Here is a 72,089-nt window from a genome sequence, read left to right as displayed (position 1 = left end):
TGCTTAAGACATGATGAGTGCCCTTTGAATGTTCCTCATTTTATGTATCACATTTTGTTAAAAAGAGCTGTTATAGTGCAAAAAGTAACCCCAAAAGATGTTTCACACCACTACTTTATTAAGATCATCATAGGGAAAGCCCTCAAAAAACAACTTGGGATATCTTGGGATGATTTATTTCAAATAATGTGCAAAACCTTGTTAGTCAGCCTACAGAGAAAATTGAGGAGGAAAAAGAACCTTAGGAAAATCTTGTAAACTCAGCACTAGGTTCTTCCTCATTTAGACCCAGAAGGTCACAAAGAACCCCAATTTCACTCTTGTAGCTTCTACCTCCGGGTCGAGTCCAATATTTGATAAGGGTAAAAGGAAAATTAAAATTTCCCCAAATACTGGCTCTTGTGCAGTTCCTAGGGTTTATAAGAAGAAGAAAGGGAATGTACAAGAAACATCTTTAGAACTTCCTACAACTTTAAATGCAACAAAAGTAACCCTTAGGCATAGAACTCGAAGGAGCCAATCGTCTGTAAAACTGGATGAGGGTGTGTGTTTTCAATCCCATATGTCTAAAAATGTAACTATAGAAAAAGACCAATCCTCTTCTGATGAGGATAAGATCATCATTGAAGATGGTTCAAATGAAGAAAGTGTAGAACATATGCCTGTAGTAGTAGGAACATCCTCTATCTAGCTGCCCATAATTTCCATAGATTCAGACAATGATGACAGTGTATATGTCAAAGTTACAGACTCTCCTCCTATTCTTCAGATGGGAGAATTTCATAAAAATGATATTGGAATAAATTTGGAAGCAATTAATACTGTTTCTAAATAGATTCTTTTGCAAGGACATGATGATTTAGCCTTTGCAGCCCAACAAGCTGTTCCTCTTGGTCCTTCACCTATGTCACATGTTACTTACCATCCTAGTTCCACTATTTCATTGTTAAGCATTATTTCACAGTTATCTAATTAGTTAATTCAGGAGAGGGAAGAATGGAAAATAGAGAGAGAGAGCCTCGATAAGACCATCTTCAATAAAACTCAAGATTTCATTGAAAAGGATGCAGAGATTGAACAATTAAGTGGTAAACTTACAAAAGTCACTACCATGATTCCTGACTTGATGTCTTGTCACTCTCCTTCTCCTGTTTATGCTCTCTTTTGAAAGAACAAAATTTCAATTATCAGATGACCTGCGTAATGCAAGGTAAAAGTTTAACATTAAATACTCCTTAGGAATTCCTCTAAGCTTTTCATACCGCCCTTGTAGCCATCAAAAATTTACTCTGTGAACTCTTTTACATAATTTAGTAGTGCCTAAAAATAGAGATTGGAACCCTCTACTTTATGTGGGTGATATTCAACTCAAGGCATTGATATCTTGGATCCAAAATGAAGTTAACAGAGAAAACCAGGCCCACCCATATAGGGAATTAGAGTATGAGATTCCACTTTTTCTTAGGCCTAAAGCCAAGGATTCCAAAAAAATGTACTATGATTGGTTGAAAGTTGCTCAATCAAAATTTGGAAACCAGATTATTTCTCCTTTAAGGGAGGCAACCTATTAAGAATATACAACTATGGCAGAAATAGGTCTTCCTGCAACAAAGCAGGGAAATCGATGGCACTAGATAGGATTGAGTGAAGACCTGTAGAAGAAGGAACATCATTCTTCGTTGAATCTTATCATGGCTACTCGATGAACACCTTGGTACATTAAGTTAGGGGAAGAAAGAAAATCGATTGGATCCCTTTAACTTTCAGCTTCCACTACTATTATCCCAATTGCTTGCTAATAAACAAGATTTAGAGAAATTTGATATGACAAAAGAGCTTTGTAGATGGGAAGGGTATAGGAAGAGTAAAGGTTTTTATTGGAACTATGCTATAGGAGGTAAAGGATAGACTGTTCCCTCAGATTTTAGGAAGGCTGTGAGGGTGAAGGTGTCACCTTGTCGCTATGTTGCCAAGAGTAAATACCTTGCAACTCTTGTTGGTGATAAAGTGACAACCCTTGATCTTAAACAAGATCAAGGGTGATTTTGGTTTAACTAATTTTTCAAACATAATACACAAACCCACATAATATTAAAATGAAATCTTGGGTTAAAAACCTTTTATGAAAACTTAAGGCAATGTTGGGTAATCCAAATAAATTTTTAAAAGTACCCAGGAAAAAGAGAAAGATGTCCAAATCAATTTTCCCACACACCCATTTTTTAAACAAAGCACACCATGCAAACCTAGCTCAAAGGTCTTTTGGGGCAAGACTTAACACTAGAAAAACAACATAACAAAAAAAAGGATTTTTCTAGGGCCAAAAAACAATTTAAAAACACAAAACCCCAATCTTTTGAAAGAGAACTGGAAAGTTCACTAAGGATGTATTGGGACAATTTTTATGTGAAAAACCAAGCCAACATGGAAGATTTCCCTTTCCCTTCTATGAAGGCACCTCCATGAAGAAACCCAAAAGGTGATTGTTCACCTTCACAAGCTGACAAAAAGTTGCATTTTGCAACATTTTATGCATTTTCCAACATGAGGAAATGGAGAACCAAATAACTATGACCAAGGGGATGAAATGGAATACGAATACAAAATTTCATCTCATCTAGATTTGTAAAAAAATTAACCCATGACTACTTTTGACCTAGTTTGACCAAATTGCCAACATAGCCTTATTGTGACAAAAACATACACAAATGACTTCAAACCAAAAATGAACCATCTCAAGTACATTTACAACATGAAATGACATCCTAATATTGACTATCACAATAATATCAAAGGAAAATGTGAGGAACATCAATGCTGCTCCTATACACTTGCACATTCCTTTCTTAAGATTTTGTCCATTAGCAGTTCAAATAATGATAAGTTACACTCTCATTTACTTATCTTTCAAGCCATGCATATTTGGCTAGGAATAATTTCAACAAATTTAGTATTGTTTATGTTTTTGCCTTTGCAATTGCATCTATAGAATAGAGAAGATAGAAAAATCCTAATGAGACACAAGATTGTATGCTAAACAAAATATTTTTATTTAAGGATATAATCAATAGGGAAATAAGTGGAGATCAAGGTCCATGCCATTATCTACATTGATTTATTCAAAGTTTTTTATTAAGGAAAAAAAGATTTAACAAGGCCCTGAAACCCATACAATAAACAATTCAGACAAAAAAATAATGCTTAAAGTAGCAACATATACTAAAAGAAAACAAAAGAGAACACTCTCCCACAAACAAGATGGGAACTAGTAAAAAGCCATGCAGAGAAGACAAAAAGCTAGGCCAAATAAAAAAAGCTAGGGCACTTAGGAGATCTCTCTTAGCATTTTTGCTACATTGATTTCTAGCTCCAACAGTTTTCCTATCGCCTCCTTCATTCATTTCTAAGATCTCCTAGTCAAGATCTTGGGTATCCTTCTTCCTCATGTTGGATCTTGTGCACTTCCTTGAGCTATCTTTGGGGGTCTTTTTCTTGGTGTTGTGGGGGGTCGGGTCATCTTCCTTGTTGGTTCTAATGAGAATCTTGACATTCTCATTGGCCTCTTTTAGAATATTGTAGCATTGTTCTACAATGATCTGCATAGAGCTCTCCATAATTTGAACCCTGTTTTTGACCTCCTTCGCTCTTTCATCCTTGCTCTTTTCCTCCTCTGAAATCTTGTTCTTCAGGCTATAGTTTTCTCTTTCAAAGTTGCACACTCTGTACTTGAGATCCTGGATTTCATAAAAAATCCATTTGGTTGTGCGAAAACTGTCTACAACACTATTCTTAGCATTGTTGATGACATCCATATCTGGGTGCTCCTTGGCTATGTCACTAAAAATAACTAGGGCTGGGTCAATTAATTCCTCTATTTTAATTTTTCCTTCATCATCCTCTTTGACCTGTGTTACTAGATTATGTACCATTAGTGAACATGTTACTAGATTATAAAGAAGAGAGTCCATGTATGAATTCAATGATGTTCATGCCTTAATTCAAAAAATTTCAAGATTGAAACAAATATAAAATAAACACTTTGGATTGATGTCAATTATTAATTTTTTCAAGAGGATCCTCCATCAAGCTCCTTGGGTAGGAAATATTTTGTGATGGGACTCACAAATTGCAATTAGGCACTAGAACTACCCCTTTAGGTTGTAAATCTTTTTTAGTAAGCTATAATGACAAAGATAATTATATAACTGAGAGAGGGGTAAATCATTTATCCTTAGGTCCTTATTACCAATTCTCATCAACTTTACAACTAAAACTTCCAATTGAAAAGATCAGTAACTAGATCCAAACCTCACAATAATATCCAATTCAATCTTTACCTTTAAACTATTAGCTATTGAGTATCATAGTAACTAATTTTTAAATTTAGTCTTCATGTACAAAGTTACAATAATAAGTAGTAAATAAAAAAGAAATAACATGACATAATGATTTTTAATGTGGAAACCCTCTTAATGGAAAAATCAGCAGGGACTAGTAACCAAGACTTTTCACTCTTCTGAAGTGAGATTGTTTAGGATCTAACCCTATTAAAGGTTACATGCACATTTTTAAATGTGAATCTATTAGGGGATTTACACCAAAGATCATCTAGACCTTAGCAATCCTTAGATTTGTGGGTTGCTTGAAAGGACTTACAAACATTCAATGGAATGTCACCTTAAAAATGATTTACAAACAAGATTGTTAAGTCCACATGCTTAATAGATGTTTTTATATAATTGTGTTGTGATGTAGAGCCTAATTAGACTTGGAGGTTAATTTTTCCCCACTTTATTTGGCATGGTTTCCACCCATATCTCACTACAGGGGCTTGGGGAAGTGCCCCCATTCTCTAGGGGTCAAGTGAAATGCCCTTTATGGATTCCTAGGGTAGTGCCCTAGGTGGGATCAAGGGGCAATACCCCTTGCAAGATCCTGGGGTTAGCAAAAAAAAAAGAGACAAAAAGGTATCAGAAGTTATAATTTTTCTATTGGCTAGCTTATTCTAGCTCTAATTTGTAAGTGGAAAAAAGCTTGTATAAAGGGGCTTAAGTTAGAGATTTCATAATGTATGATGATATTGTACCTTCTTGTGATGATATTAGGTTGTAAGGGATTAAAAATTGTAACCAGGTTGCAATAATTAGATAATAAGAATATTGGACTCATTGTTGATGGGCGTATCCTAGGGATTGGGTAAACCACATTAAACCTTTGTGTATTGTGTTCTCTTCTGTGTGATTTATTATTTTATGATATTGGTTATATTTTCATGTAATTTTTATTTCTATCTCTTTAATCCTAATAAATTGTTAGAGAGTAGTAGTGAAATGGATGGTAAATAATATAAATACCTTTTCTATTTTATATCTCTATTTTGCTCATCCTTTGTCCTAGTTTATTCCTCCTTGGTTGATCATCTCCCGTACATCAAATTCACACTTTAATTGCTTGATCTTACAAAATAATTTTTCTCCATATCCTATTCTACTTTTTTTAGATAAATGGGGGGGGGGGGGGGGGGAGTGAATTAGCTATAACCAGTTATCCTACAGGCCTATTTTTTTCCAACTTTAACTTCATAAACTTTTAGATCAATAACTCGATAACCAAATCAAACATCATAACTCAAACTTATAACAACTCCACATCAAACTATTATTTCATTATTTCTTAATATACTAAGCATTAGAGTAATCATCTAGCTTATACCAAGTTGCACCACTAAACAACTAACATGAAATAAACTTTGCAAGACAATAAGCAATCACACATTTAACACAAGTATTTAACATAGAAACCTGTAAAGGGAAAAACATTATGGGAACCAATAACACAAATATCTTCACTCTTATGAAATGAGTTGTGTTGGGAGCCAACCCTGTTAAAGCTTACATGCACATTTTTAGTGTGACCTTGTAAGAGGGTTTTCACAAGAGATCATCTAGATCTTATCACTCCTTAACATTTCTAACAAGTGGCTTGCTCTAAAGGACTTACAAACATTACTATTGAATATTCCCATGTACTATTTAAAAGACTTGTTATGTCCACTTGGTTAAGATATTTTTCTGCTACAATGATAAGAAAGTAACAATGAAATTATCTGTTAGATTTTAGCACTACCTTGCTTGTTCATATCTCTTCTTCGCTCTATCTCTTCCTTCTGATCTCTTTCTAGCTGATTTAGACACTCACACTTTCACTTAGCACTTCCTCTGCTTGATCTTCTCAATTTTGTTTTTCTCAGCTTACCTTCTATCTTCTTCCACTTCAATTCAAATCAGCAATAATAAATTAAAAAAGCCATCTTGTTCATCCATTTAAATAGATAGCTTTTTTGTTCTAGAATATTCCATATTTTTTTGCTTAATTACAACCGTAGATCTTCATCTAATTCAGATTCATGAATCTAGACACTTGGAAATTAGACTTCCTTCTTGAACTTTGTGCTCTATTTCAAATTGTTAGATCTTCTCCATTAGAAATTCTTTGCATTACTCAAAACTTTGATCTCATAACTAACTTTATCCTTATCTTTTACACTTCTCAAATATTCTTAACACTAAAATTACTTGGTTAACACTAAACTTGAACACTTCTCTGTTAGGTGCTAGGTGATATTTGTAGTAGCTTGGTTAATATTGTATTCCTTCATTCATCGATCAAACTGTCTTGCATATACATATTTCTTAAGACTATTTAAAGAAATCAAACCAACTAATATTGTTAGAGTCTAACTCATTCAAGTGGCCATTGAATACCATACACTTACCAAAACTTACATCATCATCCTTTCTTCAAATTCTCTTCATCAGTCAAATCCTCTTTATCAATCAAATGATATGGCACTCTAGTGAATCAACATAATGTCTAACCAACTAAGGCTTGGCATCAATGATAACATACAAACTGATACAAATCTACCTCATACATTAATCAACATTATCTTTTGGGTCTAACAATATCCCTCTGTGGCATTGATGGTAACACATAAACATAAGATTTTACATTAAAAACATTACATCATTAGATAACCAAAATGTATGTATTGACAAAAATAAAACTATTTAGCTCTCTGAATTTATTTAGGTTCTTTGCAATAGGCTCATCATCTTTAACTTGATGTTCACTTTGATAAATTCTCCCCCTTTGGGTGTACTTCACTTTCTATTCAGTAACATCACTTCATATAAGCTTCTCCCCATTTGATTCTCATATGTTAGCATACTTCTCTTTGATAACAATATTCATACTTATATATTCTCTCCCTTCACTCAAATTCTCTCTTCCTAATTAGTTCATCTCCCCCTTTGACAATAATGCCAAAAATAGCTATAAGTTGTAATGTGAAACTTATAAAACCTTGTAGTTATACTTGTTGGCATTTAGACTAGGTAAACAGTTTGGAGTTATCATTTATTGCGACATATATTTAGTATTAAGTGAGCATAGTATGAAGGGACAATTTTGGGTTGAAGAATTAGAAAATTGTCCAGGTGTTATGAATTTTGTCTATTAGTACAAGCACAATTTTGGTTGGTGTAGTTCATATACATAATTTTGGCATGTGTACATTTATGTAGTGATAGTATAGAGTGTGAGGATACTATACCTAAGTGTGCAAGTCATTATGATCAGTACTGAAAAAGTTATTAGTGATTTAGTGATCACATTTATGCACACGAAGAGAAAGACAGAGATAAGAATTGGATAGTTTAAATTAAGGAATTTTTTTATTTACCAAAATATCTAATTAGCCAATTAGGGTGCCATTCTAGATATTAAACCTAAGTGAGAAAAAGATAAATTTGTATTTTGGGACACATGTGAAGATATTAAGGCTGCCAAGACAAAATAATATGGTATAAAGGATAAAAATTTTGATGTGAAGTTGTGTGATATCTATGAAACTGAAATGCTATTGTTATGTGATGAAAATTTGATGTTAAGATTAGTAAGGGGTAGTATGTGCGAAGATTGTATAGTGAGCTGCAAAAGTTAAATAAGATATTGAAGATATTAGCATTGGTAAGAGCTTTTTGTATCTATATCTTTTGTGTACTAAATTTTATTGTATATTGAATGTTTGAGAAATGATCTCATCTTGCATACATTTTATAAATTGTAATAACAAATCCGAATAGGGTTGAGGCTTCTAAAAAGGCGTAGTCCTCTAACAAGGTCCGAGACACTATATGGATGTAATAGACTCCTAACAAGGTCAATATCTTTCACAAGATACTTTTGATTAGTGGATTATTTTGTGGGCACCATCCACATCAGGGTTTTCCCTTGGCTAGGGTTTCCCTTGTTTACAAATAATGGAGTTATGAGTTGCATTGTGTTACTATTATGTTTACTTTTTAGTTTAATCACATGTGCATGTTTTGAGGTTATAAAAGATATCCATACTTGGAAATTTTTTTGTGAAATATTGATTCAACCCCCCTCTCAATATTTTCCTATTTCTAATAATTGGTATTAGAGTGAAGTTACTTAGAAGAGGCCGAACAACTTGATTAAGATCTCTATGGATATGGATCAGTTGCAAAAGAACCTGGATGGAGCTCTTGAGAAACTTGATGTAACCACAGAGGAAAGAGATATTCTAAAGGAAAAATATGAAAGTGCAAAAGAATACATTAAGAAGCTAAAATACAAGATATAATCTATTAAATCTAAGAAAGATTCTAAAGGTCAGATCAAGGATAATAATGAAGTTTCAAGGCTTAAGAAAGAAAATGAGATCCTAAAGCATGAGCTAGAGATTAAAAATATACAATAGAGTATGAAGGATGGTGACAAAGATATTGAATCAAATTTGAGATGTGAGAATGCACATCTAAAATCCAAACTTACCAAGGTGACATTTGAACTTGAATATTCAAAGTTATAATATGTAGAACTTGAGAAGTACAATGATTTTGTGAAAGGATAACTTATACAGACAAATAAACATATTGAGAAGTTTAATTCAAGTAGTTAGAATCTTGATGAGAAGATCATGGCACAAAGAACTCGTTATGATAAGATTGTTATTGGTTATTATGAAAGAGAATCATCAAAGAGACTTGAAGATATAGAGAAACTAGATCTTGTGATCCAACTATTGACATTATAGTCATGTTTGTTATTAGTGACATACACTTATTCAAATTGTAAGTATCTACCAAGCATATTGTATAGTTAACAATGTTAACCAAGCATTTTAGTTGCTATTGAGTTTTATAGTTGCTACCGAGTCCCTTGGACAGATTTCAGTTTGCACCAAGTAGTTACTACAAAGTTGTTGATTAGTAGTATAAACCAAGCATCTCAAATCGAGTTGCACAGTGCTTACCAAGTTTACTAGTGCAAACTGAGTTGCGCAGTGCTTACTGAGTTCATAGTTGATATGATGCAAGTCTAGTGTTAATTAAGATACTTAGCATTAATCAAATGACTCATTTTATACCGAGCTCATAGTGATAGCATTGACCGAGCTATGTAGTGTGAATTGAGTGATTTAGTTTATATGTCGAGTTTCATAGTACTTACCGAGTCACTAGTGCAGACCAAGTTCAAGACTACTTGGAAGTGATCGATATGGACCGAGCTTCTACATCTACTGAGTGCATGACAATGCTGAGCATTGATAGTGGATGATGAGTACCAGAACCTCACTGAGTTAGTCTTTAGAACCCAAGTTTCTACACTTTGGTCAACTTTGTGATTTTTGTGTAAACTTGTATTATGGATGACTTTGTAATTTGTAATTGGATTGGTATATATGTAATATATTATATCACATCCAATATATGATATGGAAGTAATGTAATAATTAGAGAAGAGTAGAAGAGAGAATTACAAAGGCTACAACAATATAAGGAGCAACAAAGATTTATCTATCATAGCAAGGTGATTTGTATACTCAAAGGAATCTCATTCAAAAAACCAAGTTGTAGATCAAAGATTAGCTACTATTTCATCCTATCAGGTGGATCAATCAAATCCTTTAATAAGGTAGACCTAACAGTCTTCTGTAAATCTCTTTACCAAGTGCACACTTCATTGTATGTTTGTAAATCCTTTTGCAAGGTGGACCTATCAGTCCTTATTGCTCCTAACACGAAAGATCATCAGAAGTGATCATTGTAAACCTTAACATGCCAACTTTATACTAAAATACTAAAGCTTATGGGTATAATCCCCACTCCAGTTTTACTTTCTATTTGGAAGGTTTCTGGGTCACCAAATTGTGTGTCAAAAGTGTTAAGTATGCTTTAATGTTTTTAGTTTCTCATTTATGCAATTAGATCAAAATATACATGAAGGATTAATTACAAATTAAGGATTAAGTTTTATTGGTTACTGATTCACCCCTCCACTCTTAGTAACTTAGCCTATCATAATATTTCCAAAAATTGGTATTAGAGCTTTGTGGTTCTCAGAGAAAAGTTTAATAGCTTGAGAAAAGATCAAAAGCAATGGAGGTATTCAGACTTGACAAGGCTATTGACAATGATAAGCTAGATTTGGAATTGGCTATTGGACAACTTAAGAAAGCAAAAGAGAAACTCTATCAACCCCTAAAAAGAAGAAAAGTTCTTGCAATCTAGATGAATGATCAACTCTACATTGAAGAAATAATTGAAGACATCCATTTGAGAAATTCAGATGAAGCTAATGAAGCAATCAAAGAACTATTTGAAAAGAATAGTACTCTTCAAGAAGAAGTAAGAAAACTAAGAAGAGAGCAAGAAATTTAGTCAGTTAGATTGTGTGAAGTCATGGAAGAGAAAAACAAGACAAAAGAAGAGATATAAGGAAAGGATAATGAAATTCAACACCTATCCATTTAGCAAGCTAACTTCATTGATCATCTCACTAATGCAAATGAAAAAATCATGAATCTAAGATTAGAGAATTGAAAAGTTGTAGAATGATCTAAACACTAAAAGAAAAATCAATGAAAGGATGATGAAATCTCAAGAAGACATGAATCAATTGAATGAGTAAAGTCATTACAGATAAAAGGGAAAAGCAGGAATTGGATATATAGAAGAAGATGAATCATCCAAGCAAGGAGCTCAAAAGAATCAAACACCTACTTGCAGTCACTATGGTAAGATAGGTCATACATCAAACAAATGTTGGAGCAATAGAAAAGATAAATTCAATGGAAAATTCTATAATTGTAATCAACATGTACATAGGGCAAATGAATGCAAAGAGAAACCAAAATTTGAAGGAAAATGTCACAAATGTAAAAAGCATGGGCACAAGTGATCAGAATGCAAAACTAAAATATTGAATCCAACAGAATAGATTGTAAAAGCTATATTTGGTTGGGACTATAACACTTGGTGTAGATGCCATTACTGTGGAGAATTTGGACACATTGGAATGAATTGTGAGAAACATCGCATGAGGAAAAGAGATACTACCAGAAGATGTTTCATTTGTACAAAATTTGGTCATCTTGCCAAGAACTGTATGAATACTAGAAGAATTGAAGATGAAAATAAGGAAAAAGCTGATAACATCATAAAGAAAATGAGACAACAATGGGTTCCAAAATCTTCTAAAAATTTAAGACAGAGCAATGATGATCAAGTCACTCAAGAATTGGGTGACTCCAACATTTCCACTTGATTTCTTAAAGGAGAATTGGAACTAGGATACTAAAGAAGAAATCTAATATCAGTTGATAGGATGAAAGATCCATATCAACATTCAAGATGTAAAGGGATTTCCAACTAAGAGATGGTAGTCACTACTAAGTTACTATCCTTACCGAATGAGGTCGGGTTACAGACCCTATCGAGCGAGGTCGAGAGTAACTAAATTTTGTGTGGTTACCGAGTCATGAAAGACTATCGAGTATTCAATACAAGTGAAATGGATGACAGTTTGCCACTTGAGCAAACAGTCATACCAGACATTTATGTCAAAATTTGATGAAAAAGGGTGAAATTGAAGTCATTTCTCATCGCAAAGTTTTGAGAGCTATCTGTGTAGAGCGATCTTCAGAGCATTCAAGTGATTTGAGTGAATTATTACTAAATTTTTTTTATATTCTCTCAAACCCTACCGAGCAAAGATGACATCCACTAGCAGCAAAACAAAGAGAGGTTTAGACATGTTCATTTGAGGTGTGGAATGGAAGGCATTGGATTTCAAGTTGACTCCTATCATTGCAGAAAGCTAGATCCAAGTGGAGCTTAGTCACAAATTCTTCCAAAGGTACTATTAATCAATGATATTTGTTCACATTTCAAATGTACTATCCAAGATATTAGAACATTAGAGATGGATGAATTATTGAAGGAGTTATGTGTTAATGGTGTGTTGAAACTTGAGCATCAACATCTTCAAACAAAAGGTTTAACTCACATTCTGCATATGCCACAAGACTTCCAAGTAAAATGGATAAAATTTATCCTTAGTCATGTGCACAATGGTCAGCTGTAGTTGGATCAACTAGTTTTGATAGTTAAGAAGATGATCCATAGGATCACTAGTCTTCCCATGTTGACAAAGGTGAAAATGACTAAAACCTAGGTTGGGTTGAACTAGAGAAGAAAACCCTTGCCAAGTGGGATGGAAGGGGAATGAAGATAAGTTGTGTCACTAACATGGAATTGAAGTTTGGCATACATATCATTGCTTGAAAAATCTACAACTCGAGTAGGTTGAACACTATATCTTGTGAAGTGGTGGATTTAGCATATAAGGTGGTCAAGAATAACCTGTCACTTGACCTTGCTGAGTTACTGCTGAACTAGTTCAACAAGAACATGGAAAACATCAAAACCTCCAAGAACAATCCATGTAAGTTTGGTTCACTCTTGACTTTTTAATTTTTCTATGTTCAAAAATTCTTCCCATCAAAAGGTACAATGGTTTGTAGAAAAGATGTACTCGTTCTTTATCAAATTAATGAGATTGTTGAAATGGGAGAAAACTATGCAAGTATTATGGATAACAACTTTGATGCATTCAAAGAAAGGATGAATAACATATTTAGGATTCCAAGGAAGTTAGTTGATGATTATAAAGATGATGTTTGTTTTATGGGTGTAGGACATAATAAATCGGCCAAAATAATCCGGGACACAATAACCTTGCCATTATAACCCAAGGACACAATAACCCAGGGTCACAATAACCCATGGTCAAAATAACCCATGGACAAAATAACCCATGGAAAAAATAGCCCATAGTCATTCTAGATCAAGTTATTATGCTTAAAAAGGGATTGTGAGGCACCATAGAGGATATTTAGGTCATTTTTAGACCATATATCCATTATATACCCCTAAAATAGCCTTAAAACATCTTTAATATGCTTAGATAACTTAAAAAATGGTAAATAATTATAAAAATAAAGAAAAATTCGTGGGAATAAGCTAAATAAGAGTTATTATGAAAAGATGTAAGTCAAAAGACATTATGAAGAGGCATTAAGAGGATATATAAAGTGGTAAAATTAAGAGCTTAGAGAAGTAAAGGAAGGAAGAAGGGGAGAAGAATGAAGAGTGTGTAGAGTAATAAGAAAAAGAGAAATCAAAATTCATAAAAAAAAAATCTCCTTATTATATACATGAGGAGACTTTGCAATCCATAATTGATTATTTTGAAGACACATGGATTGGAAGACTAACTAGAAGAGGCAATAGATGGTCACCCAAGTTTCCAATCACAATGTCACTAATACATTTGGCATCGATTTGCGACAGCCAAGTGTCAGAATTGAGATGCAAATGTGTCGCCACTGTGACGACAGCAGACGTCATTGTTTTTTAGTCACAAATTACGACGTCTATTCTTGGACGTTGCAATTTTGACACCTATCTGTCACAAGCTCAACATTCTATCCCATCATTGCTCCCGTCACAATGGATGTGGTTCCCGTCGCAATTTTGACGTCTTCACCATGCATTGCGACAGGGTGGCATCGACATCTGCCCACGGCTTCGCTGAGGCGGGAGCCTTTACAGTTCTTCCATGGGCATCGCACTTGCGACGTCCATGGAAACTTGCGACGGTGCTAGCGACGCGGTAGCGTTGCTGTCGATGCCGCTGGCCGTTGCAATGTTTGCGAATGTGTCGCAATTGCAATGCGAAATCATCAATTGTGACAGTGTCGCTATGCACGCGATGCTTATTTTGTTGCAATGCGCATGCAGATGTCATAATTGCGATGTTGATGGTTAGCAATATGGCGGGGCCACTGTGGCGACGATGCCAACTGCCGTTTCTGCCACAAGCATCATCTTTAGTTGCTAGCTTTAGCAATGTGTTCGCAGTCATGATGTCGAGCAGTTGTATTGCTCCTTCATCAAATGCGATTGCCCATAGCTCCCCAGTGTGGTCTTGCAATTATAGGCAGACCATGTAGCTATAATTGCATTCCGTAAATTGCTTGTCGCATTTTTTATTGTACCATTCTTCATTTGCATTTTCAAAAAACTTTTTCTTTTTTTATTTCCTGCCACTTGGTTGGGGCAAGCCGGGTAGGATAGCTTGTCTGTGTTGACCTCTATAATGGTTGCTTTCATGATGCACTTTATAGCACAAGTAGAACGCACAGTTTGATCATGTATGTCATGAATTGTCATTCTCAATATTGCAGGAGCTTGTGGGGCATAGCTAATCGATGGCTCACCGTTGTCCTTAACATTGTCATCAAACCATGACTTTAACTCCACTGTCTCTGGAATTTGGAGATTGATCATCAGTTGTGTATTACCCGTGGTGTTGAGTACTCTTCCATTGAACTTAGTAACACGGCCTCCCTTAACCACTAGAACTGTAGTGTCTTGCAAGTAGAAGCTTTGTTGCAATTCACTGCCCACTTGCTCGGCTGCTGAGCCCCAAAGCGTCAGATCAATGGGCCTACAAGTCATATCAAGCAATTGGATGGCCCACCGAGAAACTTCCATTCCATTTGCTCTTCTTATCGTGGAGGTTGGTTGTACACATATTGTTTGCCGGTGCCCTGTTGTTGCTCCCTCGACTGGTGTTGGAGATGGTAATGACATCCTCTCGATCTTCTGACTCCATTACGCAGCTAAATGAAATATATATTCTCGCCTTTTTTCTACCCATGCTTCTAGAATTTATACTTTTTACTATAACATTGTAATTCTCATAAGGTGTAGCTTGCTAAAGAATCACTGGTATGAGGATGAAGCTCCATGGGTTGTGCCAATAGAGATATATACAAGCTTGCTTTAATTTATATCAATAACCAAGTGTCAAATTAAATCATAGTAATAGGAATCAGACATTGAAGTTAGTGAATTACAGGACCATACTATCTTAAACAGAAGAACAAAACACACACATCATTATATGTAAAATCGAGCTTGTTACAATTAAAGAATAAAAATGGAATTTGAATAAGATGATGAGATGCTAATTAATTACAAAACACCTAAAGAAAATTTTGCAATGCAAAATATGAAGTTCAATGAAGTGGCTCATACACCCGCCTATGTAGATGTAATTTATCCGAACTTTAATGGATCCCATCAGAAAGACCCCAGTGTGAAACAATAGCTCGCTTGGAGGTCACACAATCTGACACAGCCACCAGTAAAGACATGCAAACTAAATTTCTCGGCCATCACAAGCAGTAGCGTGAGGATTTCAGGGTAGAATGGTTTTGGTATAAGTTTTCAGAGGTTGACAACCTCAAGGATCCTGCAGAATAATGATGTAGAAGGGTGGATTGGTAGAACTAAACAATCCAAGAGACCAATACCTACAACAACTAAATTTAGGCCAATGAAGGCATGGAACAATATTACACAGCCCTAACTAGATATTGTCAATGTTTTCATCATTTGACTGCTCAAGGTTAAAGAGCACAGAAGAGATAAGGAACACAAACTCAATAGTAAAATCGAGACTCCAAATCTATAACAAATTTGTACACTAGTATTAAACAGGGACGAAGGCTAAAAATCCAAATTTCACAACAGAAGAAGCTATCAAACCAAATTAGAAGACCATAGAGCATGGAATCGCATAATGGCATTTTACCTAAATCACCAAAGAGAACTCCAAACACTATTGTCCACCTCTCCTACCGTCGTCCCCATTCCTGTAAGAGGTAACAAAGAACGATGTAAGAAAAGTTATTGAGAAGCAAAAAACATGCATTCTTTCTAAATGACAACAATCACACTTATCTATTCTAAATTTTATTAGTTCTTTAAATCCACTTGTTGCACAATCTTCACAGAAGCAATTCCATTTAGTAGTATGGATTGCAAGAACTTGCAATCTCTAAGAGAACTCTTTGGACAGGTCCATAAAAATATTTAATATGAGTATGTTTGTGTAGGTTCTGAAGCTGAGTATCCCACAAATTTGATAATTTTTTGAAATGAGCCACTATTACTTTCCAAACAATACACTGTAGAAACCTGCAATGAAATGCAAGTTATCTAAAGAAGAAAAAAATTCTTGTGGAAGAGCTACCTTAACAATTCAGACAAAATGGGTATTAGCAAAATTCTGATCCAACCGGAATCCAATGCATTAATTACATAGTTACAAGAAAACCATCCAAACAGCTAGATATGTGGTTTTTAAAATCCAATCTCAATTGACAAATTGTTTTTTGAGGCAGGTTATTAAGAGATTTAGTTTTCATCAAATCAGAACCAAGCACATGGATGAACTACTCGTTAACCCCAACCATGCACATTGTTATTTATAAATTAAATGTATTTTGTAGTATTTGGGGTTGATAGGCATGTAGCATCTTACATCCTCCCAAAATCAATAGCGTATTGGTTGCCCACATTTATGCTGACATGTCACAGAAACCAACCAATATCAATGTAGAAACAACCAAAGAAAACTAGGCCCTTATTGGCACAATTTGTGTGGCAAGTGAAGGAATCAGGGATTAAGCTGCACAAAATATGGTAGAATAAAAATACAATGTCCATGTAAGATTTGGGGTTTTGATGAAATAGTTCTTATTGCCCGGATATGGGACCAAACTGACGTGGAAGTAGCCATTGATGATGTTGAAAACAATTGTTGTTTAATTTGAGCAGCTGCCAAAGAATGTGGGCATACCAGCCATACAGGGCATTGTGTTGCAAATTCATGTTCTTTATAATATATAATATGATCATTGGGACAAGCATGTATTGCTTCATACTCTATTCCAATATCTTTCATAACAACAGTTAATTCTCGATATGAGCGAGGTAGAATATTTGATGATGGTAACAGAAACTCGCCTATCAATCTACAACAAAAAATATAAGTTGTTAATATAAAAAATATTAGTGGTACATTATTCACCCTTTGTTAACTATAAAGACATATATGACATACCTTAACATACATGACATTGTTATGTTGGATAAACCATTCATAACCTTCAAGTTCAACAACAACAATACAACAGAGAGAAGAGTTGTTTGGGAGTCTTTGTATAGGGACTCGTATGCCTTCTGAAGTAGAGGTACATCGAGGCTATCATCATCATCATGATCAGATACGCTTGGACTAGATGTGTCATGGATCAATGTATTTATACCATCCTCTTCAATTGTGTTTTCTGGCGCATGATCGTCATCTTCCATGGGATCATTATCTTCACCTTGGATATTTGCACCTCCATGTTCCTCCACTTCGAAAACCATATTCTTTAGATTGTTGTGGTTCATATCATGTACTTCCCTAGGAAGATCAACCTATATAAAATTGATTAACATAAATAAACCATGATCATCAACTCATCATCAAGTGATTTCATATGTATATAAATTGTTAAAATGATATAATGAACGACTTACCAGTGGATGATAGTCATGCCCCCCTTCAATGTGACCATTCTCCCTACAATGTCTCTTAACTATTTTGATTAGCAGTCTTCTACAGTTTAAGCCCTTACAAATATTGCAAGGACAATAACATTTTCCATCACCTTTTCTTTTCAAGTTAGACCACAATCTAGCGATTGTCTCCCTGTTTTGTTCTTCACTTATATTATTTGACATGATCGTTCTTTGCAGAAAGCAAAAATTGGGCTATGAAAACTTCGGTCTACAACTTTCACAAACTAAGAAAAACTGTTGAAAGTACACAAATCTTCTTAGACCTAGCTAAATACTTTAATATTTTAAAAATACTTTTTTTGACTTTATTCCTAAGATTATTTGTAAAACTTTGACCAACCACCTGAAGGTCTTATTTCAAGAGACCTTACAACATTAAGCCATTAAAACCAATTTCAAAACATATAAGCTAAAAGTCAACTTAAAATATACATTAGAATTTAAAAAAAAACAATTTTCATACTCAAGCGCGCAGCTATAACTTGTGCAACGGCCTTCTTGCTTAGCTGTAGAAGCTCTCCAGCAATCAAATTATACAAACTACAAGGCCTAACAAAAATTTGAAAACATATAAGCTACAAGTCTAGTTAAAATATATATTAGATTAGATTCAACAATAGCAAGTAATGTTATTCAGAATTAGATTCAACAAACCTTAGCAGTGTAAATAGCCATCTCCTCTAAACTGGACTCCAGACACGAGCTGGAATTCACATACTCTTCCCCTAAAGGTATCCTGAAGAGAAAAAGCCACTATTCTTGAGTTTGTGAATTGCACCTCGAGATGAATGAAGCTTAAAGGGAATGAAAATTGTTTTCATACATTTAAATCAGGATGTAATATTTATTCATAAGTATATACCTTGCAAGCACTTAAAATTGTTGTTATATGTGTTGCGGGAAAAGAAGAAGTTTATACTTATGTGTATAGACACACTTCCTGTATGCGATCCAAAGCTCGAATGTTATCAAGTGTGTCCAATGATGGGGAGAGACCTCTATGCAAGACGAAGATCTGCAATGAAACAAAAGAAAAGAAAAATTTCTTATAGTAAGAACAAGTTTGTTGTGCTGCACTGGGTACCAACAAAATAGTGTATAATATCTTTTTCTTTACCTAGCTTTCAATTCAGCATGAGAGCCTTTAATAGAAAAGTCAAGTTGATAACATATTTAACAAGAGCTGCAGGGCAACATAGTTCCTACGTAAGTCCAAGAAAATGTGTGAGGATTGACATAGATTTGCGTAAGTCCAAGAAGATGTGTGAGCATTGACATAGATTTTGTGAACATTTTCTATGTAATGAAGATTTTACTGCAAATGGAATGAACCTAGGGATCGATTGGTAAACTAATTATTTGTATCAAATGGTGTAAAATTGAAACTAAAACCATTTCAACTGGCCACGCCACTCATGGACTGTTCCTCCATATGTTATAACACTTTCATCATATATCACAAATATGAAATAGAATATGTAGCACATTGAAATAAAGCATTAAAAGATAGCGTCTAAATGTAATTAAATATATGGAACTGGTTATAAGAATTTGTACAAATCAATCAGGATGGGTTGAAATCAGTGCATCTTACTTCAACATTTCATGTAACACAGCCAAATCCAAAAGAAATCTCACAGACAAACTACCTGAGATTTATAACCTTTATCTTCCAATATCCAATGGCTCCTTATAGGCATTAATACAAAGAAGCCAACTATCAAAAACTGTGGCAGTGATAAACAGTTTGAAAAATAAAATTGTATTAGGTATAAATAAAAAACAGTGAAAATGGTGTAGACTTGTAGCCAAAAGATAACACAGTGAAAATTGATGAGCTCTTTGTTATCACCCACCTCAAAGAAACGTGCATATCAACTCCAAGTGTCAAATCTCAGCTGTAAGTGCAACAATGCAAGTTTTCATCTGTGTAACTTGTCTTTCTGCTACAGTCAATGCTGATACATCCTGCTTTAACATAAATAGATTAGTCACCAAACAAATTATCAAGAGACCCTATGGTCATCGTCATGATTATTTGCTAAGACAATTTCAACATCAAAGCCTCTAATATGAATATAGAGGATCATAACTAGATCCCATATGATTGTCATAGAGTGAGATCTGAAACATTGTGATTCAAAAAACATATACAATCTCTTCTAGAAACAACATCAAGTAAAATCTTGGATAGCAAAAAAATTGTTATGTATAACAGAAAGTTGTTTTAAAATAAACTTAAGCAATTTTTAATTCACCAAAGTTTTTGCTAAGCCCACATTTGTCAACTGTGTAAGGAACCTCATATGATGCTGCGAGGAATGTGTTGATGAAGCCAAAAAATGTGATTTTTTGATGAATCACTAATTGCCAATGTTCATGATTATGTAATTGTGAAGGACATGTCTGAATTGTATCTACTCTGATTTACAATCAATTTTCATCCTATCACTATGAAAAATGGTAGTGTGACGTTGCTTGTATTAAAAAAGGGATGTTGCTTGTCAATCTTACTGAGGGTACTAACCCCAAATCCCTATAAGGGACATTGCCTCTTGACCCTTTTAGGTTGCCCCCAAATTTTCTCAACAATTGGGTTGCTGCCATCAAGAAAACCCATAGTTAAAGAAAGTGGTTAGACCAACCATCGACCAAAAAGCATACAACAACACCATCAATGACTACCCAAAAATCAGATCCTATATGGACAAACAGACATCATCCATCTATTTGCAAAAAGCTGCTATAAATGAGACAGTGTAAGTCGGATATAAAGAGGAAATGTTCCACTTGGAGCCAAATTGAGGGCCAAGTAATATTTACACATCAGAAAACTAGATACAAAACATATATAAACAAGTGCCATGTTGAAATATCTATATTTCTCAACCCATGTAGTGAACATCACTCATTGCTCCTTTCAGGCTTTTTGTCAACCAAATGGCTGTTTCTCTTGGGGAGACTTTACCACGTCCAAAAGGCCTCAAAACTATGCCAAGTTCTTCTAGTCTCTGCTGTTGGAGTAATTGTGCACTAAGCTCTAGCAAGCCTTCAAGAGATTTTTCTCTTTGTTGATATGATTTAAGATCTATTCCTCCTTTTACTCGTTTTTGAGAATAATCAGAATCTCTGCTGGAGGTTGAGGTTGTCTTAAGGTGTTGATCTGCAATATGATGGCCAGTAACAGTTGTCCCCATGGGAATTGATAGGACATCTAGATCATTATTGTCTGCATCTAAAAATGAATCCACATCTATTCTTCCTTGCAGCAAGCTGCTCACAGTTCCTCTCTCTGACTCAGCTTGATCTGTACCAACTCGAAAAGAACTATGTCTAATTACATGAATAACATCATTGAAGGCTGGTTTCACGTGAACAGAAGCAGGAGCTTTTGCATTGATCTGGATTGTGCACTTCTCCTATGTTCTATCATAGTTTGCATCATCCTTATCTGAACCTGAGCTTGATGAGGTGGACCTTTCTAAACATAATCCATATGGGCTACTCTCTACTCTCAAATGACAACTTTCTTCTCCAGGAATGTCTAAGCGAGTACCCTTAACACGTTGTTTTGCAGTGGGCAGAAAAATTTCAGAAGGGGCTATGGAGAACTTCGCAATTCGATCAAGTTTGGGTGCATTAACTGATACATCAGGAGACTGCATAGCTTGAAGACCTGAATATTTTTTTCTGTTAGAATACCACAAAGTGGCAGCTTTAGAAACATAAGGTGACTCAGTAGTTGCATCTTCTGGAGTAAGTTTTGATCTCTCAGTGAGTGCTTCAATTCTTCCAAATGAAGATGTTGATGAGCGTGAAGTTAAATAAGATTTTCGTGGCCTAGGTGTTACACATTCATTGTTAATAGCTTTTACTTTAGGTGTTCCATTCTAAGGACTGTTAGTAATGAATGTAGGTCATGAAACTGATGGCTTTGTTGGTAGGGGCAGGGAGGCCCTACGACTAGAAATATCTGGAGTTGAACCTGGTACACAAGATGGACGTTGAGATTGTTTTGTGTGTGAATATTTACCATCCAATTTTGGTGTCAAGACAACTCATGGTGAAGGTTCTTCGTAGGGTAGCTATCAAATTTATGACTCAAGTTAACATTACATTTAAGATAACAAAAGAGAATTGTAGAAATAATAAGAATTTGGAACTTATAGATTGCCTGCCTTGAGTAAGATGTGCCTTCTTTACAGAATTTGTTTTTACTCTAGGAGTGGGAAAAACTCAATCAGGGGTCTGAGGGCTTCCCACTCCAATAATCTCTTTTGCAAGTCACTTTTTTGCATTTGCAGGAGAGCTTTTCTTATGAACCATGGGGTGCTTTACTTCTTTATTTCTATCTACAAGACTTTCCGGATTTTCTGCAAGAAGGCTATGGCCACAATGCCTATCCAATGGAACATCCTCTGAACACAAATTTGATTCCTCTGGTTCTTGCACAGCTAAATATTTATTTTAAAAAACCTGCTTGGAAGATTTTGGTAATTCCTTTCCTGTGTATGACCATGTACCTTCACTTCCAATGTTATGTGAAAGGCTATCTTGCAATGCGCCTTTCCTTTCAGAAGAACCCTGTGTCGCGCGATTTCATTCAAATGAGGATTTTTGGCTTTTTTTTTTCTCTTATATCTCGCTGGCGTCACAATTGCAACGCTTGCCATCGCAATTGCGACGACATGGGGCTAAAATTGAAAAAAAAAAGCCAAAACCACATTACCTTTTCTTGCCGTCGCAAATTGACCCCTAATGTATTAGTGTGTGGAAATGCTATTCAGCTATTCAAGATGATCTTCTCAAAACTAATAATTCTATTGAGGGATGGCATAGAGGATTTAGTGAATTGCTTCAATCATCGCATAGCTCAATCTAGAGATTCATCAAAGCAGTGAAAAAAGAATAGGGTCACCAAGAGAATAAAATAGAGAAATATATGGCTAGACACACTACACAACCAAGCAAGAAAAAATATTGTGAACTCAAAGAAATACTAAAAAAGACTAGTTGATGGTTATGACAATAATAATATTTTAGATTATATAAGAGGCATTGCTCATAATTTGACACTTTAATTGAAAATTCAAATAAATTTTTTTCTTAGAAATATACCTATAATTTATAAATTTTGTTTTCCTTTCTCTATAGTCTTATGGGATTATTTTTTCCATGGGTTATTTTGACTCTGGGTTATTTTGGATTGGGTTATTATGACCCTGGGTTATTTTGTCCTTGGGTTAATATGGTTGGGTTATTTTGTCCAGGGTTATTTTGGTCGAGTTATTATGTCCTGTAATCCCCTCCAATGGATCAAAAGGCCTACTCCCCAATTCAATGCATTCATATAATGTGCATCTCTATCTCTTGCATTTGGCCTAAACTTATTTGGAATGACATTCAAATTAATCACAAGTCTAGCAAGAAAAGTGAAAATACATTCACCTTCATGCTTCTTAATGTTATTTAACCTTTGTATTGCTACCATTGGATAATTTTTCCTACCATATTGCTTGAAGAAGACATCACACAATTAACCCACAAAAGAGACAATACATGAAGGAAAAATTAGAAAAAAATCCCTTATATCAAGAATGCACAAAGCACTTCATCGTAACATCCTCATTATAAACTTCAAATTCTTCCAACTAATCTAAAAATTGTTGAATATGTTGATTAGCTAAAACTAATTCATCTCCACTATAATGTGGAAAATATTCAATAACATCATGTGGTATTTCACTTTAGGGCTTATCAACATTGCAAAATATCAATGGTCCATAAAAACCCATAGAGAAAAAATGTAGAGGACTCCCTACACGATACAACTTAGGTGAACCCATACTTAATTCTTACATAAAATTTTCAACCAAAAGATTTTCCCACATCTAAAAAAATCTGAAAAGAAATTACAGCAGCATGTTCTTCTCTATCAACACATTTCTCATGCTTCACTCATGAACTTTAACAAGTTGAAAATATGAGGTATGGTAAAATTACTTTGATGTATTGCATACACCAATGACTCTAAAGATGGAAAATATTGCTGATCCTTGAAACTTGTAGCCCCTTCTTACTTCAAGATGATTGTAGCTCACACACAAATCTAAACTAGGATGTAGCTCCAACATATGCTATGTGTCAATTTCTTCAAATCTTTACAACATGGAATGTTGTGGTAACTTTCAGCATTGGTTAGAGACAAGAGTTGCCACCCAATATGAAATTGGGGCCAAATTTTTAATAGATCTTGCACAAGTCTACAAGAATCACTTGTATATGTGGCACAAGAAAAAAATGCATAAAATGTTCCCAATAACTCACAAACTTTCTCACCTAACAAGGAAGATTTAATTCAATTTTATGTAGTTTAATGGATAACTCACCGTGCTACAATATGACAGATCTAGTGTATAAAATTTGTATTATCAATTCTAGCATATCTAAACATCAATTTCTTCACTTATCTCGAGTAGAGTTTCCATTTTTTGGTTCCTCATTTAATGGTTTTTAAATAATTAGGAAAGATTAAAAAACACACATCTAAGGGTAGTTCATTCCTATGATGGATGCATTCAAATATAACCTGAGCCAAATAAAAAGGCAACAATCTTTCTACACTTCAGGCTCTGTAGAACGTAGGCAAGCATACCTTAGATTTATTAATGTCACCAGTGGTAAAACATAAATCTAAATCTATACAAAATAGATAATATCTTAATCTTCTACACTTATGCAATACAATAGGTATCAAATATCTAGTCATGCAACATCTGAGTTCACAAGCTAAGTGAGGGTCTTCTTTTCAACTCTACAAACATAAAAGGGAAAGTGTTTTTTTTAAAAGATTGCATCAAGAACTATAGAAAGAAAATATCAAAATATATCCAACATCTACAATTAATATTGGTATCTTATCTCCATTGGGAACCTAAGATATAAGACACAATACTACTTTCATAAAAAGGTTTCTATCATAGAATTAGATCTAAGATATGTTGCCTTACAACATTCTTTATCAACACTTAATTGTTCACGATTCTTATCACAATCCATGTAAATACTTCATCAATTTGTATTCATCACCAAGTTATTGATTCCTTGAAACAAAGAAAAGAAAAGAAACATATACCTCACAACAAGAAACAAAATGAGCCAAATTCTTTATTCATTCATTTGGAGAGATCTAAACAATATCATTTTATTTATTGAAAATCCTTGTTATCTTTATTATACAATGAACTATGAGTCAAAAAATATAAGAAACCCTACAAAGACTCAACTAAATCCATTAATGCACTCAAGAAACTATACAATATGTTCTTCTAGACATGAAAACTTGTTGGAAAAGGTGGAAACACAACAACATAAAATTTTCCCAAGCAGGAACCAACCCTGTACAATGAGAAATGAAGAGAAGATATAGAAGAATGAAGATGGAAAAATCTGATCTCTGGATTCCAAATTTAACCTTCATTTTGCATTTGATGTTATAACAAAGTCTCTCTCATCTCTCCCTAACTAAAAACCAAACCAAATCTCATCATTGTTTGCAACAAACTCAGAAAATTGATGCAGGAGCATCTTGCATGGGAAAATTATTTAAAGAAAAAAAAAAAATTGGAGGAGAGAGAAAGTGATGAAAATTAGAGGAAAAAAATAAATAAATAAAAAGGGAAAAAGGAGAAAAATAAAAAAAGGAGACATTTCTATTTTCGAGGTGCATAGGTGGCACAAATAGAAAAAAATAAAATAAAATTGATTGTCATTCCATTTATCGAGGTGTGTTGGTGGAATTCTAGAAAGTTATGGATATTGTAGAAGGTTATGGGAGTTGTAGAAGGTTGTGGATATTGTGTAGGTGGAATTATAGAAGGTTGTGGATAAGTCATGCATTAGATGGTAAGTGCCTATTTAAGCAAGGCATATGAGCATTTCTGATCAAGCTGGAAGTAGAAGCTTTGGAAGGTGAAAGCTTCAAGGTGTGAAAGTTGTGGAAGGTGTGAAAGCTTGGGAAGGTGAAATATTTGGAAGGAAAAGGCTTCAAGGTGTGAAGACTTCAAGGTGTGAAAGAGAAGGAGGAAGTGAAGAGTGAGTTTTTTTGAGTTTGTGGACAGAGCGCCGAATGTGAGGCAGTTTACAGCAGGATTGTGGTGGACTTGTGAGTGTGTAGATAGAGCGCCAAATGTGAGGCAGTTTACGCTTGAATCTTGGATAAAGTTGGAGAAGAGCTAGTGACTACGGTTTAGAAACAAGGAGGTTGCTTGGTGGCTTGCGAGCACAAGTTGAGATTTAAGAGGTTTCTACTAGAGTGTGGGTCTGGGCTAGCTTGGGTTTGGATTGGATCTTGAGAGATCTTGCAGAAATGTTATTGTAATTGCTATTGGATTTTCAAGTATAATAAAATTGTTTGAAATATTTTGTCATCTCGTTGTCTCCATATTGTTGCATTCTTGGTTGTGAGTTGGTAAGGGTGGTGCGTACCTTCATCGAGTGGTATCAGAGCGTACCTTCGTCAATGGTATCAAAGCATACCTTCATCAAGTGGTATCAGAGCAGGAGTTCCTAAGTGTACAAATAGATCGTTGAAGTGTGAGGTAGTTTGTACCAGGACCTTGGATGGGTGAAGTTTATTAGAGTGAGAGTTCCTGAGTGTGTAGACAGATCGCTGAAGCTGAGGCAGTTTGCACCAGGTCCTTGGGAGGACATGCAGATTGATCGATGGATCTGGAGTTGGAAGACTTGACTTGTTGAGGCATGATAGCAGAGAGCTTGTGGATTGCAGATCCGTTGTCCTAGACTTGTGATGTGGTTCCTGATTACTCATGCGAGGTGGTAGGTTGCGATTTGACTTGCAAACAATTCAAGGTTATCACAAGGAGTGTGGGAAGGATTTGTTGCAGAGGGTTTATGAAGATCTTGGGAGATGGCTTGAAGAGGATTGGACCCTAAGATGATTACAAAAATTCATGATATAGTGGAGAGGAATTTTTCTAAGATGTTTTATCGGTTGGATGCTAGATTGGTTGATCAAGCTAAGAAGGTCAAGGTGGAAGAGGTTGGTTTTCCTAATCAATTTGTGGAGCTTGATGTAGAACCTGTAGAGAAAATAGAGGTTGTTGCTGAGGATATTCCTAACCTTGTTGATGTTGGGATGGAGATTGGTTTTCATGATCAATTGGTTAAGTCTGACATGGATATTGTGGAGCACTTGGTCATGGATGATCTAGTTGTTGTTGGTGGTGACTTGTGTGTTGCAGAGCATCTTGTTGTAAGCAAAGAGATTGCTGGTGTTGTGAGTTTGGAATGTGTTGATGGAGATATACATGTGGCTACTGATGTGGAGTTTGTTATTGCTGGTGTGGATTCACTAGTTGCTGATGTGAATGAGGTTTTTTTGATGATGCATTTTGTGCAATTTATCCCTAGGGGTGAGCATGCTAATTGGATGGTTGAGATTCTAGCATTTGACAGAGTGATGCATATGTGGAAGATTTGCATGGTGGTTTCTTGTCCCTGTTGAGGTGGAAACCTTTGGTGAAGATGAAGATGGTTGCAGATCTTTCTTTTTGGCGTCAAAGTGTGAGACACACTTTTCTATCTACTGGGGGAGTCTGATGCAGGAGCATCTTGCATGGGAAAATTATTTAAAGAAAAAAAAAAATTGGAGGAGAGAGAAAGTGACGAAAATTAGAGGAAAAAAATAAATAAATAAAAAGGGAAAAAGGAGAAAAAGAAAAAAAGGAAGAATTTCTATTTTCGAGGTGCATAGGTGGCACAAATAGAAAAAAATAAAATAAAATTGGTTGTCATTCCATTTATCGAGGTGTGTTGGTGAAATTCTAGAAAGTTATGGATATTGTAGAAGGTTATGGAAGTTGTAGAAGGTTGTGGATATTGTGTAGGTGGAATTCTAGAAGGTTGTGGATAAGTCATGCATTGGGTGATAAGTGCCTATTTAAGCAAAGCATATGAGCATTTCTAATCAAGCTAGAAGTAGAAGCTTTGGAAGGTGAAAGCTTCAAGGTGTGAAAGTTGTGGAAGGTGTGAAAGCTTGGGAAGGTGAAAGCTTTGGAAGGAAAAGGCTTCAAGGTGTGAAAGAGAAGGAGGAAGTGAAAAGTGAGTTTTCCTGAGTCTGTGGACAGAGCACCGAATGTGAGGCAGTTCACAGTAGGATTGTGGTGGACTTGTGAGTGTGTAGACAGAGCGCCGAATGTGAGGCAGTTTACACTTGGATCTTGGATAAAGTTGGAGAAGAGCTAGTGACTGTGGTTTAGAAACACAGAGGTTGCTTGGTGGCTTGCAAGAACAAGTTGAGATCTCAGAGGTTTCTACCAGAGTGTGGGTCTGGGCTAGCTTGGGTTTGGATTGGATCTTGAGAGATCTTGTAGAAATGTTATTGTAATCGCTATTGGATTTTCAAGTATAATAAAGTTTTTTGCAATATTTTGCCATTTCGTTGTCTCCATATTGTTGCATTCTTGGTTGTGAGTTGGTAAGGGTGGTGCGTACCTTCATCAAGTGGTATCAGAGTGTACCTTTTTCAGTGGTATCAAAGCGTACCTTCATAAAAAATCTTCAAATGATGAGAAGATACCATTGCTGGAAAGAATATTAAAACTTATGCTAAAACCTTTGCTAGAAAACTCACTAAATGGATGGAAAAGCAAAATAGCACTATGAGGAGCATCTCTACCAAGTTTGGAGTAAACTTGCATCATGATTGTCTAAGAAATTGATTTTGAATTGCCATAGGATAGACAAATTAAAATAATTACAGAAATCCCTTAGTTTACAAATCTAAGAATATTTTTCATCTGGTAAGGCCTACACATATTTGGCCTCCAAAAATGGAATCTACGCTCTGAGACCTTTCCAACAGTAAATAATAGTCCTATGTTTGGACTCCACTCATTCCTCGGCATCCATTTGAAGTTGCAGACAAGAAAAAATAAATAGACCCCTTGAAATATTTAAAATATTTCATTATATTACTTAGTGAAAACTTAACTAAATAATTTTTTTAAAGAAAATGAGCACACATTCCCCAAATACGAGCCCAACCTAACATTCAAGTCTTTATTCATTTAATAGTTTGCATCTTGCCTTTACCATTACTTTACTAACTTGAGTGCTCATTTTGGGAATTAGAATATATTTAAAGCAATACCCTTTTCCCTCTACATTTCATGCTTGGTCAAATCTAGTTGTCCTAGAGTGCCACATGTCATCTCATGAATCACTTTCCTATTCTGAATCAACTGCCACATCAATTCTCCACCATCCTCCTCCTCGGTGGCTTGCCATATCAGTGTTACATGGCACATCCTGATTTTCTCACAGATCGAGCACCTCACCACTCTACACCGAGGTCTTTGAACATGTGTGGGCATGTTGCAATATCACTCGTGATGTCACGATGGTTATTTCTCGAGCATCTTCCCATTGTGACATTTTTCCAATAGTCAATTCTTGGCCACGTTTCATAATCTGGTTGCTTCAACTCCTGACCTACTCCACCATGTAGTGGCAAGTTGTGATCTTACAATGAAATTTTTGGATCCACCATCCTCTTTGTGACATTGCAACCACTCTACACCTGGGTATTCGAACATGTGTGGGCACACGATGGTTTTGTCAAGTGCCTTCCCATTGTGACATTGCACCAGTTGTCAATTCTTGGTAATGTTTCGTAATCTGATCGCTTCAACTCCTATTTTGCTCCACCACATAGCAACAAGTTGCAATCTTGCAATGAAATCTTTAGACGCACCATCCTCTTTGCAACATCACTACACTTCATGACCATGTGTCACCTTGTCTAGTCATCTCCCTCAATCTATGTGTCAAGTGTTAGTTTCCTATTCATACATTGATCACTACATCATGATCTATTCTTAAGCTCATGTGTTCAAAATTTATTTACTACACACCTAGTTGGCAAGGACCCACACACGTGAGAATCTACTTGTCCAAGACTATAATTCTTAGACATATAATGGTTTGACGTATCAATATAAAAAATGCATAAACCTTTGTTCATTAACAAATGTGGGATCTTGCGAATTGCTTGCTTATTCTGAATCATCTGACACATGAATTCTCTGTCATCCTCCTCTGCTTTGGCCCACCATATTAGTATTACATAGAACTTCCTAATTTGCTCACATATCGACCACCTCACCACTTTGAACTTGGGCCATCAGACATGTGTGGGCATGTTGTGATGTCCCTCACAATGTCACAATGGTTATTTCTCAAGCATTTCCCATTGTGACATTGCACTAGCTGTCGATTCTTGGCTAGGTTTCATAATGTGATCACTTAAACTCTTGACCTACTCCACTACATAGTGGAAAGTTGTGATCTTGCAATGAAATCTTTGGACTTGCCATCCTCTTTCTGATATTGCGACCCTCTATACTTGGGTCTTCAAACACATGTAGGCACACAATGGTTATTTCTCAAGCATCTTCACATTGTGACATTGTGCCAGCTATCAATTCTTGGCCACGTTTCATTATCTGATCACTTCAACTCCTAATGTTGTCCACCACATTGCAGTAATTTGTGATCTTATAATGAAATATCTAGACCCACCATCCTCTTTGCAACTTCGTGACACTTCACCATGTGTTACCTTGTCTAGTCATATCTCTCGATCTATGTGCATAAAATATCTGGACCCACCATCCTCTTTGTGACATCACAACACTTCACCATGTGTCACCTTGTCTAGTCATCTCCCCCGATCTATGTGCCAAGTGTCAGTTTCATATTCATACATTGATCACCATGTCTCCATCTACTCTTTGCGACATTATGACACTTCACCATGTGTCACCTTGTCTAGTCATCTCCCTCTATCTATGTACTAGGCATCAGTTTCTTATTCATACATTGATCACCATGTCACCATCTATTCTTATACTCGAGTGTTCAACATTTCTTTAGTCATCTCCCTTGATATACATGCCAAGTGTCAATTTCCTATGCATACATCGATCACCATGTCACTATCAAATTCTGATGCCATCACGTCACCATCTATTCTTATGGTGGAGTGTTTAAAATTTCATTACTGCACGCCTAGCTGGCAAGGACCCACGCACGTGAGCATCTACTTGTCAAGGACTATAAGTCTTAGATATATAATGGTCTGAATAAAAAATGCATAAACCTCTATTCGTTAAAAAATGTGGGACTAAATTCCCAAATTACAATATACATTTTACTTCCTCCGAGGCTACCACAGACATTTTTCTCACTCCAACTCACATTTTTCTCACTCCAACTCAACACTTCCCCATAGCTAGACTGCATGTGTGCACTAGGATAATGAAATGAACTCCATATTGGGCATAGAATTCATTATCTTCATCCCTTCTTTGTGCTTTAAACATGCTCTAGCATTCCTCCTACTTCAAATTGATACTCCTTGAGGCTTTGATTATGCAATCTTTACATGGAAAATGCCCCAAATTGTGCAACAAACTAAAAAAAGTCTCTTCTAAATTGCATAGCGAGGCCTCTTACCATACACTCTATTTTGAAATAATTTTTGCGTGGAGAGGGAAAAGTATATTCATTTGGAAAAAAAAATCCCCCAATGCATGCACCTTTTACATGCGTACACATACAGCCTAGGGGATTCATTGCAAACAAGCAAGGAGATTTGCGCATATTTATATATGATCCATGTGTTTCCACAACTTCAACGCACCCTCAAAATTTTTGGCATGATACCAGATTGATATCCTCTCTGCTATCGCTGCCAAGTGAGTCTGAAATGTACGTCAAGGCAGAAAATATAATTTATCATGCTGCTAATTTTGAGTTTGCACAGGCTGATTAGGGAGGAATTTGATTGAAGGCTCCTTCATTTGGTATGTGCTTCTACACACACATGTTGACTCCTATAAATTGGTGACGTGGTTTTTTCACATGTATGCACTAGTTGGAGGGGATCCTTTTCATACTGGCAACATGCTTCATCGACAATTATCTTTGATCTTTGTCACTCTTTACTCCCATAGACCAAACTTTGCAAATCATCTGAATGCGCATTGTTCAACAAATTGCAACTTCCTACATACTGGATACAACCCATGTATTTGTGAGCAACTTGGAAGAGAAATCATTGATCAAAGACTACAAAATCACTAAACACAACCGCCTCTTTAATGCAGCCTCCACCCTATTCTTGAAGAATTTGTGACATATAATCTTGTGGGAAAGGCTTTAGAAAGAGACCTCACATGGAGAATCATTATTGAGGAGAACATCGACATTTCATTATCCTTTCAAACTCTCATTCATATTCAAATCCTTCCTATACTATTCCACATGTGTATAATTTGACACTCCCATTTGATCTTGAATGATGATATGCCACTCATGCCTTTGGATCTTGCTTCTGTATGTAGATTTTTTGAAATGGAAAAAGTATTACAGGTACTACACTACTACAACGATAGATAGAAAACCCTTGGTTGATTTGATAAACTATGTTTGCTATGGGAGAAAATATTTGTTCCTTTTATCAGTGTCATCCATTTGCAATTCCTCATTGTTAACAAGACTATCTTCAAAATGGCATTTGGATAGAGAATCCCTCTTACTTGGTAGTCGACCATGATGCCATTAAGAATTAAAATACATTCTCTTACACACATTGATATTAAGCTAAGAGGAATGGATTCTCTTAGTCTATGGTTAATAGTCAAAATATAGGTGGCAAATAATCTCCGTTTGGATTTAGTTTACATCTCATTGATGAAGGGTTTATTCTTCATTATCTTATGAGGGAGATCTTGGGCATTAGTTCCATATTATCTTGAATGATGATATGTGCATCCTTACACTATTTTAATGATAACATACCATATGTGCATCTCTAATCTCCATAATATCATGACAATCTAATAAGACTAGCTAGGCCCCACAATGGGTCGAGCTAAAAACAATTTCAAACTCAAACACTTGAACTATCAAACAAATCCACTGAGCTCTTTGCATTGATTTAACTCAAAATTGATCATTGATCCACTATTTAAAACTCGTTTTCACCTTCTTTGAAAAGTGTCCACTTTGTGTTGATATGTCCTAAAACCAACCCTAAAAACTGATGAAAACACTTGATCCTACACTTCCATTCGACATACCCACTCTCTGGTATATAATCTTTCATTATGTGAATTTTTTACTTCATGAAAATTTATGATTCAAAATATTTTAATCATCAAATTTGTATACTTCAAACTATCATGTATCAAAACATGATAGAAACAGAAAAGTGCATATGGATTTGACTTTTAAAACCAATCAAATGACCACTTATGGACTTAAAATCTAGACCACTTGTTCTTCACTATATGGAGAGTATGTATTCGCAATTTGGGTGCATGATAACTCAGGACACATTGAGAAAGTGCGCAAAGTTGACTTTTAGGAATTGCAGAACTACATATATTGATAAAACAAAGATTGTTGCAAATGAAATGCACCTAGATAAGTGTATAGATGGATTCATGTAAACTTGAAAACTAGCATGCTTGGAGTAGCTTAAGTATAGAATACAATGGTATGATTCGTTTAGGCATATCTATTATAGTTGCAAAGTTATAACATCTCAAACAGTGCTACTAATCATTCTGCACCTATGATCAACAATTGAACTTTAAAGATTGCAAATGGAATCACATTTGAAAAGTGATCAAACAAATTCTTCAAGAGCTCAAGTTCAGAACATAAAATATCTTTGACCCCTTGAAAGTAGTAGTGAAGGAAATTTCACATTTGGGTAACTGGGTCAAAGTTATTCAATGTCAAATAGGGCTTCCCAAATTTCTGGGCAAGATGCAACAATAGGACAATAATGAACAACCAATTTTGGAGAACCTAAAACCTTATAAAAACATGTCGTAATGACCTTAAAATTGAAAAATAGGCTCTCTGATATTAAAACTAAATATTTCCAAAGTGGCAAATCATGAAACTCTATCAGGTGTATTGGGACTTAAAATTGCAAGCACATTTTGAGTACCTATTCAAAAAGTTTTGCTAATCAAGCCCCTATAAGCATTTTTCATTCATATGTACCCGACTATCATTTTCAAGCCTATGATGTGTTTGAAGTGCTCATTACCTTTCATTTCGTATATTTATGCACCTTGGGGCATTGGTTTGAAGTTTTGAATCATTCGGTGAGGTGTAGTTTTGAGCATTAGTCAAATTTGCATTTTCCTTCTAAGTGTCAAATGGAGGTTAGAGGGCCAGTTTGCATTTGAATATATTGCACCCAGTTAAATGTCATAACTCACCACTTTGAGAGTTCTTAGTATGCATATCAGATAACCCATGTTCTAGATTTCAAGTCATTTTGATATGTTCAGATAAGGTTTTGAGTTCTCCAATATTGGTTATTTATTGTTGTCATGTTTAAGAATGAATATTTTATGACTTGTTGAGTATTTTGGAGAAATGGTTATACCAATATCTTGTAGTCATAAATGAAATTGTACGTTTGCAATTTCAAGGTTTGATGAATCCGTTTGGTAAGTTTGCCAAGCTGATTCCATTTGGAAAAACTCAAAATTGCCCAATTGTCTCTTATGACACTTTACTAATAGCCCACTTTGACTTAGTGTAATTTTGACCCAATTGACCCTATTGAGAAAATTATTTTTGCATTGGATTAGAGACATGTTATGTTACAGATTTGAACCTATGACGAATCTATTTGACTAGTTTTCAAACATGATTCTAAATATAATTTCTAAGGTTTTAACGGTAACCATAATGTGTAGAATGATCAGGAGGCATGTTCGTGATGCTATAACTTTAAATCCATGATAGATAATGCCAAATGGATTTCACCACTGTATTCTACATTGAAAATACTCTAAGTAAGCCAGTTTGTAAATCTTGACCAATCCATTTACACACTTTCTTAGGTCCATTTTGTTTTCAAAAATCACTTTTTTTACTAGTGTACCCAGTTCTGTAAATCTAAGGGGGCAACTTTGCAAGTGTTCCAAATGCGCTCAATTACTCGTCATGAGCCCAAATCACAGAATTATACTTTCTATATAAGAGATCACTTATATCCTAAGTTTCAATTTCTCAAGTGGTCATTTGACCTATTTTCAAAGTTGAAACCAAATGCAATTATCTATTTGTAACATGTTTGCAGGATTAGAATGAAGTGAGCGAATTTGATGGTTAATACATTTTGATTGAATAATCATCATTAGGCAAGATTTTGCACAACAAAAGAGTGTGCATCAGAGAACATGAATACAAGGTTTTAGGGCTTGGTCAAGTGTTTTAGTCAGTTTTTAAAGCCATCTTTAAAGGTTCCTGACATGTGATTGACAATTTGTAAAAATGGTGAAAAATGAGTTTAATTGATTAGCCTAGTGATCAATTGTTAATTCAATTAATGTAATGGTCTTAATAAATTAGAATCACAGTTCAAATGTTTAAATTTGATTTTTTTTAGCCGGACCCACTTTGGGGCCCAACTAATATCATAAGATTTGTGATAATTTGTGGTGATGAAGGAATTGTTTGAAAGGAAGTTATGACTGGTTCTAATCATTATAAATTTTCAATGTGAGCATAACATTATTAAAAACTCAAAATGATGTACGAGCTTATATATACAGTGAATAATAAAGGAAGGAGCTTGACATACTGATGAGTTCTCAAGACTCACAAATGTTTTTACAATGGTATCCAAATTAAGCAATTATCCAGAAACCTTTCATGAATGTTGTTCTCCATGAAGTCTTATTGTTTGAAATCTCAAACTGGACTTTGCAAAATGAAATCCCTTATTAGAGATTTTCCCGACATAAGAGATGTTTAAATCCATTGCCATCTGCTCACGTAGCACAATAGAAGGAAACATTTGCGGGCTGTAAGAAGAAACGGGTGGCACCATTTATGAACCACGATGAAAGGAGGCGTATAGTTTGAAGATATCCTCCCTCAGTCTTGTGTGAAGGGCATTGGTGCTCTAAGGAACGAGAATGACTGTTGTACTATGCCCGAGACCAAGGCACGATGCCAAATTTTGTCTTCTCTTCCGAATCTGCTCACTGTGCAATTAAAAAACAAATGGGTTGTTTCATCCTCAAAATCTTCTCTCCAAGAGAAGGCGTGTTCAAAGTAATGTTAAAGACAAAAATATACAAGCAGAACAAAATGAGGAGGGTTATTTCTCTTCTGGATCCTATTCTTCTTTTCTCTAGATATCAGGCACAAGGGCGTTGACTTGTTAGTAGAACACCACGTTTTGAAGGGACATCCCATTTTGAATAAAGGAATCTAAGTGAATTTTATAGTGGAGTTTACCAAAATCTAGAATGTTGTTTGAGAATCAAACAATATAGATGGCATTTACTTGTTCAAGAAAATCCCTTTGTGACTGGTGGCAGTAATACAGAGGCTCGATTGGGCAAACAATTGTTTGCATTTGAATCAAACATTGATGGGCCTTTTCAATTTTTCCGAGCCAATCATGGGGCTTGCAGCCCGTTGTCTGCAAATTAATCAAATGTGAAAATTGGTGAGTGTTATGTCCGGTCTTAGATGATTTCCTTCGACAAAGTATATGTAAAAAGTTGCCATTAGCGATGAGAAGGGACCTTGTGGGCAGATCAAATTAAAATGCTTCAATGAAGAGAGCCATTGATGTGTGCAAAGTGAAATTGGAAGACGACACAAGCGAGAAGTAAATGCGATTGGATTGATTGCCACGTTTGAATGAGAAGATATGTTATACTGTACTTTTACATGGCGTCTGGAGTGGAAGGAGTACACATATTTGATTCCACTCATACGTAGTAGCAGAGGTCCGGAAAAAGTTAGTTTCTATTTGGAAGCCTGATTTCTAGTCAACACAAGCGAAAACGTAGAATCCTTGTTCGTAATCCAACCAATGATCAACTTTTTATCACAGAAAAAACCAACAATGTTAATTCCTTCTGCGACAGTGAAAATAGGTTCATCAATGAGGTCAAAAGAAGGCAACAAGACAACACCAGCATCGAGCAGAAGGAATGTCACTCCTAGTCAGAGTCAATCCCAGTCTGAATACCCAAAGTCAAAGAGGAGAAGCGGGGGATTAATCCCAGATTGTTAGTAAGGGCGAACATTTTGTGGCAGCCAGAGATCAAATCCAACCAAGCTGCATTCTTCTATTTTTTCCTTTCTCATTTCTCGAGGGTTAGTTACAATCTTTGGGACAAGTTTCCATAGTTGTAATTTCTTCAGTATTTTCTCTGAACAACAATAATGGAGTTATAAATGATAGTTCTGGGTTTTTTTTGTGTCTTTTATGAGTTATTTTCATGCATCTTGAATGTATTTGTCTCAAAGAAATGAATATCAAACAACAAATAGAGTTGGTTTGTGGAATAAGAACATATATCCCAATTGCAGCTTGTTTATGGTTGTATGTCTTAATGTGTTTCGCTATTGATTCAAGGAATCAAGTAAATGCTCAATAATTGTAGATTTCATGAAAGTATTTTGATAAGCATGAGATTCATTTTGAAAATTGATGCCTCACTCACAAAGTGAGTGGATAGATCAAAATATCTTGATGTGTGATATCCAATGGATTAGGTTTTGATCTCAGTTGGAGATTGTGTAATTTTGTTGTTCCATATCTAGGTAATGCTGAAATCAATCAATATCAAAATAATTTTCCCTTTCATGTAGTAGAGCTAAAAAGGATATCCACACTTAGCTTGTGAATCTCATAGGTCATGATATTAGCTATTTTACGCCTTTGTCATTGCACAAAGTATAGAAGAAAATGGGTTTTATCTTCTTTGTAAAGATTCATATTTGTATTTTCCATTGGTCATATAAACAAATGTAAGGTCTACCCGCTTAGGTTTTTCAGAGCCTGAAGTGAAGAAGGAGTTTAACCTTATAGTCGGCCCAGGTTCTAATAAGAGTGTATCCATTGTAGGAGTTAGCTACCCTTAGATGCAATTTTTAAGCTACTTGGTAGTTAAAATCATTTTTAAATTAGGAGCCAACATGGTATTAGATATTCAATAGTGAAATAGGGTTCTAAACACAGTTTAGCACTTGGACAAAAATGCAGATTTCTCAAATGCTTCAAATAACATCTCACAAAATGATTTAGAATTACAACCTAACAAGCTAAGATGCATGTATATACTGAATGCAATGCATGGAACACCTAAAACACATCATAGGCCTCAAAATAATAATCTGGTACTAGGGGGCTAATTTGCAAAAGCTTTCAAATATGGCACTCAAAATCCTTCTGCATTTTTGAGTCCTAACAAGTTCCAAGTCAGATCAATGAAATTTTTAGAATTAGATGAGAAAGGGACAGTTTCATTACAACACATTTCAAAGCACCAGGCGATTTTCAAGCGCTGGTTTGACAAGAGAGCCACAATAAAATATTAATGGATCTTCGACCTTGTTCTCAAAAGAGAAACTAGGAAGTCACACCAAGTTCAAGCACCTATGGATCGACCCCTACTAGATTACTGAAATTCTAGGGGATAATACTTTCAAGATGCACACACTTGAATAGGAATGGATTTTGTTGTCAGTCAATGACCAATTCCTTAAGCATTATTTCAAATCCTGTATTATTAAAAAAAAAAGTGTTGTTTGAGTCTTAGTTAGATTGTTTGTTGTGTTTTTCTTGTTTTAGTTTTAGTTGAGATTTAGTGTGTATTTGGGTATTTCTCGGGTAAGTGAGACACTCCAATTGACCTCAAACCTTGGAAGAGGTATTTATTCATCAAAGAAATTGGATAACCTTGTTTTTTGTAAGGACTAAATATTGGTGTCATCTATAGGAAATATGCGACTTTCAGCTCCTAACTTAGATTCTAGGCCAATCATTCTCAACACTATAACTCATATAAAGAGATGACTAACCTAGTTGCTTTCAACCCAAGTAGGAAGAAACCAAGGGCATTTCGAGATTCCTTAGTTTGAGAAAAAGAGTTTCCTCAGGATCATATCAAGATCACTTGTTGGCATGTGAGTTTTCCAAAAGGTCACTAAAAGAGAAATGTAAAAGACATCAAAATGATAAGAGTCCAAGAAATATAGAACAATACACCTTGACTGCATGGTTTACACATGCTCAAGCATAAAAAGAAAAAAAGAAAAATGGAAAATAAGAAATGGTATCACAAAAGGAATCTCATCAATAAACAAAAATTATTCAAGCAAGGTTGGCACAACCTAATTGCTTCCTTACTAAACAAAGAAAGTTTCAAAGAAGAACAAGTGGAAACATGCGAGCTTTACGAAGTTAACAAAAGATTGATAAAATCTAAAATGGAAAATCATGTCTCATTAAGAAACCTTTGAATGGATTCTTGCATCTGGTCATATAGCAATCAAAAGTTTTCTCATGGGGAGATTCTGAAACTTTTACTAGTTAGTGATGAATTGTTTTGAAATTGCTAAATACCCATGGTGGCAAGTGCTCAAGGAAGTCACAAAATTAAGACACTAAGAAAACACTAAGCATGAAGGTCAAAGATATGAGTTTTGAGTTGAAGTCTTTGTATAACCTTCTATGACTTCAAGAACCAAGTCTGAGTTTGATACATGTCTAAGGACTACTTGCTGATAAAGAAATGCCTTTGTTATTTATTCCTTTCGTCAAGGCTCTATGTTGTAGCTTCAAAATAAATATCCCTTTTTTGACTTAAAATGGGAACCTCATCTTTTCTTTAGGTCGGATGGACCTTCTCTCTAAGACAAGGAATCCCCTAAGATGCCTTGGGGAGAAGGGTTATTCTAGGTTAGGTTTAGGGTCCTGATTGATTAAAGTTGTTTGGAAACTGGTAACTAGAAAGTTATTTTTTTCAGTAAGGCAGAATGATGCACACTTGAGCACCTCACACAATTGTACACCTCGACAAGGTCCACAAGGTGCACTGACATGGAGTCTAACCCTATAAATAGGTGGGGATGTCTGATAGCACTCATTATACCTTATGAGCATCCATTTAGCACACCTTTGCACCCTTTTAGCTGCACAAAACATCCTCAACTTTGCACCTCCATAGAAAGAATGGCAAGGTAGTCTCAGATGCATGTGCACCACATGTTCCTTTCACATAGAAAGCCTGACTTAGCTTCTTACACACAAGCATATGATGCATAGTTGCACACCTAGTGCATCAACATTGGTGCAGAACTGTGAAACATTTGAAGACCTAGTGAACTAAGTCATGCACTATCCTTCCCATGCACTAAGCGCAACTTGCACAGGTGTACATGAGTTATTGGTCCTCTTAAAAAACCACATGAGAGATCATCAATGATCTCATCACTCATAGAGAGTGGTTTGGTGAATGCAGCATTACACCTAGTGTCGATGTGATGCAGGAACATCCTAGGTTGCCTTGCTATCCTACTAATATTTTTTCATTCTTTCTTTTAATGTTGAGTTCCAATGGTTGTTGAGTTGCAGTAAGTCTCAATTTGTAGTCATTTCCAAATTCATATCACAAGAAAATTACTTCAAAAACTTATGGAAAAGGTTTATCTTAGAAAATTGTAAGCTTATTGGTACACCTATGATAACTAGTCACAAGTTATCTAGTGAAGATGAGACACCTACATTTGAGAAGAAGTATAGATATATGATTGGAGTTTTGCAATATCTGACTCACACCAGACTAGATTTAGAAAATGTTGTTGGGATAGTAGCAAGATTTCAAGTTTATCCTAGGAATCACATTATGTAGCAGTAAAGAGGATATTCATATATCTAACGGGTAAACTTGATTTTGGACTACGGTATGATAGATCAAGTGATTTAACTTTGTGTGCTTATAATGACATGGATTGGGAAGGTAGTATGGATGACATGAAGAGAACTAGTGGTGGAACATTTTTTTTTAGAGGAATATTGGTTTCTTGGATAAGCAAGAAACATGATTGTATTTCATAGAGTACAACATAAGTAGAGTATGTAGCAATAATAAACAATTGTAATTAGATCATATGGATGAAGGATATTGTGATAGAGTTTTTAGAACTTGTTATCATACATCGTGATAACACAAGTACTGTGAGTATTTCTAAGAATCCTATGTTACATTTTAAGAATAAGCATATATTTATTAAGTATGACATTTTGAGAGAGAAAGTTGCAGAGAAAAAGACCAGACAAGAGCATGTAAGTACAAAAGAGTAGATTGCAAATATCTTTACGAAGCCATTGGCTAAAGATACATTTGATTATTTGTGAGGTATGCTTGGGGTGTTAGAAATGTAATGACAAACATGTGACTTAGAGAAGGGGGGGGGGGTGTGAATAAAGAACCACTTAAAATTTTCACACTAAGAAAACTTTTTCTTTTACTTCATTAGATTATCTAATCTACTGCTATGCATGAACATAAAGAAACAAAAAAATCAATGCCATAACACTATGACACAATATTTGATAACCCAAAAACCCTCCAAGGAGAAGGTAAAATTGAGGTGGGGATGACACCCACAATGATTCACTATTGCAACAATAAAGTTGGCCTATTAGGGCTTACAATTGATCACTTTTGGTGATTTTCTCTATTAGGAGAATGAAGGACTTGTTGGTGCCCAAATTAGCAGATTAGGTTTCCTATAGAATGATGATCCAATTATGGGAAATCCTAATAGAAAAATTTCAACTGATAGGTTCCACTCTAACCGCATGTGGACCTCTGCTATTCTAGCTTTGTAGAATCAAGGCTGGTGGGCCTATACCTCACACCCTAGAGGCTTTTTAGAGAAAATAACTTGGGGGACTTAGGTGTTTAGAAAATTGATTACAAAGTTGATAAATGTTTGTGGGTGTAGTATATAAATGTATAATGATTTTTTTGACCTTTGTCACTTGGATGTATGTCCTTTCTATAATCATTGTAAAAAATCAAACAATAATAATTAGACTAGTGCCTTAATCGATGGATTCTTTATCATTCTTCTGTCAATCATTCATAATGTTTAAAGTAACCCTCAGAGACAAACAATAAACCCATTTGAGATAAATTGTTATCACTTTAATGATGTATGAACTATTGAATACTTAAATAAATTCCAATACTTAGTCTTATTGAATTTAACTCCCCTAAAGACCCCAATAAGACATCAATACAGATTGCTTTATCAATACAATATTACTATTTTCCAAACACTGGGATCACTTATTGCATTCAATCAATTGGACAATCAATTAAAGAAAATATAAAATTTGATCTAAGGAAACAAAATGAATGAGACATAAATGATATCACCAAAAGATCAATCGAGCACATGAAATCCTTGTATTGAATATGAAATACTTTTACCACAATACATGTGTTACTGGAGCATACAAATAACACAATCCAAAGTGAACAACAGGATCAACTTTCTATATATAGTGTATGAAAAAATATTTAGTAATGAATATGATGATCTTGGTATCCTCTATAGAAATTCAAAGGATGCATACAAGCTTCAGATCATTATGATGCTTCCTAACAAAAACCTAAATGCAACAAAACACTCAATAATTACAATGCAAAGACTTTAATCATCTTTTGATAAACGATCATGTTTCTTGGATTTGATAAAATAATCAAATCTTCAGTGCCTCTTTGATCTCCTTAATACTTCTTGCTCCATAATGATTATCTTTTGATTAATAAATCCTACACAAAAAATAATCTAGTAAGGTATTTTTAACACCTTTCAATATTAGCTTTCTTCCTATACATAAATATTAGGTCAAAGTATTAATATCCAAAAGAATACTAGAAAAGGCACATAAAATGGTTTTCATAAACTATATTAGTTGACAAAATAAATAACCATTTTAGTAAAAACCCTAATATATTCACATGAGGAAAAAAATAATATTTCTATGCCAAGAAGATATTTCTATAAAAAATTCATTTCAAGAAATACATAATTTTTCTTTAAAAACCCCTTTCCTTAACACGAAACATGAAATTGAAGTATTTTTTTAATTTTTAAAAAGGGATATATAAATGAATTAAAATATTATTTATAATGATACTCATCAATATATCTACCCTAGAAATAATATACATGGATAAAAAGTAAGTGAAATATCATGGAAAATGTTCACATTAAACTATAATTTATTTTTCCCTCAAAAATAAGTATTAATGTAAATATTTTCACTTGTCTTAAATAACCCATATGAAAGATTAATTGTCCCTTTTATTTACTTGTAAAACAAAAACATTGTAGTTATATCTTTTCTTTCTAGCAACTATTCGCAAGGAATATAATAGAACAATTGATTAGGGTAGAATGGGTAGTTAGGATAGGAAAGAGGATAGGGTCAAGAGGTTGAGTGTTCAACTCCATCTCTCCATCCTTTTTATAAAAATATTTTTTATTTAAAACTATTTATTTTTAAAAAGGGAATAATTAATTAATGATATATGCATTTGTAAATCATAATATTTGACATTTAATCATCTCTTACCTTTATCCCTTACCTGTTTGTATCTTGGCGAAGAATCAAATGTTTACCTTACAATATCATTCTTGCATTTTAGTGAGGTTTTTTGTACATATCTTCCCATTTGGTGATGCTTGCTAGATTTGGAGCTAGTTATAAAAGTTAGATTAAATATGAGAAAAAATTAATTACAAAGCTCTATATTATTATTCATTAAATATGATCATTAATTCAAATTTATCAAGCGATAATAATAAAAAATATTAATGCTAGGGCAGGTGAATAAAATATTATTATGTTCATAATATTTAATCACTTTAAAAGAGCATTAATATTTTAATATAATAAAAGTAAAAAATACTTCCTTGTCAAATTTGAGCCTACAAATTTAGGTGTTAACAGGGCTGTTAGGCCCACCTTGTGAAAGGTATTTACAATACAATGAAGTATGTACTCTACTAAGAGATTCAACAAAGGGCTATTAGATTCACCTGGTTAGAGGATTTAACTGAACTACCTATTCGGATGAATCAACAAGTTGATCTTTTCTTTGCAATTTTGTTTGCTAAAATAGATCCTTTGAATAATATAATCACCTAACTATGATGGATGAGTCTCTTCTTTTCCCTTTATACTTCTAGGTAGCCTACTAATCAAACTGATCTTTCATATTCCCTATTCACTTGTAACTTGCTTATCCACGTCTCTCATCTATGCACTTTGGAGTCATACCTTAAATTCAGCCAAATGTTGATGCTCAGGCCACTCTATGCACTTTGGAGTCATGTTGATGCTCAAGCAATACAGTGAGCTCAAATGATACTCTGGCACTTGAGTAACACTTGATGCTTGGGTAACACTAGGGCACTCAAGTTACATTGGGGCACTTGGGTGACATTAGAGCATATAGACTTGAACTAGTAGCTCGGTTCATACTAAGAACTCGATGAGTACTATGAACTTGGTTCACATTGGTAGAGCTTAGATTACACTAGATATCCTTGAACTTCTCGAGAAAGCTTGGTTGCAGTATTAACCGACCTTTTTGGATGACATAAGTATTTTTTCACTAATTGACAATGTCTTGCTTTAGAGTCAACAATCTCCCCCTTTGGAATTAGTGACAAAAACACTTATCTTGTGTAGTTCTATCAACAAATCAAAATTTTCTATCAAACTTCCCTTTGTTGCAATTCTTTAGAATAACTGAGCGTGGGGTGAATCAGTTATCCAAGGTCCAAATGTACAAATAAATTTTTTTAGTGCTTAACAAATCCATATCCATAAAACCATAACATGCATCCATTAGATCATACAATGCCTTAACTTAGTAGGTTACTATTCTAGATCAAAATAACTTTGCAAAAATGTAAACTTGAAATACCATAAGCACATTCACACAATTTGACACAAGGATTTTTTATGGAAATCCAATTTGGAAAAAACCACCAGTAACATGCTGCCCAATTTCAATCTTTTGAAGTGATGCCCTGTGAAAGGCCAACCCTATTATAGGTTACAATACACACTATTAAATGTGATCTAGTTAGAGGATTTTAATCACCCTATTAGGAGTGAGTATTGTTAGAGGACTTTAGAACATTCCATTATAATGTCACCTAGTTAAAGGATTTTAAAATGACCATTAGGTCAACCTTAATCCAAAAGATTTTATCCACACTGGTATAGTTTTAAGGAAAGCAACAATAGAACTTTATTTGATAAAAATTTACAACTCACTTGCATATTACAAATCTCTAGTTCAGCCCTCCATTCTGTTGGCTTCTAAATTGACAACTTTTGAATAACCCAGTGATAAGAACACATACACATAGGGGTAGCTAATTTCCATGGTCAATGCACCTATTCAAACACTAGGGCCAACTATAAGGCTCTACTCTCCTTCTTCATCTTCAAGCTCTGCAAGACCTAGGTGGGTGGACCTCAAATTCTTTATATGGTACCATTGTAAAGGCATATAACTAAATCTATATCACAAATAAAAACCCTTGAATCTTCTATTTTTATGCAAACATTCATGGACATGAAATAGTTAATAACAGGACACATGAACTTGATAAAGTAAGTGGGGGAAACTTTTCTCAACTCTTAAACATAAAGGAAAAAGATATTCGATTAAAGATTAAATCAACATAACCTAGGTATGCAACAAAAAAATATGTAATCCCCAATTTGATCAGTCCCTTATCCATTAGGCATAAACTAAGTGAAAAAAATACACATGAACATCCAAAATATACTAGTATACTCAGATATTTGATCTATCTATCTACCTTGCAAATAGACATCAATCTTCAAACAAAATTCAATCTATCTACCTTGCAAATAAACATCAATCTTCAAGAAAAATTCATACTTATCAGATCCTCCTATGATCCTTGCAATTCTATGAATACATATCAAGAAAATTTACTTAGGTCCTTGACCCAACAACAAGACACACAATGGCATACAACTTTAGAAAACAATCTGCAACTAGACAATACACAATTTGGGCATATATCAATAGAAAACTACGAACCCATAGCAAAGGAGATAAATTCAAAATGAAGCTTTCAATGAAACTCTGTATTCATTTCCTTGAAATTAATACATCATGGTATGCAAAAAATTAGAGAATACACAATAGATGATTGTATAATTTGAATGCTTTAATAAAATACAACATTGTTGTTCATAACAAAGAAAACTACTAAGGAATGGTATCACAGTAATTGGAAAATGGAATTGGAACAAACTTTGGTCTCATAGCAGCTAGGGAGACTCTCGACCAAAAAAATGGAACCCTTACAATGAGAAAAGAAGAAGAATAAATAGAAAAGAAGAAACTCCTAGATCTAGATCTAATCTTGCCATGTGTTCACCTAAGATTCTTCTTTCTATTTCTGTTGAAAACTATCGTCTTTTGGAAAATCAAATCTCATTACAGACTTTTTCTGGAATGCCTGAAATATCTTCCTTAAAATTAATGAGGAAACCCCTTTCTAAAGGAATGTCAAATATCTGATAAGATGTGCAAAAATTTCAATCTAATTTGGTTTGTCTTAATTTTCCCTCAGCCATGAAACTCCAACTATCTCTATCGACAAAACACTTATCACTTGCAACCACTTTTAAAAACACTCACTTCATCCTTTCTGGATTCTCAGTGCTTCCAATCCTATCAAAATCTGATTTAGTCTTGATCTTATTCTATCTAAAACAACAAATCTTCATTATTATTGAAGATGTCCCAGAAAAACACAAAACTGGTCATAACTTCTGCCCCTTGAGACCTATTTAAAATCTACTTGTAGAAATGGAAAATTTGGCTTCTCCCAATTTCAGTAGTATATAATAGTCCATATTTCTATAAAAATAATGCCTTTGAAGTGCAATTGAAAAACTAGGCCCTGGGCCATGAACAGAGAAATTTAATTAAATTTTTTAAAATGACTATATAGTTAAACTATTTAATATCATTATATTAAAATCAATTCTTTCAACTTCAAATATATGCTCGGTTTCCAAAATATCTCATTTTAATTTTTCACCTTAATACTTTACTTTATCTCTTCCTGAGCGTCACATGTCGATTTCTCATTCATCTAATCACCCAGGCAGGCCCTATTTTCCATTATACTACATTTGAAATATTTGAATTTTATGCTTCCTGATCTCATGAGGTTATGATATTATGATTAATCATAGCTTGTTATCATTAAAATTTCCCTCTTACGATCTCATGACATATCGTATTATCTTCACTTGAAATTTTCCTTCCTTCGAGCACACAACAGTTGTAACATCTTAAGTTCTCATTCTTAACTTTATGATCATAAAACAACTTCAATCTAGTGTAGCATCTTAGCACTTTCTCTCTCTACCTTGTGATCTTACAAGATTGTCATGACATCTTAGGCATTCAAATTTTACCTTATGATCTCACAACCATTGTGACCATTGTAACTATTACTTAATTTTTGCACATGTGTAAAAATTTAAGCAGGCATGCAATGAAGTATAGAATTTCTTTTTCATTTCATTTAAACAAATAGAAATGTCCTTGTATTTATTTACTTTCAAATATACATTGACATTTTCAAATAATGAAATGAAATGATATGCTGAAAAGAAATAATCTCACACAAGCCGTGAGTATAGCTCACTATACTACATTTCTTTCATAAGGAAATACATGAACAGATACATATGAATGAAAGAAAAGAGCAGTAGAGATAACTAGTCATTGCCTGTTGCTTTGACTGGTTATAAACCCTCTATCTAGCACACTCATCATATTCCAAGCTCCATGATATCCAGCATCTGCAAAAATCATGGAAGCAACTGATGTTAGATCCCGAAGGATCTAAGCAATGACTAACTATCTCTACAATGACATACTCTATCTGTCAATGTATTTCGTCATGAAAGAATGTAAACTGAAAGGAAAAAGTAAAAGTCTATGAGTGTCAAGAGCCCATGCTCGAACCTCATAAGATATGCCACAATATTACAACAAATAAATAATGATTGCCATCACAATGTTGACTACAGAATTTGGGTCTGCAATACATGAAATAAAAGTTGAAAGAAGAATGCACATAGTAGATACAAAGGTTAAGACTGTGCTACAATGTGAACAAAACTCTGCATTCATCATATTATTGAAGCACTGTACTGCATAAGCAAGAGAAAGTGTGAATGAAATAATAGTTGAAAGATCATATGCAAATAAATTTCATGAAGCAAATAGATAGTGTTGTTATGATTTTTTCTTCAAATTAAAGATCATTCACTAAAATTGCGAAAAATCACTGTCATTTATAGAGCATTGAGAAACTCAGACAACATGTAGCATTAATATGCTAAACACAATTTCATCAGACCATGGTATTTTGATTCCTGTAGCTTCCCTCATTTTGAATTGCTATAAAGAGTACAAGCACAAAAGACAAAATAGAATGCTAGAACTTTGCCAACTAATGTAATTTTGGTGGTTCATTCAATGGGAAGATTTGTTGCTAGAGTAGTGGTTGTGCACCCTAATTTAAGAAAAGGTGTAGTGGAGACCATCATCACTCATTTGAGCCCACATCGATCTCCACCAGTTGCATTGCAATTATCTCTTGGCCACTTCTTTTCACAAGTAAAAAAAGCTCAAAGGAGTGGATATAAAATACAGAGGACAAGATCAGGTCATTGGATATCTAATTCAATAGTCCCCAATGTTATAGTTATGTCTATTTTTGGTGGCATTCATGACTATCAGGTATGTTCAATATTGGAGTCTCTAAAAGGAATTGTTCCTCCTACAGATGGGTTGACAATTGGTGCTACAAGAATGAGGAATGTGTGGCTATCCGCGGAATATCAATCAATTCTATGGTGCAATCCGTTGGTTATACAGGTCACCCATGCAATGCTTCATTTAGTTGACCAGACTACAGATTAACCATTTTCAAGCACACAAATGAGGCTAGCAGTATTTATCTCAACTCTTCATAGTGGAATACCTCAAAAGCTTGATTGGATGGGCAGCGTATAACTACAACATTATGCTAAACATTTACTAATCACATAGAAGAGTCAGGTGTTTCAAGGGAGCCTGGATGGATGAAAGATTAATTATTTTATCCTAGATCAACTAAGTGGGCATATAATAGCAGAGATGAAGATACCAATAAGAAGAAAACCCATTCAGGTTTTTATGAAAATAAGAAGAAAACTAGTAAAACCCATATGGAAGTGTCATTAACAACAGGTAAATGACCATGCTTCCAGTCATGGCGGATTAAAGCAATAAATTCTATTTGGGTTTTTTTGAAACATAACTTGCTATATATTCAAAGAGAAACTTCAAAACTTTAGATGCTGTTTGAAAGTGCAAAGAGCCCAGTCCCAGTTTCAAATTTGTCCCAGCAAAGTCATAGCGACAGCAAAAAGTAACAAAAAATTTGCACATGGAATGATCCTCATAATAGATTAATATAGGATACAAGAAACTATCAAAAAGATCACATGGCAGCAAATAATAAGCTCAGATTTTTGCATTTTTCTTGCAAATCCATTCAAAAATGGTCTTCTACAACAGTATACATTTTAAAAACAAATACAACCACGAAACCCCAATGCTATAAGTTTCAAAGATAAAGTTTTCCTACAACTAAGAGACTTCCAACAATATCTCTCATAGCGGCATCCTGAATATAAATGAAATTGAAAAGTGTTATAAGATTTAGCTAAACAAAAGAGTTGTAATAACTTTCTTACCTTCACAGTCAAGGAAAAGCTGACCCAGATAAAAAAAATAAAAATGATGGCTATTAACATACACCAAAAGATCTCCTTCATGATGGTAGAAAAGACTAGTGAAAAGAAAAGTAAATATGGCAACAAGAAGAGCCCAGAAACCCTGGCCGCAGCTTCAGAAGCCTCCAGAAAACAAATAGGTGAAAATGATGAGATTTAGGGTATTCAAGCTTAATCTTATGCCCTATGTTATTTTCAATAAAATATGAAGTCCACGGGTTTTAGGATAGGGTTTCTTTTATTTATTTTTCTCATTTGAGCATAAAGTTTATAAAGGTTTTTATAATTTTGCATTTAGTTTCATATGAGTAAAATATTAAGATGATTTATCATTTTAATATTTTGTTTATTTTCAATGCAAAACAAAAGGAGTTATTTTGTTTATTTTCTTTTGCATTAAATCTAAAATGTAAAGGAAATTATATTAATGATGGCATTTATAAATCATTAAATAGTTTCCTATTCGTCATGCAAAAGAAAATGAGTCATCCTGTATTCCCTTGTCATGGTATTAATTCAGACAATCAGTTGGAAACATTTAGAGGGAATATAGAACTGATGGGTCGAAATTGATTTTGTCAAGTCAGTTTATGGGTCTTTATGACTTGTTAGAGCATTTTTAGGGGGGTTTTGATGAGTCACGGGGGGCACTTATGAGTTAGTGGAGTCAAATAAGTTATGAAACTTTATTTTTGGAAGTTTCTAAGTCCTTATTTCCAAGCTTTATTTTTGCATTTGAGCCAAGAGGTTGATTTTTGTACTTAATGAGTTTTTTTTAACTCATTTTAGGGGAGTTCTAATTTTATGATAGAGTTTTGAGACATCTTTTAAGTCCTAAGCTTTGTTACAGGGTTTGTAATTCAACATTTTGAAGAAATAATGCCAGTGACAGCAGTTTGATTATGCTTTATGAAGTAAATGGTTAAGCTCTTTTCCTTTCTACAAATTTTGTGTGTTTTTTTGAATGATTTGATAAGTTAACCTGTGAATGTTTACATTATTCCCTATTTTTTGTTTCATTCCAGCACCTTTTTGTGGAAAAGTAAGTCTGGTTGTAGGTTATGATATGTGTTTATAGGTGAAATTAGTCAAAGTGAGGTACTAATTTATCCTCTTTTGGTAGTTTCAGTATTGAAACCTTATCATAAATCATTTGTGCAAGCCTTTACAGGAAGATGTGCTTTATCTGTATTTCATAGAGCTATATAATCCTCTTTGTTACATGTGTGTCACATCTTCATAGTAACTTCTGGTGTATCACCTCTTTTCTTAGTTTAAGCTTTAGGTTTTAGGTTTATTTTTTGCACTTTCTTACCTTTTCCCTTCTAAGTTTTCATTAAGTTTTAGAATGTTTCACTGAAAGATCTAATAAGAGCCGGCCTAAAATTTGGAGGTTTCCTTTCATTATCCAGTCTCACATAATGAAATGACTCCCATGTTAAGTAAGGGTTACTAAACATTAGCAGTTCAATAGGGTGCAAATCCTAAAACTTAACAGTAACATCATAACTCATCAAACCTTGCCTTCTGGTCCTATGTTATCATAGGATCGTACCTCTCCAAATTTGGCCTCCTGATCTCATGCTATGCCTTTGTCTCCTCATAGCATTGTAAGTCTTTAGTTGAAGCCTCCCAATCTCATGATTAACTCTTGGAATGTGCCACATCACCATCTACTTGTCGGGCATGTTGACCAAAATATCTGTCTATCCTCCACCACCTGACTAGGCCCCACCACACATGAGCTCCACTTGTCTTTTGAAAATATGTGTGTCTTTTAGACACCTTATTATTGAGCATTGAGATATTTAAAATGTGAAATTTCCCTATCCTACTACATGTGGGATATATGACTTAGAAACCTCACAGTAACATACATGGCGCCTGTGCATCCTCCATACGACTTTGTTGATATTACAAAGAGTATACTAGATTGAGATTAGTTTATAGTTCTTGACGTCCATATGCATGCTCGGGAAGGTCTGAAGCTTCCACATAGTTGTGATGCAAAACAAAAGTCTAAGGTTTGCATAGTTAAAAAGTTGTGCCCCTATTGATTCAAGTTTTACTGATTAGTGAGGAGATCTATAATTTGCTTGTGTTGCCAGGAGGAGGGTGTAGCTGGGTGATTTGGTCTTCTACAAACCATGGCCATAATGCATGCATAATTCCCCTGCATCTATATCAACTACATCCCTCATGAACACCCCAATCTTTTCCATTTGCGTATACAACTAGGAAATGATGTAGCTTGGCTATCCACGCTTGGAGTTTCCATCATCCTATTGGAAAATAAGATAACCATTCCCTTTAACACATTCACTAGCTCATGGTTCATAGATTCAAATAGAAACAATGAAAGAATTGGCTTGATTGAAAAAGTTAGCATAAAATCATGAATGACATTCTGTACACCTTGTATCTCAATGCTAAATGCATTAGTTGTAGAAAGGTGATCATTTACATTGCCCCTACATCTACATCCTTATCCTCAACTATGTCTATGAATCACCATATAAGAAGTAATGGGATCCAATCTGTAAAAGACAAGAACTTCTATTCACAACTCTTAGCCATGCATTAATTTTTAGTTTCTTTCCTCTATTGCAGCTTCCTCCACATTAGAGCTTGCACGAGCTTGGGTGCAATTCTGAAAAACATTTCCTTCTATTTTTAAAACAATGTCGACCCTACGAGCATCCAGACTTCCCTCTTCATATGTAAAAGTATTTTTCCTCAAAATAGGGCATCCCTACTCAAAGTCTAGTAAGCTACCTCTATTTCTTGCGAGAATTCCAAGTATCTACTATTGCTATTAATTTTTCATCACTACATGATCCAAAACATTGTGAAATGCTAAAGCCAGTAATAACCTATCCCACGTCCAAACTCACATTTTGATCTTGATACCTGTTAGCTACTCTATCTCAGGATTTGCAGTCAACACATTTTCTTACAAAGCCAAGTACACCCTTTCTTGACTCTTTCCCTCCATAATACTTACAAGTCCCCCAATGCTTGTTCTCAAAACCAAAACTTGTTATGCACTCCTATTAAACATTTATTTGCAGAAGGTTTGTAGTGTCAACACTATATTTACTTCCAACAAGGTCAATTAAAAAAAATATTCCCAACTATTTTGTCCCATTTCATCTCATTCTCACTATTTTATTTTTATTATAATCAATTTTAGTACAACGTGATGCCTAGGAGATTCCTCATTGGCACCAGTTGATTCACTACTTCAAGATGCATTTTCCCCTTTTATTCATTATGTTGTGGCTACTCAATATTAGCTTTTCAAATGGTGTCATGCATACATTGAAATCCTTTAAAAAAATTTAAAACACTAAACCTCTTTAAGCATCTAGTGTTCCCTCAAAAAAAGTTAGTTTGGTGAAGTTAGTTGTACCCCAAAGTGGGTTTGGCTAATTTTTTTTTGAACTGAAACAAGTGACACCTCAAAATGATCCACTGAGACTTTGGTATTGATTGGAATCAAATTCAAGAACCGAATCATCGTTTAGACCTTATTTTACCTCCTTTTGCAAACTAAGATTTTCCAATAGGGAGGCCTATAGGTTGGCCTTAAAAACTAACTAAAACAGATAATCAAGAACTGAAAACTGACATGCTGATACTTTGTTCCACATTCTTGCATCCTATCAAATCTTGTCTAATGAAAAATTTGAGGTCAAAAGATATTGACCGTCAAAGTTTCCTTCTTAAAATTGCCTGCAAACAAACATGATAGAAAACAAGAAACTACATTTGGTTTTGGCTTCAAAAATAGGGCAAACAGATACTTGGGGACTTGAAAACTAGGGCACTGGTTCAATTTTATGAGGAGAATATAAATATATGATTTGGGCTCATGAAAAATAACTAGGTGAATTTGGTAAGCATGCAAAGTGAGGTACTCTGAGTTGCAGGACTGGGAACGTTAGCAAAATTGTGGTTTTTACAAACATAACGGACTTGGGAAAATGTGTAGATGGATTGGTCAAGAATAAAAAAATGACACACTTAAAGTATTTTTAGAGTGGAATACAATGCTATAATTCAATTGGAATAATCTATCATAGATTCAGAGTTATGACATTTCAATGAGGGATACTGATCAATCTGCACTTCTTGACACTAGTAAAATTTCACAAGTTGCATTCTGAATAGTGTTTGAAAACTGATCAAACAAATTTTTCATAGGCTCAAATTTGGAACATAAAAAGTGTGTGACCTATAGAATACAATAAAAAATGATTTTTCTTAGCATGGTCAATTGGGTCAAAATTACAATCATTCAAATAGGGCCTCCTGGAATTCAAGGTTTTCCATCAGCATGAGAGAGATAAGTAACTAACCTCGAGGGATTCAAAACCTAGTCAAAACATATTGAAATGATTTTAAAATTGAAACATAGATTCTTAGATATATGTACTAAATTATCCCAAAGTAGAGAGTCATGAAACATAATCGAGTGTGAGATATTCAAATGCAAAATAGACCACTTGTCGTTATTTGACACTTAGGCAAAAATGTAGAATTGAACAATGCTCAATATATAACTTCATAGAATGAATCAAAATGATAATTTATCATTATAGGATGCATAGATATGCTGATTAGAAGGTGTTAGAAACATAGAACACCTCTTAGGCCTCAAAATGACAGTTACGTATAGACACATGAAATGCACTTATAGAGCTCAAATGACTCAAAATTTTGGAATGGTACTAAAAAAGGGAATAAAATTTAGAGTGCCATCACATTCATCTTGGAATTCATTCTCTTGAACTCTAATAACTTTTTCACTCTTCAAAAATTCATCCCCTTAGGCCTTCTTGCTTTGTATGTTAACTACAATCTCTTCTGTTCGGCCACTTAGATGAAGCAACACCCTAGACTTCTTGTCTTCCTTAGGTTCTTGCACATGAAAAAAATTTCTTCTAGCCAAATATCTCTATAAATAGAGAATTTAGATATTTCCCCCCTTAACCACAATCATCCATTTCAAGGTTAGGTAAGATTCAATGAATTTACCCACGTTTCCATTTTTGTTCCTCTACAATCTTCCTTGAGTCCACCTCAAAATGGTTTACCTTGAATTCTATGCCACTATCTCATTTTAGTCATCTTCCATATGCTTCACATAATTCAAGAATTCAAATTAGTCAGCTTGGATTTGTCAAATCTTTGATTTAACAGTGTTTATTGTCGCTTGACATCTATACTATTATGTCACTTGGTAAACACTAGTTCACTTACCAAAAACTAAAGTTTATTGATGCTTGACACTAATTAAAATTTAATTGGCATATACTAACTTTCACTTGGCTTGCACTTATTTCTCTTCTTTGCTCGACACCTATTGATTTTCACTCGGCTTCTACTATTTTCTACTTGTCCTGCACTAATTATTTGGCAAGGCTTGGCAGGCACTTTTCTTACTTGATCTTCTTCTAGTCTTTGCTTGAGTAATATTTCATTACAAAATTTAAGTAGATAAACAATACATTATAGTATCTATGTCTTACTTGGTCTTAGTGATCCTTTTATACACCAAATAACTCAACCTTTCTCTAGGTTCTCTTGTTATCTCCTCTTTTCAAATCCTCTCCATCAGTGCATTCAGACCATAAAAGAAATTATCTCACCAGAAAATAGTAGGTTTGACATCATTGAAAAAGTAATGATTGTTCCATTATAGGTTCTACACTTCAAAACAATCTCATTTCAACAATCTTCCTCTTTGGCATTGATGGCAAACCAATACCAACCACAATACCAAAAATAAAATAATACCTTTCAAATTTCTCCTTGTATTAGTATATGTCCTTCTAATGTATAGGGTAATGTAAGCTTTGTAAAATTATCCCTCTACTAGTATATTTCCTTCCTCTATATAGGGTAATGTAAGCTTTGTAAATTTCTTCAATGTATCTCTCTCTATAGATACTTTTCTCCCTTTTTAGGTTATTTCTCCTTCTTTGACAACATTGCCAAAGACTTTTCATCTTTTCATGCAGATATAATCAATTCAAATTCTCCCTATGTCACCTTGCATGTGATTTTAAATCTTCTAATTCAGCACCTTCATTGCTTTAGGCATCACCTAAAGTAAGATCCATTGCATCAAGTTGTAAGATACAACATTCATGTCAATTGATGTAGGGCACTACTCATACTTTTTAAGTAGCTTTGGATAGGGGTATCACCCCTAGTTTACCTCTAAGATATTCATGTGCATCCTTAGGTAATAATTTTGTGAATATATCTTTTGTATTCACATATTGTATTCTTACTTCTTTGTCTTGAACCAATTCTCTCAAGTAATGATACTTGATTGCAACATGCTTTGTCTTTGTGTGCATCACATGGTTCTTTGATATATTTATAACACTTGTATTATTACAATAAAGTACCACAAGTTCAATAATTTCTTCCTTCATCCCTTTGAGTAGTTGTTTGATCCATACCATATTTATATAATTTACTGCAGCAGCCACATATTCAGCTTCAATAGTAGATTGAGATATACAATTTTGTTTCTTATTGGTCCAAGAAAACAATCTCTTTTCTAAGAAAAATGCTTCACCACTTGTACTCTTTCTATCATCAATGTTTCCAACCCAATCAACATCCATATAGGCTCTTAACTCAAATTTATCATTTCTCTTGTAGTATAGACCATAATCTTTTTTTTCTTTTAGATATCTCATAATTCTCTTAATAACCATCAAATGGTTCTCCTTAGGATTTGTAGAGAATCTTGCAACAATCCCAATAGCTAATGCAATGCTAGGTCTTCTATGTACTACATATTGCAACTTTCCAATCATAGACCTATACAATGTTTGACTTACATCAACAGAATCACTAGTCATTGAAATTTTATGTCATGTCACCATAGGAGTGCTAACTAGTTTTAAATCCTCCATAACAAAAAATTTCAATATTTTCTTTACATACTTAGACTGAGTGATTTGTATACCATATTTCATCTAATATACTTGTAAACCAACAAAGAACTTGATCTATCCAAGCATAGAAATCTCAAATTATTTCTTCATTTCATTTGCAAATGTCTTACACAATGCATTTTGACCTCCAAATATGATATCATCAACAAAAATTTCAGCTAGTAAAATACATGTACCTCCTTTTTTCTTCAAGTACAGATTGTTGTTATCACCAGTCTTCTCAAAACTAATCTTCACAAGATAATTATGAAGCCTTTCATACCATGCTCTTGGGGTTTGCTTTAAACTATATAAAGCTTTGTGTAGTCTACATACCATGTTCATGTTGTTTGGATCAAAAAATCCTTTATGTTGTTCTATGTAAACCTCCTCTTTTAGTATACCATTTAGAAATGTTGAATTCACATCGATCTAATAAAATATGAAACCTTTGTATGCAAAGTAAGCAAGCAGAGTTCTTACTCCTTCCAATTTAGTAATTGGGAAAAATGTTTCTCCATATTCAATTCCTTCTTGTGTATACCCCTTCAAAAGTAATCTGGCCTCATTCCTTGTGACTTCATCATTCTCATCTAACTTGTTTTTGTACATCCACCTGGTTCCAATCACATTCTTGCTCCCTAGTCTGGGTACTACAGTCCATGCCTTGTACTTCTCAATATGATTAATCTATTATTTCATGGCTTTACTCCAGTATTCATTCTCTAATGTATCTTTTACTAACTTAGGCTCATGCATGCTCAAAAAAAATGTATCACTTCTCAACCTATTCCTTTTAATTGGTCTAGCTTCTTTATCTCCAATAAATTTTTTAGTGGGGTGATGTCTTCTAATATACTTTGAAAATCTTGGTTCTACTCTTATTTCTTCAATGGGTCTATCAACTTTAGAATCACTATGTGCTTCTCTTCAGGTAGATTGACATTCCTTTCATGTACACTTATCTCAAAATTAATATGTACCTTAGCTTCTGTCTACAACTTGACTCCTAAATGTAACTCAGTTCCTAAATGCAACTCGACATCCATTATATGGGACTCGATAGTCACTGATATTTTTTATTTTTGATTTACAACTTGGTTCACATCAACTTCATTAGCAAGAATACCCTCATAAAAGTATCCAAATTATTTGTACTCTTCAAGTTCCTTCATAGGCGCAGCTTCATGTGCCTTTGTATATTCATCAAACTTCATATTTTCACTTTCCAAAACTTTTATAGTATTAGTATTTAAACATTTATAAGCTTAACTTCTTGTGGAATAGCCTAGGAATATACCTTCCTCACTTTTAGCATCAAATTTACCATTCACATTGTCTTTAAGAATGTAGCACTTTCTTCCAAATACCTTAAAAACGTTTACATTGGGTGAGTATCCATACCATAGTTCAAAATTTTTTGAATGAGTACCTTTCTTGACTTGTACTCACTTCAAGGTATAGATGGTTTTACTTACTACTTCTCTCCATTATTTCAAAGAAAAATTTGTATCCATCATCAGTGTTCTAACACAAGCTATTATGGATTTGTTCCTCCTTTAAACAATCTCATTTTGTGGAGGGGTCCTAGGTGTAGAAGTCTATCTCTTGATTCCTCTATCATTACATAATATCTCAAACTCATTTGATGTAAACTCCCATTTTGTGGAGGGGTCCTAGGTGTAGAAGTCTATCTCTTGATTCCTCTATCATTACATAATATCTCAAACTCATTTGATGTAAACTCTCCACCTCTATTAGATCTCATATATTTCAAGCTTTTTCTAGTCTCCTTTTCAACTCTAGTCAAGTACCACTTAAACATTTGAAATGATTCATATTTTTTATTCAGAAACATAATTGTCATCATCCTAGAATAACCATCAAAAAATAGGATAATGTACTTGTCACCTTTTTAGCTTTTCACATCAATTGGTCCACACAAATCACTATGAACTAATTTCAAAATTACTTTAGAGGAGTGAGTCTTACTTTTAAAACCAGATTTTGTCATCTTGCCTAATTGACATTTTTTGCAAATCGTATTATCAAGTTTCTTTAGTTTAGGCAAGCCTCTGACTCTTTTCATGTTACTGATACTAACTAAGTTATCAAAGTTAACATGACATAACCTCTTGTGTCATAGCCACTCATCATCAAATTCTACAACAAGACAAGTAACGTAATTCATATCAAGATAAAATAGATTACCTCTAATTTGATCTCTATTTCCAATGAGTTTCCCATTAGTGTCATAGATCTTTTCTTTCTTGTTCTCAAAGTCAACTTTACAACCTGAACTATTTATTTGTGACACACTCAACAAGTTATAGTTAAGTCCTTCTACATAATAAATATTGTCACACATGATCTTTTCTATTAGTTTGATTGATTCTTTACCTTTTATCAGATAAGGTGCATCATTACCAAATCTCACACTATTTTCATTGTAATAATCAAGGGTAATGAACTTACTTTTATCTCTAGTCATGTGATGTGAACATCCATTGTCAATGATCCATCTATCACTCTTGTTCACATAAGATACTAGTGCAGTTGCCTCATCCTCATCAGAATCATCCTTCATACAAATATACACAACTTCATCATCATAGTCATTAGATTCATCTTTATTTTCCTCTTCAGCAATGTAGCAAGAATTCTTTCCTTTGTCTTTATAATCTTTGTTGTTCTCATCTCTTTTACCTCTATGTTCGTCTCCACTTCTATTGTTCTTCTTCTCTAGACATCTAGCAACAATATGACCAACCTCATTACAATTAAAGAACATGATAAGTAGCTTACCTTTTTATTTCCCTTTGCCTTAGTGAAATCTCCTTATCATCAATGCTTCAAGCTCTTCTATGTCATCTTCATCTGTATCACTATCACTAGAAACATGTTTTCCCTTTTTCTTTTTCTCTTTAGGTTCCTTTAATGACATTTTAGCTTTGAAAGCATATTCAATAATTTTTAGTTTTGAAATTATCAAAATTAGAGAGTTCAAAGGTAGCGAGTCTACCCATCAATCCTTCAAGGGTTAGATTATTTCCAAGAACACACCTTAGTTCTTGTATGGCAGAGACTCTAATAGCATAAATAGGTAGTAGTGTTCTCAAGACTTTGTTGATTATAGTCTCATCTTCAATAATACCATTATCTCCTCTGATAGCACTCACAACATCTTTAATTTTTGTACAATATTGGACAATGGTCTCACCTTCTTGCACTCTCATGTCATCAAACTTTCCCCTTAAACTTTTAGCTTTTTCTCTCAAAATATTTGTATCTCATCCATAAATTGTTTGTATAACATCCCACATATTCTTTGTAGTATCACATCCTTTGATATCATCAAACTCTAAATAGTTTAAGGCACATGCAAGCTCTAAAATTTCTTGATTGTGTTCTTTCTTCTTTTTTAGATCATCAACAATTAGGGCTCCAAAAAAATCAACATGTTTAGTAGTTATTGTAGGTTGTGCATAGTCTCCAAGACCTCCTAGATGTAGCTTCATCAAAATTTTCCATGCAAGAAAGTTTTCCTTGTTCAATTTTGGCATGTCCTTTTTATACATCTCGATCTTTCACTTTTAGTACCTTCAAAATTTTCCTTGCAAGACCAATTCTCTGGTACCAATTGTTGGAATTATTCAAAACAATTGAGAGGGGGGTGAATCAATTATCCAAGGTCCAAATGTACAGATAAAACTTTTTAGTGCTTAATAGATCCATATCCATAAAACCACAACATGCATGCATCCATCAAATCATACAATACTTTAACTTAGTAGGTTACTATTCTAGGTCAAAGTTACAATACTTTAACTTTGCAAAAATGTAAACATGAAATGCCATAAGCACATTCACACAATTTGACATAAGGACTTTACGTGGAAACTCAATTTGCAAAAAACCACCAATAACATGCTACCTAATTTCACTCTTTCGAAGTGATGCCCAATGAAAGGCCAATGCTGGTAAAGGTTATAGTACACATTGTCAAATGTGACCTAGTTAGAGGATTTCAATCACTCTATTAGGAGTGAGCCTTGATAGAGGACTTTAGAACATTCCACTAGTATATCACCCAATTAAAGGATTTACAAGTGACTATTAGGTCAACCTTAATCCAAAAGATTTTTAGAAAGCAATAATAGGACTTGATCTGATAAAAAATTACAACTCACTTGCAAATTACAAATCTTTTGTTTAGTCCTCCATTCTTCTTGGCATTGATACTCTTCAGCTCTAGTAGCTTGTTCTCCCTTCAAGCATTCATCCCCTTAAGCCTTCTTGCTTTTTATGCCAACTATAGTCTCTTCTATTTGACCGCTTAGATGAAGCAACAGCCTAGACTTTTTGTCTTCCTAAGATTCTCACACATGAAAACCTTTTATTCTAGCCACCTATCTCTATAAATAAAGAGTTTAGATCTTTTCCCACTTAACCACAATCATCCATTTTAGGGTTAGGTAAGATTCAATAAATCTACTCACTTTTCCATTTTTGTTCATCTAGAAACTTCCTCTACAATCTTCCTTGAATTCGCATCAAAGTGTCTTACCTTGAATTCTGTGTGACTAACTCATCATAGCTATCTTCCACATGCTTCACGTAATTCAAGAAATCAAATTAGTCAGCTCAAATTCATCAAATCTTTGATTTAGCACTATTTTTGTCACTCAACATCTATATTGGTTTGTCACTCAATCAACACCAATTCACTTGGCAAACACTAAAGTTTATTGATGCTTGACACCAACTAAAATTTACTCAACATATGCTAACTTTCACTCAACTTCCACTTATTTTTCTTCTTTTCTTGGCACCTATTAATTTCCACTCGGCTTCTAGTATTTTCTGCTTAGCTTGCACTGATTGCTTGGCAAGGCTTGGTAGATACTTTTCTTACTTGATCTTCTTCTAGTCTTTTCTTGAGTAATATTTCATTATAGACTTTAAGTAGATAAACAATACACTATAGTATTTATTTCTTAATTGGTCTTAGTGCTCCTTTTATACACCAAATACTCAACCTTTCTCTAGGTTCTCTTGTTATCTCCTCTTTTTAAATCCTCTTCATTAATCAACCAAATGATAGCATTCAAAACAAATAAGAAACTGCCTCACTAGTAAGTAGTAGGTTTGACATCATTGAAAAAATAATGATTGTTCTATTACAGGTTCTACACTTCAAAACAATCTCATTTCAACACCCCTTTCCATGTGTTTGGTTCTTCAACTTAGTTTGAACTAAAAAATTATGTGGCTCGGTCACAACTAAATGGATTTTGAATTTTCCAAAACAAATTTGTTAATCTATACATTTGATCATTTTTGTTATATATACGTATACATTTCCCTTGAACATATTCCTCTACATTTTCACCTTTTTATAGTATCTACTATATTTTCCCCCTTATTTTTGTTACAAATGTCATAAACATGTCTTTACAAGGTAATACCAAAATGATTGAGGAAATCATGATGTACTTTCAAAATTAAAGACATAGTTTTATCCCAATTTTCTTGCAATACCTTCAAAATCTGTAGTTCAATATGAAGTTTAGCTGATAACTTCATCATGAGATATACAATTAAATTTTTTGTGTCATGAACTATTGTCTTTACATGTGCAAGATGTTTTTGCATCACATCCATGTGAGGGAGTATGATACTTTGAATGTCTAATATTTTTGCCCTAATTATGGAATCCTCCCTCAGTAGCTCTGCATGTAAATCTATCAAAAATATGACTTTCACAAAATGATTGGAGTTAGAACTTGGGTCAAGTGCTAACTAACTAGAACTATTCTTGAAGTCTTCATCAATCTTGGTTAGTTTATCCTTTATTTCCTTGGAGAAAATTGGAGTATCACATAGTTTTGTAAATAAAGAGGCAACATTATTTACAACTCCCTCTAGTGTACCAATGAGAAAGGACAATTCCACTTAATCAATGAATATTTTCTTTGCTACATTCTCCAAAAGTTTATTTTCAAATTTTCTTTCTACCCTATGTAGAAGTTTATCCTGACCATCTATATCCTTATTGAATTTATGTAGAATATCAATTAATTTCTCAATAGTAGGGGCCTTATTATTTACCTCAATTTGCATTACGTTAAAAAATTTTCCTTGATATTTTTCTCTTTTCCTCCATAATTCACTCAAAATTTCCATATGTTCAGTAGAGAGATTGGATTGATCCCAATTTGGAATCACAATCTCAGTATCAAGGTCAATCTCATCAAGAAAATTTTCCTTTTCCTTTCCCTTGGCACTTGGAGAAATTATGATTTCTTTTCCTTTGTCCTCATCCTTCTTCTCTTCTCCACTCAGCTGACTCTAAGATTCTTCTTTGCTTCCTTTTTCAACCTTGTCCTCATCCTTTTCTAGTTTTCTATCAGTTAAGTTTGTCCCAGAGGTAGTTAGATTCTATTGCTCAATTTCTACTTGGGTGGATGTAAGAGTTTCTTTCTCTATCTCTATGTTCTTTGCACTAGATGAAGCAATGGTTTGACTTGGAGTAGTGGGTAGATAGAAAATCATTGTAGCTTCCATCATTTATGTATCCAACTCTTCTATAGTCTATACATCTAGCTCTTCATTGTCTTCTATCTTATTCTCTTCCTCAAAAATGGTTTTCCACAAGTTTGTTGTGGATTGAACAACCTCTTCTATATTATAGGACAAAATTTGAAATGCTTTGAATCTAGGAGTCTACCCATTTTCATGCTTTTGCATGGCCTCCTTGATTTCTTCTTTGGTGAAGTGCAGCATGATACTCTTCAAAGTTTTTTCTCTGATGTCCCTTTCTATTTTTACAACATTGATCCATCTTTGTGTCACTGCCTTGAGTAGGACTTTTGGAGCTTGGCTCTTTAGCTCATTTGGATCATATTTCCATTTAGCCATCTTTTCAACCAAAGCATCCTCTATTCTCTCTTTCTCCTCCTTTCCTTTGGATTCATAGCTGATATACTTGTATCCTATCATGCCACTTCCTTCCTTTAACATTTTCAATTTTTTCTCAATGGATAGTGTGGGCTTCTTTAGTTGAATTGTAGGAGTATTTTCTTCCTCTTCGTCATTATTATCCTAAAGCTTCATTTTTATTTTTGACTTCCCTATAGTGGTGATCACAAAGGTAGCTACTTTCTTAGGTGTTGTCTTGATTACTTTCCCTTTCTTCTTTAGAGGTTCTTCTTCCTCTTCTTATTCTTCTTCCTTATCTTCTCATTTTCCCATTGTGAGCATAAGAGGGTCATCTTTCTTATCTAAGTTCTTCTTGATGGTTTCCATTCTTTTCTTTACTATTTTTGGCCTCCTCATATGCGCTAAAATATGTAGCCTTAGGGTTTGTCTGCTCATTTAGAAGAGCCTCTATGATATCAGTAGCATCATCAATGTTCATCTCATATCCCAAGGGTTTTTCCCATGTTGTCCTAGGTATAATTGCTTAAATGTGAGTTTTATAATGATCAACTAGGAAAAACATGTCTTTCTCATATTTCTTAGTTAGTTGTTGAGGAATTCTACATGTATCATGTGTCTTTTCCTTGAATTTTTTAAAGTATGCATCAATTATACCATCAAAATTTTCTCCCAATTCATTTATAAAATTGTTGATCTGGTATAAGACTAGTTTTTCCTTACTCCAAACCACACTTCCCTTAGATGGAAAAAAATTTTGGACAAAGAAAAATAAACATACAAGAAGAGAGCCAAGCTAACACACATTTTTCTTTGATTCCCAAATGCTTTCGATGTTTTTGCCTAGTTGGCTCAACTGGAACTCGGCAAGGTCAAAAGATAAGTTGTTCTTCACCACTTTGAATGCTAAGTCAATTGTCTCACAAGGTACACTCTCCAACCTTCTTAAACTATAGATCTTGTAAGCTATAACATGAATCCCAAATTTGACTTTCATATTAGTTATGTTGTTCAATTTTATGCCCCTATCATCCCATTCTGTTAGGTTTTTCTTAGCAAGCTCACCAAGAGCTAGGTTTTAGTTTTCTTTGGTGATTACAAGACATAATAACCTAGCCAAAATAACCCTAGACAAAATAACCTAGCCATAATAACCCAAGGAAAAAATAACCTAGGGTCATAATAACCCAATCCAAAATAACCCAAAGTCAAAATAACCCCATAAGATTTTAGAGAAAGGAATACAAAACTTATAAATTATGACTATATTTATAAGAAAAAAATTTATTCAAATTTTCAATTAAAGTGTCAAATTATAAGCAACACCTCTTATATAATCTAAAATATTATTATTGTCATAACCATCAACTAGTCTTTTTAGTCTTTCTTTGAGTTCATAGTATTTTTTCCTGCTTGGTTGTGTAGTGTGTCCAGCCATATATTTCTCTATTTTATTCTCTTGGTGACCCTATTCTTTTTTCACTACTTTGATGAATCTCCAAATTGAGCTATGCGATGATTGAAACAATTCACTAAATCCTCTATGCCATCCCTCAATAGAATTATTAGTTTTGGGAAGATCATCTTGAATATCTGAATAGTAGTTCCACATTGTGATTGGAAACTTGGGTGACCATCTATTGCCTCTTCTAGTTAGTCTTCGAATCCATGTGTCTTCAAAATCATCAATTGTGGGTTGCAAAGTCTCCTCATGTTCTATATAATAAGGAGATTTTTTTTTATGAATTTTGATTTCTCTTTTTCTTATCACTCTACACACTCTTCATTCTTCTCCCTTTCTTCCTTCCTTTACTTCTCTAAGCTCTTAATTTTACCACTTTATACATCCTCTTATTGCCTCTTCATAATGCCTTTTGACTTACATCTTTTCATAATAACTCTTATTTAGCTTATTCCCACCAATTTGTCTTTATTTTTATAGTTATTTACCATTTTATATGTTATTTAAGCATATTAAAGATGTTTTAAGGCTATTTTAGGGGTATATAATGGATATATGGTATCAAAATGACCCAAATATCCTCTATGGTGCCTCACAATCCCTTTTCAAGCATACTAACTTGATCTAGAATGACTATGGGTTATTTTGTCCATGGGTTATTTTGACCATGGGTTATTGTGTCTTTGGGTTATTATGATGGGGTTATTGCGTCTAGGGTTATTTTGGTCGAGTTATTATGTTTGGCACCCATTGGAGGGAACCTAAAACATTGTTAGAAGCTTTTATGATATCCATGGATATAGAAAGGAAAACTGAATGTCTAATGTTGTAAAAACTTTTGTATGATGGTATTTTTTGTCATAAATCAATTAGCATTTCAAATGAGGATATTGAAAGTCAAGGTAAAATTTTATCATGTGATTTTGAGAATGCTAATAACTTCCAGCATGTGGAATGCATTTCTAATTAGTAAATTGAAGACAAATTGTTGGAATATTCAAATGTGGAAAGAATACTTATGAGAGGGTGGGGGGGGGGGGGGGGGGGGTGAATCAGAAGTACTAAAATATCCTATAAAACTTTTATGTGGAAATAAATTGCATGCATGTAAATACATTAAGTAAACATGAAACTAACACATGCATCAATAACACATAACACTTGAAATTGGTAACCTAGAAACCCTCCAGGAATAAGAAGGTAAAACTGGGGTGGGGATGATACCCACAAAAATTACTGCAGCAATATTGTTTAACCACTTCTGATGGTTTGCCCTGTTAAAGGCTTTACACTGTGTCAATAGTGACCTGGTTAGAGGATTTACAAACACTTAACATGAAGTGTCACCCTGTTAAAGGATTTAATCACCTATCTCTAGGATCAATGAAATAGTTGTTAAGCTAACCTATCACCATAGGATTTCGATGCTAATACAATGGCTAGAAAGTATTAGGTAAAATGAACCTGATAGTTTACAATCCTTGATTGCTGAATGTTGGCTCTGTTTTGCTTCGTCTGATCTTGATCCTTTTTGATCTGATATCTTTCGCTTCTGAAAATAGTATATCAACCACTCTATATCTTCTCCTCTATATCATCATCTTCATCATCTCCTTCTCTATCATGTCTTCTCTATGAGATATCGTCTTCCTTATAAAGACATTCGAGGATTTAGGGTTAGGTCTGGATCTACGATCCATATTCAATCTTCATTTCCGCTTAATACTTATCTTTTGCTGATTGGTTGTAAGACTTTATCATTTTTCTTATTGGCTGCATGCAAATTACATAGGAAATATAAAAGATTCGATCTGATCATTAAATCCTTCGAGATTTCCTTATGTCAGCTGTAAAGACTATTTTCATCATAGTTTGTGCGATTCCAAACTCTTATGCTGATATCTTAGATTAGTCGGCTCCTGAAATATTTTTGTTGCTCGGCACATGCTATTCTACTGAGTTACTCGACACTTACACAAAACTGTGTTACTCGGCATCTAAACTTTACTCGGCACCTGATCTTCACTCAACATTTACACTTTACTTGACACCTACACTTTACTCGGCATTTACACTTTACTCGGCACCTACACTTTACTCGGCACCTGAAGATTACTCAGCATCTATTGCACTCGGCACCTATTCTTGATCTTGGTTAAGTGTATTGACACTCAGTTGTCAATTTTATTCTTTAAGCTAACAATCTCCCCCTTTGACATGAGTGGCAAAAACACTTAACCCATGTGACTTAGTAATTAATCCTTCATTCAAACTTTGCTTCCCAAAATTTGCTTTCTCCCCCAAAATTCCAAAATTTGCTTATCTCTGCTATCTCCCTATCAAAATTTCAAAATTGGCTATCTCTGCTATCTCCCCATTTTATTATACTTACTCCCCCTTTTATTATACTTATCATTTCATTCCTGTACTCAACTTCTTTCTTTAATTACTTATTCTCCCCCTTTTTTGACACTTATGTCAAGGGTCTTTACAATGAAATGCCATATTTGGCCAAAAATTTTCTATTTACTTCAAGGAGTATCTTCAGAGCTGCATCCCAATTTGCTAATGTGACATCTAATGTCTTATGCTGGATGGCAATCTCTGCTGCTAGGTGTACAAGTCCATCAAATGAAGAAAGATTGGGGTCTTTCCTGAGGACTGTCTTTGCATTTATTTTCTCCTTATGAAGTAATCCCAAATGAGGAGTAATTGATGATTGCATTTGTATCAATTTGTCTTTTGTAGTCGCCTCCTCTGCTGCCAAAACGGCTAGCTCTCTTTGTGTGTGAAGCGATTGGACAAAATGCTTCTCACTCTGAGCTGGATCTGTAGGGAGTTGCATACTAGAAGTTTTCAGATTGCTTTCCAAACTCAGTATTTTTTGGCTAGTGTCTTGTGTGAATGTTGAAAAATCACACAACTTGTTGTACAGAGAAAAGATGTTTCCTAGTACAATTTTAACTGTTGTAACTTTCTTTGCCAGTTCTTCTTGTGCTAGTGCTATATCACTAGATATATTACTGTTTACTTTTCCTTGGAACTTCTTTTCTGACCATTCAAGTAATTTTACATTTGTTTCCTGGTCTTCATTAGTCACCTGGTCAACTATATCAGAAAGTTGTTCCATGATTGGTCTTGACTCATCTGGAGATTGTAAGCAAAAAGCTTTCATGAATATGTCCTTAATTTCATTCAATGTACGCTTATGCTTGTATTCCTTTCTTAGTTCTTCTTGTCTCCTTCTTTTGTCTAGTGCACTCTGAATTTCATTAATCTTTTCTTCTGTAAGAGTGCTAGATTCATAATATGGGATTTTAATTTCTTAATCAAGCTCAGGAACTCCATAGTGAAGTCTCCTGACTGCTTTTGATGAACTCGAGCCTGGTGTTCTGATTTTCAGCTGTAATCCATCTGTGCTCGACTGCTGAAGAGTTTGTGTTGGAGTCCCAGATTTGGGTAATGCAACCAGTGTTTGTATTGCAGTCTCCTCCTTTTTCTGTGTCTCTTTTTCTTTAGCTTGAGTATCCCCGTTTTGAATGCTAGATAGGGTTGAACTTGGTGGCTGTTCAGATTTTTCTTTTGTTTCCCCTGCTGCTGTACTTGGCACTTGGAGTGTATCAATACTTATACTTGGTGAAGGTGGTGGTGGAAGGAATAGAATACCAATAGTTTGTGTGATCAAAGGTTGCATTTGTGCTTTTACCCTTGCTTTTGCTTTGACTTCTGTAATTCATCAACACTGACCAATATAGGATTTGAAATTAATTTTGCTACTAAAGATGATTGGTCAAGGATTTCCAAATCCTTTGCAGTTAATGGATTGATGTTTTGAACTGAAATTTCTGTAACATCCTTTATTTTTATGAAATCTGCATGTGTGATGGTGGCATGAGGAGGACTAGGAGGAGATACCTATATGTCTTGCATACTTTGATCTTGTGGCTCAGCTGTATCTTTCTCTTCCTCTTTCTCCTCATTGAGTGCCTCTCCTTCCTTTTCTCCTTTACTCTCCTTCTCCACTAGTTTCTTCTCTTTTATTTCTGATGCTCCCTTTTCTTTTATCTTGGCAATTTCTTCTGCCTTATATTCCTCATTATATACATCTTCAATCTTCTTGTAAACTATTTTCCACAATCTTGTGGATTTGGTAACTACCTCTTCAATTTTATTCTGTAGAATACTGAATGCTCTATACTTGGCAGTGAATCTGTTATTATGCTTTTTTATGGCATTTATTATTTGATCTCTAGTCAAATCAGGCAACAATCTTGCCAATGTTGACTCCCTTATTTCTTTTTCCATTTGTAAAGAAAAATGCCATTTATCCTCTATGATTGTATACAGTTCTCTCGGCATAGAGTCATCTAATTCTAGAGGTGTGTGCTTATATTTAGCCATCATAGCATACACAGACTCCTCTAATTTATTTTGCTCTCCTTTGGTGAGCTTAGAAAAATTCAGATTCTTTAATCCTTTCAAATCATTATTTCTAATTTCTGTACATAATTTATCAACATCAATATGGGGTATTTGTCTTACCTCTTGAGATTGACTATTGTCTTCTGACTTTGTTTCCTCCTCATCTGTTTCAGGCTGGGGAATGAACTTCCTCTTCTTTGACTCAGCAGAAGTCTTCTTTGAGTCTTTCTTATTCCCTTTAGCTTCTTCTTTTGCTTTTTGAATTGTGGCCCTTGTGGTTGGTCTTTTTGGTGCTGGGGCAGCTACTTTCCTCCCCTTGGATCTAGGAGCAAATGGAGTTGTGGTCTTTTTCTTGAATAGTGCTTCCTTGGCTACTTCAACCTCAACACTTTCCTCTTTGTCTCCTTCTGACCCTTGAGTCTAATCCTAAAGTTTGTCTTCTTCTTCTTCAATGACTTCTTCTTCTTTTTCAATGTCATCTCCTTCTTCTTCTGCTGTCCCTTCTTCTTCTACACCAAACTTTCTTTTGATTTGTCTTACCATTTTCTCTTTCTTCTTTACTGCTGAAGCAGCTTCAACTCTGTTATTATCTTTGATTTGACAACATCATAAGTTCCAAAGATTTTTGCATTTTTGTCTACTTCTTCTGCAAGTAAGGCTATTATTGCTGCAGAGGCTTGATCAACATCAAGTTCATATCCTAGTGGGCTAAGCCATCTTATTCTAGGTATAACTGCTTGCACATAAGTATAATCTATATCTACAAGAAAGAAAATATCTTTTTCATATTTCTCAGTCATTGAAACTGGAATTCTCATTCTTTGTTTCATGGACTTTTTGAAGTCCTCAAAATAACCAGTCATTTGGGCATCAAAATTTTCACCCATATGTTCAATGTATCCATTAATTTGTTCAACAATTGTTTTGTCTGGATTCCATTTAACTTTCCCTATAGAAGGAAATTCTTTCATTAGATAGAAAAACATACATATCAAAACTGATCCAAATTTACATTGAGCTCCTTTGCTCTTCCTTATAGCTCCCAGATTTTCATTAATCTGTTGAAACATGAGCTCTGCCAGATCATAAGTGTGATCCCTTTTTATTATCTTGTATGCAACATCAACTGCTATACAAGGTACACTATTTAATCTGCTTGATTGATAGAATTTGTGTGAAATAATTCTTACAGCAAAGTCTAGTAGAGGATCAGTGACTGTGTCGATAGTCATCCCTCTATTGTTCCATTTTGCACCTGTATTTCTCTCAATTACTTTCCTTTTGTCACTTCGCAGGGTCTTTGGCCGATCTAGGGTTGGAATACTAGTAACCATATGAACAATTTTCTTGGTGAATTTTACTGGCCCTGACTCTAACCAAAAAGCTCCGTTATGTATTCGGCTCAAAACTATCCGTACCCATTCTGTTTTGAAGACAGTCGGAAATGCTAGGGTTTTGGTTAATCCTTTTCTTTCTACAATGGAAAACTCATTTTTCAGTACTTTTTTTTAACATAATTTATCATATGCATTATGAATTTCTAAATCTCATATGGCATCAATTTTACAATTGTAGCATCTGCGAACATCTTCTACCATAACAACTTTATCCGGAATAACTGATAATGCACCTACAGGATCATTCTTGTATGCTACTTTAGGTATGGGCTTAAATTCAGGTTTTTTTACTTCGTTGCTGACCAACTGAACTTCATGGCTTTCTAAACCCTTGGTGGTTCCTGACCCGGATGCCATTGTTTTCCAAACTAGGGTTTTATAATTCAAACAAGTTTGTGAGACCTACATAGCTCAGCACTTAAGAGAAATACCTTGAATCGACGAGATCGTTGTTGGAATCATTCACAAATTGCTTCTGAACTTTTCTTGATCTTCTCCGCTCCTTTTTCAGCTTTGCTTCTTCATCATGATGCGAAGAACTGATTGAAATTGCAATAATATACCTTGATTTCATCGCATTAAATGCTCAACTACCAACTCGGCTTCTAAAGAAATTTCAACCTAACTCGGCGTCTACTAAATTTCCTTTCTACTCGGCTTCCATTGGTTTTTTTTTTTAACTCGGCATCGGTTATCAGCTCGGTCACTGTTGGGAGCTCGGCATCTGTTTTGAGTTTTGACTCGATATCCAAAGGTAGCTTGGCATCAACATTTAGTTTTCGTCTTGACATCTTGTTTCATGTAGATTTATACTTTGAATTGCTTCTTTGTCTTGGGACTGATGTCTGATATAACTTTGTATATCAGTCCCATACACTTCTCATGCTTAGTTTGATGAAGTGTGATCACTTGACCCATTGGGTGAAGTGATCCCTTCACTTGATGTATTGCACTCATCTCTCTTTTTCCAAGTCTTGTTCATTTGCCCCCTTATCTTTTCAATATCAATCTTTTCTTTGCCTTTATTCTCTTCTGACTTGGGTGCCTTTGATCTTGTAGGACAGTTTTTGCTGATATGACCAGTTTTCAGACAACTGAAACATGTGGTTTGGTTCAACCATCTTTTGTAGTTCCCTCTGAAATGTGTTCTTATGCAGTTCTGTGGTGTATGTCCATATTCTTGACAACAATGACAACTGTACCTGGTATTGTAATCCCAATGATGATGAATTTCTTTTCCTTCTATTT

The 72,089-nt window shown here is 34.4% G+C and overlaps 1 pseudogene; it reads right to left on the bottom strand.

Annotated features, from left to right (window-relative positions):
• Positions 1-20,740: 20,740 nt before the first annotated feature.
• Positions 20,741-71,415, bottom strand: LOC149533180 (uncharacterized; annotated as a pseudogene).
• Between the last annotated feature and the right edge of the window lie 674 nt (positions 71,416-72,089).

The sequence above is a fragment of the Cupressus sempervirens genome, chromosome 10 (assembly GCF_028749045.1).
Source record: "Cupressus sempervirens isolate cs-2001-9-10 chromosome 10, ASM2874904v1, whole genome shotgun sequence".
Taxonomy (NCBI): domain Eukaryota; kingdom Viridiplantae; phylum Streptophyta; class Pinopsida; order Cupressales; family Cupressaceae; genus Cupressus; species Cupressus sempervirens.
This window is presented reverse-complemented; position numbering and strand designations above follow the sequence as displayed.